This window comes from Mercenaria mercenaria, chromosome 7 (genome assembly GCF_021730395.1).
Source record: "Mercenaria mercenaria strain notata chromosome 7, MADL_Memer_1, whole genome shotgun sequence".
Taxonomy (NCBI): Eukaryota; Metazoa; Mollusca; class Bivalvia; order Venerida; family Veneridae; genus Mercenaria; species Mercenaria mercenaria.
This window is the reverse complement of record NC_069367.1, coordinates 73,414,367-73,475,314: the sequence shown is the minus strand read 5'-3', so window position 1 is coordinate 73,475,314 and position 60,948 is coordinate 73,414,367. Positions and strand designations below refer to the sequence as shown.

The 60,948-nt window shown below is 34.9% G+C and overlaps 2 long non-coding RNA genes across 8 annotated transcripts; both read right to left on the bottom strand.

Moving 5' to 3' along the window:
- Positions 1-283: 283 nt before the first annotated feature.
- Positions 284-10,549, bottom strand: LOC128558664 (uncharacterized). Its single transcript, XR_008371794.1, has 4 exons — positions 10,387-10,549; positions 6,633-7,065; positions 4,735-4,850; positions 284-3,067 (listed from the first exon to the last, which is right to left on the bottom strand). It is a non-coding gene; the product is annotated as an uncharacterized LOC128558664 (long non-coding RNA).
- A 7,615-nt stretch (positions 10,550-18,164) lies between these two features.
- LOC128558663 (uncharacterized) lies at positions 18,165-28,307 on the bottom strand. Of its 7 annotated transcripts, none has more exons than XR_008371790.1 (7): positions 26,741-28,307; positions 25,124-25,205; positions 22,171-23,745; positions 21,511-21,628; positions 20,582-21,041; positions 18,958-19,152; positions 18,165-18,584 (listed from the first exon to the last, which is right to left on the bottom strand). It is a non-coding gene; the product is annotated as an uncharacterized LOC128558663 (long non-coding RNA). The 7 variants fall into 7 exon arrangements; XR_008371789.1 differs by having other exon boundaries at positions 20,582-20,708; positions 20,944-21,041; positions 22,171-26,064; positions 27,680-28,307; XR_008371793.1 differs by having other exon boundaries at positions 22,171-22,252; positions 23,664-26,064; positions 27,680-28,307.
- Between the last annotated feature and the right edge of the window lie 32,641 nt (positions 28,308-60,948).

Genomic DNA, 60,948 nt, shown 5'->3' with positions numbered 1-60,948 from the left:
GAGAAATGTTTAAGATTGCGGACAAGATTTGTGACAGACAGCAGCAGTAAATCAGCGATGTGGGAGACAATTTTTTGTCCATTACAGCCACGCAAGAACAGTACCTTAATCAAATCATGAGTATACTCTTCAAAAAGGAGGTGATTACTGGAAATTTTGATGAAAATGATGACTTAGTATTAGCAAAAGTAAATGGACTGGTAAATGGCACACAAATCTCATGTCATTTTATTTGAACTAATATGCATCTGTCAACTGTAGATATTGTAATAAATAAGAGAAAAAATGTTTAAAGTTTATTTAGAGAAATCATCATAGACAAAACAAAACTACATTACAAAATCTGCAGCACAAAAGCATAATAAGTTTCATAAAGTACATTTGATTTAGAGGCTTCTTGCATTAAGGTATAGGTCCATGTTTCGGAGAAAAAAGTTCGAACGTCATCAAATCATTGAAAGAAAGCATTGTTTTACATGAAAATTTAACAGCATACAAAACATTTATATTATTCTACAAAACCATTGTCAATTTATTAATGTATGTATTGAATTCCGGAAAGGGACTGCAAGAAGGGGCCACACTTCTGGACAGTTCAGCGCCTTTAAAAACTCACCATTTTGAAAAAGCTGTTACATGTCTTCATTTTGATGCATTTGCAACATCGTGCGAGTGTTTAAACTTTACATAACTTGGTAAACATCGTTTTTGACAATTGTTTACATTTATTTCTTTACAAATGACATTCTTATTCAAAGGGGGGCAACTCATTAAGAATATTTTAACTATCCAACTCTCGGGGCAGAACAGTAAAGCATGCATTGGACAGATAAGTTGTGCGTCAAGGTGCTGTTCATTTACTAAAAAAATCTGTTATTTTGTGATATACTGCTAAACCTTAAGAGACCACCTTTTCAGTTTCTTTTTTATGATATCAAAGAACAAACTATGTTGCATAAAGAGAACATGTTTTTTCCTTCCTTTTGGTGGTCTCTTAATGCAAGCTGTACTGTAGTTTTTTACCCAGCTATATTCAGTTCAGTTCAGTTCAGTTTCTGTTTCAGATTCAGTTCAGTTCAGTTTAGTTGCAGTTCAAAATTCAGTTCATTCAGTAACAGTCCAAAAGTCAGTTCAGTTTCTGTTTCAAACTCAGTTCAGTTCAGTTTGGTTCCAGTTTAGAATTCAGTTCAGTTCAGTTTGGTTCCAGTTTAGAATTCAGTTCAATTTAAAATTCAGTTCAGTTCAGTTTGGTTCCAGTTTAGAAATCAGTTCAGTTTAGAATTCAGTTCAGTTCAGTTTGGTTCCAGATCAGAATTCAGTTCAGTTCAATTCAATTCAATTTTATTCAGATATAAGATCCAATTATAACAGAAATACAAAGTGGTCCAGAAATCAAAAATATTAGAATTAATAAATATGTAGTAAACCCTTTTATGTTTGTACTTTACAAGTGTAATAAAGCTAATACATAAATATCAGGAAAAAATGACGATCTTTCCGCCTTGGATAAACCATGAAAGTTACAATACTGCTTATTTCAAATGGAGTCCCTTAGCTCTCAATAATATGTAAGTATAGTACAACCTCTTCAGAGCAGTCCTCTCTTAAGCAAAAACCTCTATAACAACATCATCAAAATTTCCCTAAGCTGAATAAATATATTATCAAATTTACCTCTCAAGACAACAACCTCTACACAACAGTCAATATTTGTATCCCCAAAAGGGTGTTGCTCTTCAGAGGTTGTACTGTATAGTGAAACAGGATTTACATGTACACTTATGAAGTAATTAAAATTTAACAGTTTTCTCTTATATAAATAATTAGGTAGCTTAAAACATAAAAAAAAATCTTCATAAATATTGTCTTGTATACAGCTGAATTAACTGTACAAAAATCTACACAGATATAAAATTAAATGTCTAGTTATCACTGAGAAACTTATCACTAAGAAAAATATCACAAAGTTAATTTTTTACAAGAGTTGAAATGAAATTTTGTCTTCTCGCACCTTAAAAGTTTGGGGTTTATATACTTTACTTATAGTTTTAAATTATACATCTTTATTCAGGAAGTCATGAAATATTTACAAAAAATGTTTCAGGCATTGGACAGAAAGCTATATTAGCTTACAGTAAAGGTTGTCTTCTCCTTACTTTACTATTAAAAGATAACATTATACACCTTAATAAATTCTGAACAAAAGTGTTTAACAATAATTAACAAACTTAAGCAAAATCAAAGAAAGTAATAACTTGTCAACCTTGGAAAGTCTTGAGCTTGAATTTTGTTGTGTATTTTTAATCAAGGAAATGGCTAAATAATAAACAAGAATAACTAAAGTGTTTCTTTAGGCAGATTGTAAAAAGAGGGCATTAAGGCTTAAAACTATAATATAACATTTTAACAAATGATAAAATTTACAAGTTTAAAATATATTAATTTTCTTAAATATAGCGTAAAATAATACAATTCAAACTTCCAATTACAATTGTCATTTTCTACTTAAGATAATGAACATTTTGGTACCAAATTTATCATGAGTGTACATCATTGCTTGAATTTTTTTTTAACATATGAAAACCCTTGGCAGGCCTTCCCAGTTTTTCATAGTAAATTTGTCTGTCTGTCAGTTATAGGCATGGTACCGGATACCAAGTAGTGTCATAGCAAGTACGACTGTTTAGGGTACAGTTTCTTGAACACTAGTAAAAGAATACTTTTTAGAAGAAACTCAGCTGAATAATGTCCTAGTTATTTTTGTGCACAGTAGAGCTGAGACAAGAACTGGAAAATCAAATTGCCTTCCACAACGGGCTAACAAAATCACTTTAGGATCTTTTCAAGCCAAGAATACAATTTCTCTACAGTCGACTTAATTCCAGGTACAGATGTGTTGGACTATTGTGCTTTTTATTGTCATCATGTCTGAATATTCCATGCAATCCTGGTGATCCTTTGTGCCTCTGGTGAAATTTCCTTTTTAGGTGTGACATAGATATCTGTGCTACAGCGATTTGTTGTGGTATGCGGCTTCATGTGACATGTGGCATCTTCCCATATTGAACTACATAAAAGAAATATCTCAATTTACTGTATATCACTCTAAAATAAACTATGTGTAAAACCGACAAGCGCTTAGACAAAATGTATAAAATTCAAAACAGACTAATCTTTAAAAGCAGAAACAAGTTTTATTTCTTTAATTGGTTGAAAACCAATGAATTTCCATCAACTGAAAATCAATTACATGTATATAAAGCTATGAAACAAAATATTAAATGTTAACTCCACCAAAACACAATGCTACTAAAATAGTTATAGTATAAGCCCTAGAAGCTTTGACTATGACTAACACACACTGCATATCCATTCATTTGATACTGTAATGAATGAAAACAAGAGGGCCATGATGGCCCTATATGGCCCACTTGAGTTAAGTTGCTTGCTTGAACAAATTTCTTTGCTAAAGCTTAAACAAGAGGGTCATGATGACCCTGAATCGCTCACTTGAGTAATATGAGCCACATATTGAAAATGGCAAACTGATGCTAAAATATTAGAAAGTAGGTCACATTCATGGTCACTGAAAGTCAGTTGTAAAATCGGTGTGCAAAACTGTAAATGTCATCAAAATTTCAAGGTTTATCTTAAAAAAAAACCAAGAAAGTAGGTCAGTAGGTCAAGGTGAGTCAAGTGACCCCAAAACACATGGGGTCATCAGGTAATTATAGTTAAACAGTCTAGGAAATATGATCTGATAATTTTTGAAGCATTTATTCCTATATAACTCGAATAACAAATGACCCTCAGGGTGGGGCCTCTTTTCACCCCAGGGGCATAATTTGAACAGTCTTGTTAAGAGATCAACTAGGTAAAGCTACATACCAAATATCAAAAGCCTAGGCCTTGAACTTTCTGACAAGATTTTTTTCCTCTTTATAAGTCTATGTTAAATTTGGGACCCCAGGGCAGGGCCTCTTTTCACCCCAGGGGCATAATTTGAACAATTTTGACAGAGGAACACTAGGCAAGGCAACATACCAAATATCAAAAGCCTATGCCTTGCAGCATCAGACAAGAAGATTTTCAAATTTTTTTCCTATATATTAAGTCTATGTAAAACCTGGGACCCCGCTGGGTAGGGCCTCTTTTCAACTTGGGGTCATAATTTGAATAATCTTGGTAGAGGACCACTAGACAATGCAACATACCAAATATCAAAAGCCTATGCCTTGCAATTTCAGACGAGAAGAATTTTAAATCTTTTCCTATATAGTCTATGTCAAAAACTCCACGCAGGACCTCTTTTCACCCACAGGTAATAATTTGAAAACTTGGTAGAGACCACAAGGCATGCAACATACCAAATATCAAAAGCCTAGTTTTTGGGTAGTTTCTTCCTATACAAGTCTATTAAAACTGACCTCGGGACTGAGAGGCCGACTGATGATGTACAACCAAATTTCAAAGACCTAGGCCATGTGGTTTGAAACAAATTTTGAATTTTTCTTTCAACAAGTTCTGGGATGGAAACAATGTTTGAACAACTTTAAAGCCTTCAGGATTTTCGTGAAGTTTCTTCAAAATGGTATTGGTGGTTTAGGAGGAGATGTTGTTTAAAGGGAAGTATGGACAGATGGACAACGGGCGGACGCCAGACAGTGAGCAAACACAAAAGCTCAAACTGAGCCTCTGGCTCAGGTGAGCTAAAGAGCATCAGAAGCAACTTACTTAGGTCAATCCTTTCTAGGTCAACAGCGATAATTATTGCCTCCCCATATAAATCTGTAGGACTGAAGTTGCTACGAGGAAGTTGTATCAGTATCAACATCCTTTTTGGCCAATTCCTGTAAAGGAAATTCAAGAAAATATATTATGTTGCAATAATCAATTTCTGTATGCTCCACTTCAGAAAATTTACCAGCTATATCTTAAGTTAGTTGCAATCTTTGTAAAAAAAAGCCTAAGAAAAGATGATACAGATCTACTTGAGAGAAATCTGCCCTTTGCAGTGATCAATTTTCTCTACATGGATGTTGTTAACACTGGTGATACTATAACACCAGTCCTTACATAAAGTGTAGGTCAACAGTTTGATGTTGTATGACCAGTCTGTATTCATTCTAGGCAAATACAAATGTAAGTCAAAACTTTAGGAATGTAAGTGTGAAAATTTATTTCTGGCAATAGTTCTGACTATTGACTGGTAAGCCATTAATTAAGTAGAGACTATAATTCTCCTCATATTAATCACTGGTCAACAGTTTGTAAAAAAGACAGGGCCATGATGGCCCTATATCACTCACCTGAGTGAAAGAGAACATATGCAATACTTAATCAGATCTGTGTTATTGCTAATAATAACTGTGCTCAGTGATAATCCAGAGGGTGACTGTTCATAACCAACAGGATATCATTTCTATGGCAAGCAAAATTTTAAACATTGCAGACCTTTGTGCTCAGGTAAGCTAAAAACAAGAAAGTAGGTCAGTAGGTCAAGGACACAGTCAGGTGACCCCTAATTAACATTATGGTGATCCAAATTCTGTTTAAGTTTCATAGTTCTAGGTCAAATATATCAAGTTATGATGCAGAAATTGCCATATTTATAGTACCCTATATAGTTTACACTAGAAACTTCTAAGGGCCATAACTCTGGTGTTACTTGGGCAATCTGACTGAAACTTGACGGGCCACAAGAACTCATAGTGGTGAACATGTATATGAAGTTTTAAATAAATATTCCCAACCATTTCCTAGATATGGCTCCGGACGGACGGAAAGATGGACAGACAGACAATGCCAAAACTATACCCCTCCAGCTTTCGTCGGGGGATAATAACCAAAATCAAACAAGTCAACAACAAAAATAAAGTAACAAAACTGAGACTAACAATAACAAGTGAAAATATTTTATATTCTACAGAGGTACATTGTGTTGTCCCAAACCCCCACGACATATTCAAAAGGGGTACATTGAGTTGTCCCCATCCCCCATAATATATTCTACAGGAGTACATCGAGTTGTCCCCATCCCCCCACAATATATTCTACAGGGGTATGATGTGTTGTCCCCATCCCCACAATATATTCTACAGGGGTACATTGTGTTGTCCCCATCCCCCCACAATATATTCTACAGGGGTACATTGTGTTATCCCCATCCCGCCACAATATATTCTACAGGGGTACATTGTGTTATCCCCATCCCGCCACAATATATTCTACAGGGGTACATTGTGTTATCCCCACCACCCCCACAATATATTCTACAGGGGTACATTGTGTTATCCCCACCCCCCCCACAATATATTCTACAGGGGTACATTATGTTATCCCCATCCCGCCACAATATATTCTACAGGGGTACATTATGTTGTCCCCATCCCCCCACAATATATTCTACAGGGGTACATTGTGTTATCCCCATCCCGCCACAATATATTCTACAGGGGTACATTGTGTTATCCCCATCCCGCCACAATATATTCTACAGGGGTACATTGTGTTATCCCCACCACCCCCACAATATATTCTACAGGGGTACATTGTGTTATCCCCACCACCCCCACAATATATTCTACAGGGGTATATATTTGTGTCTGCTAAATAACCTTTACATCACTCACCCTTTCCATTAGACAAGCACCATGGTGATCGTTTCATACACATTTATTGTCCAACTATCTGACTAGGTCCATTTCTCCACCACTAATTGTATGTACCACATGTCCAATGGCTGACTAGGTCCATTTCTCCACCACTAATTGTATGTACCACATGTCCAATGGCTGACCAGGTCCATTTCTCCACCACTAATTGTATGTACCACATGTCCAATGGCTGACCAGGTTCATTTCTCCACCACTAACTGTATGTACCACATGTCCAATGGCTAACCAGGTCCATTTCTCCACCACTAATTGTATGTACCACATGTCCAATGGCTAACCAGGTCCATTTCTCCACCACTAACTGTATGTACCACATGTCCAATGGCTAACGACACTCTTGACAACTTTCCTACTGTATTATACACCTTAGTCATATAGAAGGTGCGAGCTGTAAAAAGTTGAAAATTTGATAGCCAGTTACGCCTTAAAAAAAAAAGATCTTCGTTTCCAGTAACATGCTAAAAAAAATTAGGAAATGTAGGTCGGAAAAAAAAAATTTTGGAATTATTTTTTATTAAGGGAGACTTTTCGGAAATCATTTTTGTGTTAAAAAATGAATACAAATAAAGGTGTTATGCCTTTAGAGCATCAGTAAGGTGATTTTTAACATCACTGACCATGTTTAAAGCATAAAAAGTACCTTTTTGCAGCTTTTTGTCAAAAAGTTGAAAAAAATATTCTCCAAGGCGATAAAATCATTTAGGGTCGAACCAAAAATTTAGGGTCGGTTGTAATACCAGAAACAAACATTTTTTTTTACGCCTTATCATCAACAGTCCTGTTTAACTGCTATAAACTACTACATAGTAATTCTATATTCAAGTTACTTTCAATAGAACAAAGTATATTAAATTGTTTGTTGCAACATAATTACTTTAACAGAGCGCATCAAGGACCGTCTCTTGGTTCCCGAAACATTTTAAAATAAAATCCATATCACGTCTAAAATCTTAAATACGAAAAACCGGAGCTATCAGAGGACAGCAATGCTTGACTGTTCAACAGCCTTGTCAAAATGCAAAACAGGATTATGGAACCCATACAATGCATATCAACTCATGAAAGAAGGCAAGTGTGTGATGTTTAGATCAATTACCATTAGTGGGTACCGAGATAACAGCTTACATACCAAACCTTCACCAAATTTTTTCTTAAGTCAAAAAAGGGGCATAATTTTGTAAAAAGTAAAATAGTTATGAAACATGTGCAATGTAAGTCAGTTTATCATAGTGAACAAGTGTGTAAAGTTTATATTATTCCTACAATTGGTTACTGAGGTACCAACTTGCATACACAAACTTAACTAACTGGGACGCCAATGCAGTCAAACGGCTGTGTTCAATAGCTATACCTTTTCTTTGAATAGCTAAGCTAATAAGTGCACTTGCTAACATATATAGTGATTTAAGGTTTCGATGGAGGCCTTGAGAAACAAAAATCAAACAACACCAAATCATAGAAAGAGTTGTTTGACATGAAAATTGAACAGCATGCAAAACATGTATATTACTTTACGAAACAAGTGTCAGTATACTGATATAAACATTGAATTCCGGAAAAGGCCTGCCTAAAGGGGCTCCACTTCCGGACAGTTAAACGCCTTTAAAAACTCACCATTTTCAAAGAACAGTTGCACATGTTTGTTTTGATGCATTTGCAATAGCGTGCGAGTGGTGAAATTTCGCATAACAAGGTGGAACACAGTTTTCAGCAATTGTTTATCTTTATTTCTTTACAAATGGCATTCATTTACAAAGGGAGACAACTGTTCCCGATTATTTTAAATACAAATGGCATTCATTTTCAAAGGGAAACAATTTTTTCCGATTATTTTAAGTAATCTTTGAGAAAAGTTGTCTCCCTTTGAAAATGAATGCCATTTGTAAAGAAACAAGAGCACCGCCTTGCGGGTGCTGACGCTCATCTGATTTTTTTTGTGTAATAAAAATATTGTCCTACCCATGATTTTCTAAGTCTAAAAAGGGCCATCATTCTTGCAAAAAGCAGGATAGAGTTATGTTTCTTGATGTACAGTGTCCACTTATGATGGTGAAAAACTGTTGCAAGTTTTAAAGCAATAGCTTTGATAGTTTATGAGAAAAGTTGACTTTAAACATAATACTCAACCAAGAAAATGATTTTCTAAGTCCAAAAGGGGCAATAATTATTGCAAAAAGCAGGATGGAGTTATGTTGCTTGCTGTACAGGGTCAGCTTATGATGGTGAACAAGTGTTGCAAGTTTCAAAGCAATAGCTTTGATAGTTTAAGAGAAAAAGTTGACCTAAACATAAAACTTAACCAAGAAATCTGATATTTTCTAAGTCCAAAAGGGGCCATAAATCTTGCAAAAAGCAGGACGGAGTTGTGTTTCTTGCTTTACAGGGTCAACTTATGATGGTGAACAAGTGTTGCACGATTTTCTATGAAGTCCATCAACATTTGAAACCCCTTATCTTGAGTTAGCTGTAAAAAGTTTGAAATTAAAGCCGTTACGCTAAAAAAAAAACTTCATTTCCAAACCAAAAAATAGGAAATGAGGTCGAAAAAATTTTGGAATAATTCTTTAAAAGGGAGACTTTCGAAATCATTCTTGTGTTAAAAAGAACAAAATAAAGGTGTTATGCTTTTTGCATGTACAGGTGATTTTACATCATGACTGTTAAGCTAAGTACTTTCTCAAGCTTTTGTCAAAAGTTGAAAAAATATTCTCAAGTGATAATCATTAGGGTCGAACCAAAAATTAGGTCGGTTGTAATACCAAACAAACATTTTTTTTACGCCTTACATCACAGTCTGTTAACGCATAATCTAATATTAATTCTAAGTTACTCAAAGGGCCAAGTATATAATTGTTGTGCAACAAACTTAACGAGCATCAAGGACCGTTCTGTCAGAATTTTAAAATAAATCATATCAGCTAAAATCTAATAGAAACCGGAGTTCAGAGGACACATGCTATGACTGGTCAACAGCTCAAATGGATTATGGACCCAAATGCTATCATCAAAAGAAGCAAGTTGTATGTTTACATCATTCATTAGTGGACCGAGAAACAGCTACTACAACTCACAAATTTCTTAAGTCAAAAACAGGCAAATTGTAAAGAATAGCTATGAAACCTGTGCAATGTAAGTCGTTATCAAGTGAACAAGTCGTTAAATTTATATCATTCCACAATTTTACTGAGTGACCACTGCATACACAAACTGAACTAACTGACGCCAATGCGTCAAAACCGTGTGTTCAATACATAACCTTTCTTGAATGCAAGCTAATAGTTCACTTCACTCATGATCAAGTTTCTGACCTTGAGAACAAAATCAAACAACAACAAATCATAGATAGAATTGTTTACATTGAAATGAAGCATGAAACATGTTATTACTACGAAACAAGTGTCAGTATACTGATATAACATTGATCCGGAAAGCTGCTAAGGGCTCCACTTCGGACAGAAACGCCTTTAAACTCACCATTCAGAAATTCAATGTTTGTTGATGATTGCAATAGCGTGCGAGTGTGATTTCGTAAAGTGAAACATTTAGCATTGTTTATCTATCTTTACAATGGCATTCATTTACAAAGGACAACTGTTCCCTTTTTTAATACAAATTGGCATTCTTTTCAAAGGAACAATTTTTGTTATTTAATAATCTGAGAAGTGCCTCCCTTGAAACTAATGCAGTTGTAAAAAAAAATGATACCTACAAGTTAACTTTCAAATCCACAATTCTGCAGTGTCCACAGCACAAAACATTCCACTCCTTTTCCAAGAATGAGTATTTCGGTGTCAGACAGTCTCTAACTTTGCCGCTTGGAGTAAATGACTACCTGGCTGACGAATGTCACATATTTCCTGGTATTGCTTCTTTTGTGCTGTAAACATGAATTTATCTATTGTTGACTGGTGTTGTACAATTTTTTCATTAGTATTTCAGCTCTACAATGGCCATCAGATATTGGTCAATTAATGAATTCATTCAAAACTTTATCAGGTGATCATTTATACTTGTTTGTATTCAGCCAGTTCTTAATACACATCACCTTGTCACTGGCAGTATTTGTAAAATTTGATTTCCTTATCCTGGTTGCCCAACCAAGACAGCATTATTTTAGTGTAAGTATAAACTGAATAAACATTTTTTCCTAAGGAATCATATGAATATAAGCACAATTATTACCACAATTTGTCTATCTCAGTTGCGCAAGACTAGCAATTATGTCGAAATCAAACAAAATAAATGACTTTTTAAATACTTTTATATAAAAGGGAGGTAATTACAAATTTTCACAAAAAGTAATAGAATATACATTTCAAATAGGGATCTATGTCTATTTAATAGGTCTTTTTATTTCTAAAATATATATAATATTTCTAGAATATATGAAAAATGTAAAATACCATAAAATGTTGCTCAAATGTGACTGACCACCTTGAACTCTGAATATGAGCATGTAACTGACAAGTTCCCCACATAAACTGATTGTTAAAAACTTTAATAAAATAGAAAAAGTAGAAAAAACACTGGTCGTGCATCTTGACACAAACTGAAATGTTGCAGACTCTGAGTCTACACTGTGAGTGCTACTGTCCACACCCTCTAGCCCTGTGTGAGCAGAACTCAACATTTACACATGCTACAATTTTCTTTTAATCTGAACAAAGAATTTATTCCACAGAGAATTTCATGAGCTTCAAAAAAATGTGCAAGCTGGCATTAGATTTAATAATCTTACAATTTTAATCCTTACCATGCTGGCACAAATGATTCTGCCTTAGTGACCAGTGTAGATAATGACCAGGCTACACATCCATGCAGTCTGATCATGATCTGCACTATTTGCCATTCAGTCAGTATTTTTTTGGTATGCAACCCTTTAAAAAGATAATGAATGGTACTGTCCGAATTGAAATATGAACAAGTTCATTATAGAAATTTAGCAGGGTAATGGCTAATGTGAAAAAATCAGATTCTGAAACAGCAGTCAAAAACAAGAGGGCCATGATGGCCTTATATCGCTCATCTGTTATCACTGTACTTGAGGACAAGAAGGTCCTTAGAAAAAATATCTAAGTCCAAAGGACAGCAACAACAAAGAAGAAATTTAACCAAAAAGAAAAAAAAATTCTTACAAGGTAAAGATATGTCAAAATACACCTAAAAATTGGAGGTACCATCCATGTTGTACCACAGAAAAGTGGTCTCAGTTTTTCCCTATGGCCAATGATAAAAAAGTTACTAAAAATAAGCTATTTATAGTAACGTAAAAGGGAAGTAATTTAAAAAAAAAATTGTAAGTGAACAAAAGAAGGATCTGCCAAATAAATCTGCTAACATAAATGAAATTTCAGAACAGTATTTTCATTAGTTACGGAGATATACCCATTTTAATTTGAAATAATGGGAGGTAATTTGACATAAAATCGGTCCATAGTTATCTACCCTGATTGCCTCAGTCCAACTAATAACAATAATGAAATTTCGAATAAGTCCTATAAGTACTTACTGATATAAATCCATCTTGATTACAATCATGGGAGGTAATCAGATATAAAATAACTCTGAACCTACGCTTGGATCTGATTTGTCATGGAATCCAAGAATTATTGTTGTTGAAGTTATTCTGGACGTTGTATCAAATAAAACCATAAATGAAGTCTCTATATGGCTGCAAAGCAACAAGCGCCGAAACACAAGCCGAATTCGAATTTGACCCAGAAGAGGAAAATACCAAATTAAATATCAAAAGAGTTAGTCAAATGATAATGACCAATGCTTCAGTAGGAACTTGCTGCTATCAACTAGTTATAACCGAAGCACATGAGTTCATTCATACTGCATAGTTTGAGATGAAACTTGCATGAAACTTAACATTTCAAGTCCAAAGGGCAATTGCCAATACATCCAAGTTATGGACTTGATCCAGGAGTAGTATTGATCTAGAAAGAAAAATAAGTTTCAAATCTATACATTTGAAGCTGTATGTCTGCACGCAACTTACCAAATGCTAGTCAAATAGGCATAATTTGCCAAAGAAGGTCAAGTTAGGGACTGATCTATCACAGTTATAACCAAACATGTGAATTCCAACTATCTATTAGTTGAGAATACTGATGTAACTTAACCAAATTTTCTAATCTAAAAGGCATAATTTGTCAAAAAATGTCGTTATGGGACTGACCATGAGTTGTTATGTGAAAAGAATAGAATAATTTCAAATCTATATGCCTTTAAATATAGTCTCGCTAACTTTAACCAGAATTTTCTAAGTCAAAAGGGGCTAATTTGGCCAAAATAAATCAGTTAGGATGCGACAACATTTTAACCAAGACACATGGAATCAACATATCGCATATTGGATAGTAATCATGAAACTTTAAGCCAATTTTCTAAGTCAAAGGGCATAATTGCTCAAAAATCGAGTTATGGGACTTGACCCGAGAGGTTGTATTGACTAAAAAAGAGAATATTCAAAGCTAAGCCTTCATTGAGCTTAATGATGCATGCAAAATTACAAGGTTGACGCGACCGACGCGCGCGAGGTTGGAGAAACTAAGGACATCCAAATAGTACGAGCTCAAAACAGCCATTTGACCTTTAAGAGGCATGAACTCTGGAACCCATAAAGGAAATCTGGCCAGTTCAAGAAAGGAACCAAGACTTAGTGGTGATACAATTGTGTGCCAGTTTGGTAAAATCAAATCCTAAATGAAAGCTGCTATTGTGCAGACAAGGTCAAAATAGCTAATTTTGGCCCTTTCAGGGGCCATAACTCTGGAACCCATTAAGGGATCTGACCAGTTCAAAAGGAACAAGATCTTATGGTGACACAAGTTTGTGCAAGTTTGGATTAAAATCAAATCATAAATGAAGCTCTATGCAGACATGCAAAAACTATTTGTCTTCAGGCTAACTCTGGACCCATAAAAGAACGGCCATCAAGAAGGACCAGACTATGGTGAACAAGTTGTGTGCAATTTGGTAAATTCACAAAGAGCTGCATTGGCAGACAAGTCAAAATACTATTCTGGCCCTTCGAGGCTGTAACCTGACCAAAGGAACGCCATCAAGAAAGGAACCAAAACCTATGTGATACAATTTGTGCCATTGAACAATACATATTGTATACATAAATACTAATTTTGCCCTTACAGCCAAACTCTGGAAATAATGACTCCCTAAAGGACCTGAGATCTTGGATACAATTGTGCAGTTGTTAATATGACCACTATCATTAAAAATGTTTCTCGCACAAGTATTTCTTTATAGTTCTGGCACACTGAGTCTTATTTGCATACTTCCAATGAAACTTTTCCCTAGTTAAGTTTTCTATAGTTTGCGGACCATGACTCATATGTCCATTATAAGTGCTTCAGAAGATTCCTGGATAGAAAATATCTCAATGAAACAAAATATAACAGCATATATAAACCTCAATAAAACAAAATAGATTACTGAAAAATCATTTAAATTCGTTGGCATGGACTTCAGTGGTTTTGGTCAAAACTGCAATTTTGTGGAGATATGAATTCATGGACTTCAAATTCTGAACATAAAATGGATGGGAATTTTACTTGTTTGGATTAAATTTCGTGGATCGACTCAACCACGAAAATAAGTCCCTCATGAATATTTATGATTTCACAGTATACAAATTCTTTTATCTTAATACAAAATAATGTAGTTCACTAAAATGTATTTTCAGCTGGACTGTGAAGAAAATTTGAAACCGTTTTGTTATAAGTTTGATTCCTCCAGCAGTGGGATAAGAACAGTACTGGTGAACTTTCTGCATTTCTGACATCAAACTTACAACCTCCCCATTGAATTGATGATGTGAAATACTTTTGGATCTGTATGCAAAGATTCTACCACATAACAATGATTGAAACTATTCAGGGTTTTTGTAAACTGAGATAATTTTTTTTTTTTTTTTTTTTTTTTTTTTTACAGAACACAATAAGTACAGCTTACTCCATTTTTTTAATGAATCTATTGCAACTTGATTAGGACCTCCTAGGCTGTCAACATTGGCTGTAATAAAACATTTCATTGATCTTTTTTGCATTAAGGCCAAAAGGTTCAACAAATATGAAAACCAGAACAGGAATAAAGCCTAAGTTCTTGAAATTTATGCCTTTCAACTGGCTCTAGCTATAAAACCATATCAAATTAGGAACTGTGACACCTTAATTACCTTTCTAACTAGGTATGATTTTGGGAATTTACAATTTTATTTTTAATAGGCAACTCTACAATGAATCACAAAAATCATTGAGTTCCAAAGTTTTTGTTGATATGGCAAAATTTAATTTATGTGTAAATATATAAAGAAACAGCTGTCACAGCAGACAGAATGCTTAACTACTGCAGTGCTGGATAGTGAAATAAGGCACAACTGACGAAGTTATCACTGGCATGTCTCTGGCTCATAATGCCTTTGTTTAAAATGTGGCTGCTAAATTTTCCGTTATGAACATAAATACATTACAGTAATTTCTTGTTAAATCCCATTTCTGATAATTACTTTCTTTCACGTTTGTCAAAAGTTTGAATATTGCTTAATATACTAGAATGTTTTGTTGAATCAATTGTTTTTATTACCTCCCTTTAATGATCTAGTTAAAAACGTTCATGTGCAATATTAAAGTAGTGCTTTTCTAACCATGTAAGTATGCATAACATGAATCTGGAAAACTTACGATAAAAATTTAAAGCATTATGGACTTTAAGGTATTTCTGCAAATTCAGGTCAAATTTTTTGTAGTATCTATAAAAACCTGATTTTCCAAAACAGAATTTATTTAAAAATTTGGCCATTATTTTTTTTTTTTTTTTTTTTTTTTTAGACTGACTTGAAAATGTCTGTAATGAGAAAAATACATTTTCATAAAAAGAATTTTTTCTACAATATACAATATTTTAATGAAACTTCTCACAGTCGTAATGAAAATGTGGCCTATAATAAATTCGTAGGCACTGTTGCTTGATTTTAAGCTATAATTTTGCCCATAATTAAAGAGATCCAAGCATTTCAAGCTGATTTAATGACATTTTTTTTATTAATTCAATGTCTCAAATGTTTTAATATGGTATTTTAACTTTAGAAGGAAAGTAAACTTGCCATTGTAATAGATTTACATACATACTGCTATCAATTCATTGAATGATTTTCATTTCCGTAACCTTACCTTTCCATTACCTTGATGATTCCTAGACTCTAGTCTGGCTACCGACTAGATAATCTTTTTTATTTTAGAAAAAAATAATTCCGTAAAAAATTCTGACTTCATCAGTCTTGGCTCTGACTATCTATTTTGAGAAGATAAGGGAAAGAAATATACAAAATTTGTATAGCCTCAGGAGTTATCTCCTTTGAACACAGACTACCTAGACTCCTGGGAGTCTAAACTAGAGCTATCACTAAAGGTGATGAATGTACCCCCCGCATGCACTGACACAGTACATTGCAATTTGACGCACACAAGATTGCATAATTATGTGGACTGTATGTATATAGACTGTATGTATACAGTATAGTAACAAAAAACAAAGTCCCATAACTATGCAGAATATTTATCGAAAAGAATGTAACATGCACCATGCACAACTAGGGTTGGTACTGATCACTTGTGTGAAGTTTCATTAAATTGTGTGCAAGGTTTGGTAGATCAGGCACGCACAAGATTGCATATGCAGACTGTATGTACTTAGTATGTTAAAAACAAACAAAGTCCCATAACTCTGCAATTTTTGTCGCTGAAAGAACCTAACATGACCCATGCACAACTACTGTTGTTACTGATCACTTGTGTGAAGTTTCATTAAATTGTGTCAAGGGGATGAGGAGAGATGGTGCGCACAAGATTGTGTCCATGTATATAGTATAGTTACAAAAAAACAAAGTCCCATAACTCTGCAAATTTTTTTTCTGAAAGAACCTAACATACCCCATGCACAACTACTGTTGTTACTGATCACTTGTGTGAAGTTTCATTAAATTCTGTCATGGGGATAAGGAGAGATTGTGTCTACGGACAGACAGACAGACAAACTGAAACCAGTATGCCCCGCCTTACAACTCTGTTGTCGGGGGGATACAAAAATGTTACCATATAATCTATTTATAGTAATAACAAAGGGAGGTAATTCTAAACACAATGCTTTGACCTCCAATTGTGACCTTGACCTTTGAGCTAGGTGTCCAGGTTTTGCTATCGACACCTCGTCTCATCATGGGGAACATTTGTGCCAAGTAATATTAAAATCCCTTAAGAATGGCAGAGTTATGGACCGGACAGGAAAAATGTCCTGTTGACATTTGACCCTCAACTGTGACCTTGACCTTTGAGCAAGGGGTCTGGGATTTGTGTACAACATGTCGTCTCATCATGGAGAACATTTGTGCCAAGTGATATTAAAATCCCTTGATGACTGACAGAGTTATGGACTGGACACAAAACAGACCCTGTTCATGCCATGTTAACATTTGACTGCCAAGTGTGACCTTGACCTTTGAGTTAGGGGTCTGAAAGTTGTGCATGACACATCGTCTGATTATGAAGTACATCTGTGCCAAGTAATATTGAAATTATTTCATGGACGGCAGGACATGAGATTGCGGACAAATGGACGAAATGACAGAATGACGGATGGAAAAGCGCATTCCTATAGTCCCTGAAACTGGTTTTCTACCAGTAGGGGACTAATACGTTTCAAAGCTATATGCCTTTGAATGATAGCTGTATGTACTTGCATGCTAAACCAAGGTGTGACGCCGATGCCGACATCGACGCCAGGGTGAGTAGAATAGCTAGACTATTCTTTGAATAGTTGAGCTAAAAATGTCACTTTTTGTATGAACTTTGAAACTGTTTTAGCGTTTCTAATTTATGGATGGTAGGCGTTATTTCATTCCATAGTTTTGGACCAGAATAGGCCAAAGATTTACGAAAGAATTCTACTTTAGGTTTTGGCACTTTTAGTTCATTATTACTATTTCAGCGTAGGTTGTGATAATGAATTTTATTTTATTTTTCTTTCAAATAGTCAGGTGTTGTTTCATTTATAGATTTATATATATAAAAAAAAAAATTACAGATTTATATATAAATACTGCCTTTTTATATTTAATTCTGTCATCAAATTTCATCCAGTTAAGTTCCTTGAATAAAGCTGCAGATTGGGTGTCAAAACTTTTATCAAGAATTAATTGAGCAGCTCTATTTGGAATTTAATCACTGCTGAGATTTGATCATCAGTGCAGTTTCCCTAAATTGTGCAGTAATAGTCCAAGTATGGAAGTATTATAAGCATTGTAAAACAGTTTCCTTGTATTTAGATAGTGTATGATTCTGGCATTAAATATAATTGTGTATTGCATTTCTTAAGTGTTTTGTCTACTTGTATTTTCCATTCCAGTCCATTATCAACATGCAAGTGCATTTCAATTGATCAGTCCAGAGGACAATAATATTATTGTGAACTGTGTCAAAATGTTAAGTTTAGTGATAACCCTACTCTGACTACAGCACCTTATAAATATTTTGTAATGGTAGTGTTAAAAAATAAAATGAATTAAAACAAAAAAATAATAATTAGGTGTTTTTGACACAAAAACATGTCTGCCCCCCAATGTATACCTTTAGCTCTGGCAGCCATTTTCTGCAGCAAAGTAGAAGATGTCAGCAATATGCATAACTAGGCTTTGTACTGATCACTCCTGTGAAGTTTCATCAAAATCTGTCTAGCAGTTTGACCTGTGAAAGCTGGACAAGATTTTTCTAACTTGAGCTCTGGTGGCCACTTTGTGTAGTGAAGCGGAATGTGCCAGGGATACGCACAACTACGGTTGGTACTGATCACTCCTTTGAAGTTTTTTAGAAATCCAGCAAGCAGTTTGACCTGTGAAAGGTTGACAAGATTTTTTTATTTTTAGGTCTGGTGGCCATTTTGCGCAGCGAAGTGAAACATAGCAACTAAGATCGTTCTTGTGAGGTTTTGTTGAAATCCAGCCAGCACTTCGACCTGTGAAAGCCAGACAAGATTTTCTGTTTTTAGCAATACGCATGGCTGTGCTTGTTACTGATCACTCCTTTGAAGTTCCATCAAAATCTGGCCAGCAGTTTGACCAGTGAACACTGGACAAACTTAATGCAGATGGATGGACATACAGGCGTCAAAGGCAAAAACAGTAAGAATTCTTGACCTATCAATGGGGGAAGGAGTAAATCAGGTGAGCTAATGGATTAACTTAAATGTTTGACTAAATACTCACAACTTCTGGTTTAAGCAAGACTGGGTAAATCTGCAGCATCCATAAACCCGCCTTTCTGTGACATATTTTGCAAGCTCACGACTTGTCGAGTTACTGACTGGAGTCATTTTCCTTATTGACTGTTAACTTGTGATATTTCTATTTTGCGCACCATCATTTGTCTCCTTTACCTCTGCCTATTTTCCTTATCATCTTCTGAAACAATTTAAAAATTTATTATCACACAAAAGTCATGGTTTCAGTCCTGTGCTTTAACTCATTCTGTATTAATGCATCGTCCCAATTCTCAGCGGTATTGTTATCTACATAGGCCAGTGCATGCTGCATAAATGCATCATTACAGCAGTAGCTCTACATTCACAGCAGACAGTAAATTAGCTCTAAATTCTGAGTGATACTTTCAGTCATCACATTTCATTGCTCTTATAATTAACTCTTTTTAGTTGGACAACAGCTCGTAGAACACGAAATGCCTTCTTGAGGCATTCGGTGATTTCAGAAGTAAAAGAAATTATTTTGTCACTGTACACAAAATTCTACTACTCTGTGTCAATGTGACCTTGACCATTGACCTACTGACCTCAAAATCAATAGGGGTAACATGCTGGTCATGATTAATCTCCCTATTAAGTTTCCAAGCAAAAGCATTCTCAAGTTATTGTTGGGAAATGGTTTAACTGTTCAATGTGACTTTGACCTTAATTTTACTGACCTCAAAATCAGTAAGGGTCATATGCTGGTCATGACCATCCTCCCTACCAACTTTCATGATCCTAAGACTAAGCATTCTTGAAGTATCATCTGGAAATGGATTGATCTACCTTCAAAGTGGGGCATAATAAATAAAAAAATTTCATAAATTTCATTATCAAGAATACACTTCAATGAAGTCAAACATAATTACTGCACGTATGTAACATGTATAATACCGGTATGCATCATACCCTAATGAAAATTCTCAGCATTACTTTACTTTTTCATACTGAATGAACATTGTCACATAATGTTGTGTATTTACGCTGTGATGATGCACACAACATTACCAGGTCAGAACTAGTAGAATTGCAGATTATATCATTGAAGACTAGAAAGTGTCTGTAGGACACATGGTGTGCCCCCACCCCCACCCCCTACTGGTACATGTGTCCACAAATAAGGGGCAATAATTCAAATGTTAGCAGTCTTAATGGGGTACTGCCAAACATTTTATGAAAAGGGTTCATTATTCTAGGCTCATATACATTTTGCGCTATAAGCATTACAAAAATTCCACTATTTTGGCTATTTCAAGGACCATAACTTTGTAATAAGTACAAAGATTCTCAAAAAGAATGCCAAGTGTGCAAGGTCACATCATGATAAAGACTCGTTTCATGAATTTACCTAATTTGTTGAAAAAGTGCATTTTTTCCCACTATTTTAGGGGCCATAACTTGAGTCATTCCACAAAATTTAATCTCAACGAACAAGTAAAATTGCCATTCATTTTATGTTCAAAAGTTGAAATCCAAGAATTCATATCCCCACCTAATTGTAGTTTTGACCAAAACCATGAAATTTCATGCCCATGAAATCAATTGATTTTACAGTAACCAAAATCCTTGTTAAATGATACCAGACTTACCTTCATAACCTATATCAATATTGTCATCAGACCCCTCCAATGTTCTTTGAGCTGATCCCTTTCTCCGAACTCTCTGGCTGCAGGTTACATTATACATTCTTCTTTGCAGGAAACCATCTATCCATGTCTGAAGTAATGAATTTTTTTGTTCATATCAATGTTTTTTGTCAGGGAAAGAAGATATGTTTGAGAAACTTGCCTAGCATTCATTGTCCTTTACCAAAAACAGAATAGGTATCATCAACACCCTATTTTTACAAAAAGCAACAACATTTTTAAAAGAGCTGACATTGTCAACATAACTATCAATGAAACCTTTTATAAACAACACTACAAGTAAAATTATAAACAACAATACATACCAGTGCCTATCATTTGGTTTTGGTCCCTGTCTTGTAGCCTACTACTTACATTTCCAGCATTTACAGCTGTCACATTCCACATGTTTTGTCTTCTGTCTCTAGAAAAGAAACAGTATAATGTACGGGACTTGTCATGTTGTTACATTCAATGTTTATATACCCAATAGTTTTTCCTTACATATTGCTACAAATGTCATTCCAGGTTTAATATTTATTCTATCTTATATCCTGTATAACTGTATCCATATGTCTGACACTCATATAAACTTATAAATTATACTTTCCTGAAACACACCTTAGTTTCATACAATAATAAACTAAGTATCCATTGCATACATAAACACATTTTCACACTAACATATTTTGTAATAATATTTTTTATACACCATCTTCAGCATACAATTCCATTCAAATATGCAACATGTTCTTTTTACAAACACTTCTGGATTATCAATCAGGAATGGATGGACTAGGTCAGAATGGGACAAGACAGGATGTGGAGGAACAGGAATAGACAGGACAGAGATTCCCAACTCCACAAAAAAAAAAAAAAATTCTAGCAAGTACCAATTTGTTATTCTTTCGTCACTTCAAACACTACAAATGAATACAGCCTCTTCTTGAAAACATTCTTCATTTTTTCCCAGGGAAAATCCACAGCTTCAACAATGGTCAGCAAATATTACTGAAACACAAAAAGTATTTTACCTATCAAACAATTCTTTTTCCATACTTCTCAAAATACAGCAAGAATGTAACTTTCAACAAATGTACATGAACCTTCATAATATGCAAGTGTGGTTCCAGATTTAATAATCATTTGTCTTTTTGTCTTTAGGTAATAGACTGTTTCCATAATAATATAATGAACAGCTCGAAAAACAAATGTTTTTAACCTTTTCTATCAAATATATATCTACTTATAAAGCAGTGTACTTTTACCACTTCTTATAAAGTGTTACCATAGTAAATGTCAATTGCACGAATAAAACATATTCATAATTATTCTATTTATACACATATTTTCTCTTCCTTTAATTGGGCCATGCTTCATAATAAAGTCCAATCAATCGCTGACTAACATATGAATGGACATAAAGTCAGTTGTCATTGGCAGTCTATTGATCTTTTCTATCATATATACATTTTTACATATTTTATCTTCTTCCTTCACTTTAAATACTACAAATAAACACAGTCACTTTTTTTCACAAACATTCTTCATACTTTTCTGGGGAAAATCCAGTACTGCTTCTTTGGCTTGCCTTGACACTTGACACCATTTTCCTGCTTCAACTTGCAGCTCAAACTGAAAAAAAAATGGACTGGTATAAGTACTGTAAATAAGCATGGCAACAAGAAATATAAATTAATTCTGTAATTCTGCATATTATACCAAGTAGAATAACATATTACCTTTCAAACAATTCTTTTTCCAGACTTTTCAAAATATCGTTGGAGTGTTAACTTCTGAAAACTGTTCAAGTGTGGTTACAGATTGAATAACTATTCCACTTCAGATAATAAACTATTTATAATAATATTAAGAATGTTTAAAAAAAATCATGTTTCCAACCTTTTCTATTATATACATGCATTTACTTATAAAGAAGTGTACTATTAACACTTCGTATAACATGTGAACATATTTCATATTAAATTGATTTATACACATCTTCTCTCTTATTTTCTGGCAATGCTCCACATTAATATTTTAATTCAAGTATGCTACATTATGTATTATTTATACAATCATATCTGGGTAACCAATCAGAAATGGGATGGGCAGGGTCAAGTTGGAACTGGATAAGATGAATCGGAATAAATGGTATAGACAGGACAGAGATTCCCACCCCACAAAAGTATCAATTATAATTAACATTTTTAATTCACTTTTTAAAACATTTAGATGAATTTTCCTTGCTTCATATTAAATCCTTTCTACTGCATTTTTATATTCCTTTTCTGCTTCATAATAAAGTCCAATCAATCACTGACTATACATATGAATGGGACGTAGTCAGTTGTCATTGGCAGTCTAATGACCTTTTCTATCATATATACATTTTCACAAAGAAATGTACTTTTACCACTTCTAATCAAGTTTAACTACAGCAAATGTTCATTGCATTAATAAGACACATTTTCACATGAACAATTATTTCATATTGAATTCCTTTATACAAATCCATTCTCTGCTTATTTTGTTCCCATACTCTACACAAGAGTGGTTTCAGATTCAATAATTATTCTATATAAGATAATAGACTGAATCCATAACAATATTATAAACCTCTCCAAACCCATATTTTCAACCCTTTCTATCATATACATATATTTACTTACAAAGAAGTGTACTTTTATCAATTCTTATGAAGTGTGTGTTGGGCGACCTGTGAAGTTTCCACTTTTCTCTATTTTACTATTGTATGTGTCAATTGCATGCATAAGACATATTTTCATACTAACATATTTCATATTAAATTCATCTATACATACATTACTTGTACATTCATATCTGGATTACAAATCAGGAATGGGATGGGCTGGGCCATGATGAAATGGGGTTAGGACAGATGGGAAGGAAATGGACTACAAAGGACACAGATTCCCACCCCCAACAAAAAGTATCAATTCCAATAGTTATTTTTTTATGTTCTTTCTTCACTTTAAATACTACAAATGAACACAGTCACTTTTTTCACAAACATTCCTCATACTTTTCCAGGGAAAATCCAGTACTGCTTCTTTGGTTTGCCTTGACATTTGACATCATTTTCCTGCTTAAACTTGCAGCTCAAACTGAAAAAAAATGGACTGGTATAAGTACTGTAAATAAGCATGGCAACAAGAAATATAAATTAAATCTGTAATTCTGCATATTATACCAAGTATAATAACATATTACCTTTCAAACAACTATTTTTCCAGACTTTTCAAAATATCGTTGGAGTGTAACATATTTCATATTCAATAGATTTATACACATCTTTTCTCTTCTTATTTTTTAGCCATGCTCCACATTAATATTTTAATTCAAGTATGCTATATTATGTATTATTTATACAATCATATCTGGGTAACCAATCAGAAATGGGATGTGCAGGTAGGCAGGGTCAAGTTGGAATTGGATAGGATGAATTGGAATAAATGGTATAGACAGGACAGAGATTCCCACCCCCACAAAAAGTATCAATTCTAATAATTAACATTTTTAATTATGTCACTTTTATAACATTTAGATGATCTTTCCTTGCTTCATATTAAATCCTTTCTAGTGCACTTCTGTATTCCTTTTCTGTTTCATAATAAAGTCCATTAATCACTGACATTGGCAGTCTATTGACCTTTTCTATCATATATACATTTTACAAAGAAATGTACTTTTACCACTTCTAATCAAGTTTAACTATAGCAAAATGTAATGTTCATTGCATTAATAAGACATATTTTCACATGAACAATTATTTCATATTGAATTCATTTATACAAATCCATACTCTGCTTATTTTGTTCCCATGCTCTACACAAGAGTGGTTCCAGATTCAATAATTATTCCATATAAGATAATAGACTGAATCCATAACAATATTATAAACCTCTCCAAAATCTCATGTTTTCAACCTTTCCTATCATATACATAATTATATTTACTTACAAAGAAGTGTACTTTTATCAATTCTTATAAAGTGTTACTATTGTATGTGTCAATTGCATGCATAAGACATATTTTGATACTAACATATTTCATATTAAATTCATCTATACACATCTCTCTGCTTTTTGTGTGGCCATGCTCTATATTAATACATATATATTTTTTTGGATTTAATGTTGACACATGATAGGCCATATGGTGACTTTCCAGCTTTAATAGTGGAGGAAGATCCCAGGTGCCCCTCCGTGCATTATTTCATCACGAGCGGGCACCCTATATAATTCTAATTCAAATACGATTTATATTATTTGTACATTCATATCTTGATTACAAATCAGGAATGGGATGGGTTGGGTCAAGATGAAATGGGGTTAGGATTGATGGGAAGGAACTTGACTACAAGGGACAAAGATTCCCACCCCCACAAAAAGTATCAATTCCAATAGTTAAATTTTTTTATCTTCTTTCTTCACTTTAATACTACAAATAAACAGTCACTTTTTTCACAAACATGCTTCATACTTTTCTGGGGAAAATCCAGTACTGCTTCTTTGGCTTGCCTTGACACTTGACACCATTTTCCTGCTTCACCTTGCAGCTCAAACTGAAGAAAAAATTGACTGGTATAAGTACTGTAAATAAGCATGGCAACAAGAAATATAAATTAATTCTGTAATTCTGCATATTATACCAAGTAGAATAACATATTACCTTTCAAACAATTCTTTTTCCAGACTTTTCAAAATATTGTTGGAGTGTAACTTCTGAAAACTGTACAAGTGTGGTTCCAGATTGAATAACTATTCCACTTCAGATAATAAACTATTTATAATAACATTAAGAATGTTTAAAAAAGTTCATGTTTTCAACCTTTTCTATTATATACATACATTTACTTATCAAGAAGTGTACTATTGTTCACTTCATATAACATGTGAATATAGAATTTGTCAACTGGATGAATAAGACAGGATTTCACACTAATATATTTCATATTAAATTGATTTATACACATCTCTCCTCTTCTTATTTTCTGGCCATGCTCCACATTAATATTTTAATTCAAGTATGCTACATTATGTATTACTTAAACAATCATATCTGGGTAACCAGTCAGAAATGGGATGGGCAGGGTCAAGTTGGAACTGGACAGGATGAATCGGAATAAATAGTATAGACAGGACAGAGATTCCCACCCCCACAAAAGTATCAATTATAATTAACATTTTTAATTATGCCACTTCTTATAACATTTAGATGATTTTTCCTTGCTTCATATTAAATCCTTTCTATTGCATTTTTATATTCCTTTTCTGCTGCATAATATTTAAGTCCAATCAATCACTGACTATACATATGAATGGGACATAAAGTCAGTTGTCATTGGCAGTCTATTGACATTTTCTATCATATATACATTTTTACAAAGAAATGTACTTTTACTACTTCTAATCAAGTTTAAACTAATAGCAAAATGTTTATTGCATTATAAAGACATAATTTTCACATGAACAATTATTTCATATTGAATTCATTATACAAAAATCCATTTTCTGCTTATTTTATTCCCATACTCTACAAGAGTGGTTTTCAGATTCAATAATATTCTATATAAGATAATAGGGCTGAATCCATAACAATATTATAAACCTCTCCAAAAACATTTTTTTCAACCCTTTCTATCATTACATATATTTACTTACAAAGAAGTGTACTTTTATCAATTCTTAAAAAGTGTGTGTTGGGCAACTTGTGAAGTTTCCACTTTCCTCTATTTTACTATAATTGTATGTGTCAATTGCATGCGTAAGACATATTTTCATACTAGCATATTTCATATTAAATTCATCTATACATATCTCTCTGCTTATTTTGTGGCCATGCTCTATATTAATATTTTAATTCAAATATGATAAATATTACTTGTACATTCATATCTGGATTACAAATCAGGAATGGGATGGGCTGGGCCATGATGAAATGGGGTTAGGACAGATGGGAAGGAACTGGACTACAAAGGACACAGATTCCCACCCCCTAAAAAAGTATCAATTCCAACAGTTATTTTTTTTATGTTCTTTCTTCACTTTAAATACTACAAATGAACACAGTCACTTTTTTCACAAACATTCCTCATACTTTTCCAGGGAAAATCCAGTACTGCTTCTTTGGCTTGCCTTGACATTTGACACCATTTTCCTGCTTAAACTTGCAGCTCAAACTGAAAAAAAAATGGACTGGTATAAGTACTGTAAATAAGCATGGCAACAAGAAATATAAATTAATTCTGTAATTCTGCATATTATACCAAGTAGAATAACATATTACCTTTCAAACAATTCTTTTTCCAGACTTTTCAAAATATCGTTGGAGTGTAACTTCTGAAAACTGTTCAAGTGTGGTTACAGATTGAATAACTATTCCACTTCAGATAATAAACTATTTATAATAATATTAAGAATGTTTAAAAAAATTCATGTTTTCAACCTTTTCTATTATATACATACATTTACTTAAAAAGAAGTGTACTATTAACACTTCATATAACATGTGAATATAGAATTTGTCAATTGGATGAATAAGACATGATTTCACACTAACATATTTCATATTAAATTGATTTATACACATCTTCTCTCTTATTTCTTGGCCATGCTCCACATTAATATTTTAATTCAAGTATGCTATATTATTTATTATTTATACAATCATATCTGGGTAACCAATCAGAAATGGGATGGGCAGGGTCAAGTTGGAATTCGATAGGATGAATCGGAATAAATGGTATAGACAGGACAGAGATTCCCACCCCTATAAAAGTATCAATTCTAATAATTACCATTTTTAATTATGTCACTTTTTATAACATTTAGATGATCTTTCCTTGCTTCATATTAAATCCTTTCTATTGCATTTTTATATTCCTTTTCTGCTTCATAATAAAGTCCAATCAATCGTTGATTATACATATGAATGAGACATAAAGTCAGTTGTCACTGGCAGTCTACTGACCTTTTCTATCAATTATACACATTTTTACAAAGAAATGTACTTTTACTACTTCTAATCAAGTTTAACTATAGCAAATGTTCATTGCATTAATAAAACATATTTTCACATGAACAATTATTTCATATTGAATTCCTTTATACAAATCCATTCTCTGCTTATTTTATTCCCATACTCTACACAAGAGTGGTTCCAGATTGAATAATTATTCCATATAAGATAATACTGAATCCATAACAATATTATAAACGTCTCCCCAAAACTCATGTTTTCAACCTTTTCTATTATATACATATATTTACTTACAAAGAAGTGTACTTTTATCAATTCTTATAAAGTGTTACTATTGTATGTTACAATTGCATGCGTAAGACATATTTTCATACTAACATATTTCATATTAAATTCATCTATACACATCTCTCTGCTTATTTTGTGGACATGCTATATATTAATATTTTAATTCAAATATACATATATTATTTGTACATTCATATCTGGATTACAAATCAGGAATGGGATGGGCTGGGCCAAGATGAAATGGGGTTAGGTCTGATGGGAAGATACTGGACTACAACAGGCACAGATTCCCACCCCCAACAAAAAGTATCAATTCCAATGATTAAAATTTTTATGTTCTTTCTTCACTTTACATACTACTACAAAATGAACACAGTCACTTTTTTCACAAACATTCCTCATACTTTTCCAGGGAAAATCCAGTACTGCTTCTTTGGCTTGCCTTGACATTTGACACCTTTTTTCCTGTTTAAATTTTCAGTTTAAAAAACCAAAAAAAAAAAATGGACGGGTATAAGTATTTGTAAAAAAGCATGGCAAAAAAAATATAAAAAATTTTCTGTAATTCTGCAAAAAATTATAAAAGAGAATAACATATTACCTTTAAAAAACAATTTTTTTTTCCACCCTTTTTAAAAAATTTAATTTTTTGGGATTTGAAAACCCTTCTGAAACGTACAAGTAGGGTTCCAGATTTATTAAATTATTCCCTTCACATAATAGACTCTTTTCCATTAATTTTTTAGGGAATGTCCGAAACTTCATTTTTTTAAAACCCTTTCAAATCATATCCCTTACTACTTATAAAGAAATTTTTACTATTAACACTTCATAAAACTTGTGACTATAGAAATTTAAGTGTCAATTGGATGTAAGACAGGGTTTACACAAACCATTTTCATTTTAAAAATTGATTTTACCCCTCTTTTTCTGTTATTTTTTTGGGCCATGCTCCACTTTTTTTTAAATTCAAGTTTGCTCTTTAGAAATTTTTTTATACAATCATATCGGGTTAACCAATCAAAAGGGGATGGGGCGGGGCCCCCAATTTTAAAATAGGATAGGATGAATCGGAATAAATGGTTGGGACAGGAAAAGTTTCCCACCCCCAAAAAGTTAAATTTAATAATTAACATTTTTTTTATTTCTTCCTTTAAAAACCCCTATGAATGAATCAGCCCCTTTTTAGGGGCCACTTTAACTTTTAGAATATCCTTTTTTCTTTCCCTGAAAAAAATCCAGTCTGTCCACTGCACTTAAAAAAATCCAAGTCAATTCCATTTTTGGGCTTTTTTTCTTTTTTTTTTGCTCCATATAAAAATAAATTTAAATTTGCATTTTTATGTTCCTTCCTTTGTTTTCCTTTTTTCCCCAAAAAAATCCGTAAATTAGTTTTGATGTTGTGTCCCTGCCTTTTAAAAACAATTCAATTCAGAACACTTTGATAACCCTTTCCCTCGCTTGATTTTAAAATCCAGTTAATTGCACTTTGATACCCCTCAACTGCTTCTTTAAAAAAGAAAAATCCCTTTCTTCACGGGACTTCTTAAATACTTCCCAAGGGGAAAATTTCCCGGGCTGACTTTGGTTGTTTTGACACTTGACCCTTTTTCCTGTTTTCAACTTCCCCCTAAAAAATGAATAAAAAAATGGACTGGTATAATACTGTAAAAAAGCATGGAAAACAAAAAATTTAAAAGTACTAAATAATTCGCAAATATGTAAAAATGTAAAAAAACATAATTCCCTTTTAAAAAAAATTTCTTTTCAAAATTTTCGCGGGGAAGTAATTTTCCGAAAAAATCTGTACAAAGTGGTTCCAGTTTTAAATAATTATTAAATTTCATAAAATTTGGACTAAAAAATAAAAATATTATGAATGTCTAAAAAAATTAAAAGTTTTCAAACTTTTTTTATCTTTATACTTTAATTTGCTTATAAAAAAGGGGTATTTTAAAACCATTTAATATAGTGTGAATATAGAATTTTTCAATTGCATAAATAAGACATATTTCACACTAACATATTTCAAAATTAAATTAAATTATACAATATTTTCTCTGTTTATTTTCGTGGCCATGCTCAAATTTTTATATTTGCCCCCAAATTTATATGTTTTTTAATTTAAAGGTATAAACAACATATTTGGTTACCAATCAAGGGATGGGATGGGTTCCAAGGGTCGGGAAAATAAGATGGGGTTTGGAATGGAAAGAATGGTATAACATTAAACAAAATTCCACCCCCCCCCCAAGAAAGTTTTCTTTTCCAAAAAATGTTTTTCCCCACATTTTTAAATGTTATTTTTTTCCGTTAAAAAACATAAAATTTTAAAATTTTTCACTTTTAGGGGTCACATTAAGATATTGCTTTTCACTCTAAAAGAAAAATCCGGTCCGTTTCCATTTTGCCCCAAAAACAAAAAAACCCAAAAAGCCCGGATTCCCACTTTAAGTTTCTTCCTTTCCTTCCATAATTAAAATTGAATTTTTTTGCATTTTTTTTGTTTTTTCCCCTTTTTAAAAAATTGTTTTCTTTCTTTTTCTTTCCAGAGAAAACCAGTTCAATTTAGAATTTTTTGATGTTGTTTCTTTTCCCCCGGGTCCTAAAAAATTTTTTAATTCATAAACACTAAACCCTTTCCCTTGTTTTATTTTAAATCCGGGTTTATTTGCTTTTTGATATTCCTTTATTTTCTTCAAATGGCCCAAATCATCGCTGCCCGGGTACTATGAACGGGAAAATAAAGCCCGTTGTCTTGGCCCAAGTCTGTTGTACCGGAAAAAAATTTGCAAATCCTCACAATCCCCGACCCCATCTCCCAAAACACAGGGGAAAAAACCCAAATTTCATCTTAACTTCCCCGGTAAAATGTTGCAGACCAGTCACCCCCCAAAAAAGCCACAATCGGCGGACAATAGACCCCGGGTTGTCCTCGAAGGTTTAACTTTAGCATTTCTCAATCATAGAAAAGGATTTTTTGTCGGGCTTTCCACCGGGTAGCAAAAAGAAATTGCCAACCCTTTTAAAACCAACACCCTTTTCCCCAATTAGTCCCCCGTCCATTCCCACTTTGATGTCTCTTCCTTTCTTCAAAATTTAAATTCCCTTTCGCTGAAATTTGAGGGTTCCCCTTTTTAGGTCAAAATTCAACCCCCGTCCTCTGCACTTTAATATTCATTCTTGTTTCCCAAAAAAAACCCTTCCCCATTTGCACTTTGATGCCCCTTTTTTTGCTTTATAAAAAAATTCCATTTAAACGCTTAAAATGCTCTTTCATACAAATTTATTAATTTTTAATTTTCAAGGGTCTTTTTTTGCTGTTTTAAAATTTTTTTGCTCCCCTCTTAAATTCCCCAAAACCGAAAATGAACACAGTCATTTTTTTTAAACAAAAACTTTCCCTTCTTTTTAAATTTTTTTCCAAAGGGAAAAATCCGTATGCTTCATTGGCTTGTTTTGGACCTTGAAAACCAATTTTCCCTGCTTCAACTTGCAGCTGAAACTGAATGAAAGGGGACGGGTTTTAGAAACTGAAAAAAAGCATGGCAACAGAAATAAAAAAGTATCAATTAATTCAGCAAATATGAAAGGAGGAGAAAAAAAAAATTAACCTTTAAAAAAATTTTTTTCCCAAAAATTTCCCCCGGAGTGTAAAAATTTCCCCAAAAAAATTTGTACAAGCGGTGGTTCCAGTTTTTAAATAATTATTCCACTTAACCCTTAAAAAGGACTCACCCAAAATAATATTTTGAATGTCTCGAAAATTCAATTTTTTCGACCTTTTTATCATATATAAAACATTTGTTTATAAGAAGTGTATTTTTAAAAACCACTTCATATAGTGGGGAATATGAATTGTCAACTGAAATGAAAAAGACTGATTTCACACAATATTTTTCATTTTTAAATTGTTTTAAACACATTTTTTTCTTTGTTTATTTCGGGGCCCATGCTCTACATTTATATTTTAGTTCAAATATATGCTTTATTATATATTATATGTAAAAATCATATCTGGGAAACCCAAATTTCAGGGAGGGGAATGGGCAGGGTAAGGAAAAAAGAAAAGGGATAAAGGGGAAAAAAATGGTATACACAGGACAGAGATCCCACCCCAAAAAAAAAGTATCAATTCCAATGTTTAAACTTTTTTATGGTTTTTTTCTCGTTCAAAACAAACAATAATACAGCCCATTTTTTTGGGTCCATTAACATAAAGATATCCTCTCTTCACTCTGGGGAAAATCCAGTCCTAAACTGCACTTTAATAAACCCCAAAAAAGGCCGTTTTTGCATTTTTGATGTTTTTTTTCCCTTTCTCCATAATAAATTGAATAAATTGATTTTTTTTAATTTTCCCTTTTTCATTTTCTTTCTTTCCTTCCCAAAAAAACCCCAGTCAATTAAATTTTGGGAGGTTGTTTTTTCCCTGTCCAAAAAATTTTAACCCCCCAAAACATTTTGGAAATTTCCTTCCTTGTTTTTATTTTTTAAATCCAGTTGATTGCACTTTGATATTCCTCTATTTGCTTCGAATAAAGTCAAATCAATCCCTGACTATACATTTTAACGGGACAAAAATTCAGTTGTCTTTGGCAGCCCTGGGGAAAAGGAAAGAAATGCAACCCTTTTACAACCCCCGTTTTCCATCTCTCAAAACACAGGGGAAAAACCATCATCTTAACATTCCCGGTAAATTTTTGGCAGCCCGGCCCCCTCCAAAAAATTGCCACAACCCTAGCGGACATATAGAAAACCCGGTTGTCCCGAAGGTAACGTTAACAGGGTCTCAATCAATAGTAAAGGAATCTGCCCGGGGCTTTGCACCTGTAGCAAAAAGCAACTTTCCCAATTTTTTTTGGGAAGAAACTTTTTTTCCCCAAAGTAGTCCCCAAAGTCCATTGCACTTTTATGTACCTTTCCCTTTCATTTCATAATAAAAATTTTTTTACTGCTCTTCGTGTTCCTTTTCATATTCATAATGAAGTCCGTCCACGCACTTTAAAAATTCCTTTTTTTTCCTTTTTAAAAAAAAAAAATTTCGTCCACTGCAATCTTATTTCCCTTTTTTTTCTTCATAATAAAATCTTTCCACTGAAATTTGATGCCCCCCCCCCTTCAACTTTATACCCAAAACCTTCCATTGCACCCTTTTTTGTCCCCTTTCTTTCTTCATAACATTTAAACCAGCAAAAGAATATTGAAAATTCTTTTCCCTTTTTCCCTAATAAAATCCATAACTGCCTTTGTGTTTTTTTTTTGCTTCATAAAAAAATTTCCCGTCCTGTTCTTTGATTTCCCCTTTTTCCCGCCCTTTGTAATCGAAAATCAGTTAACTGCATTTTGATACTTTTTTTTTTCTTGCAGCCGGGAAAAGGCACAAAAAAATTATTAATTAAAAAACACAAACAAAAACATGGGAAAACATTTTTTTGTATTTTTTTGTATTTTTTTTTTTTGTTTTTTTTTTTTTGTTTTTTTTTTTTTTTTTTTTTTTTTTTTTTTTTTTATTTTTTTTGTAAAAAAAACCCCCAAAAAAATCCAAACCACATAAAATACCGTACAAAACAACACACATGACTTTACCACCTTCTTCTTTTTACTTCCTGGAAAAAACCGAGTACCGTTCCCTAGAAATTTGTTACCATAAATACTAATTTTTTCAGGGGGCCTGGAAAAGGGGGGTCTGGGAAAACCCGTACTTTCATGCAAAGTTTGCCATTTTTAACAAAGCCCTTTGGCTAATAAGTATTTTTCTTTTTAAAATATTTTAGTACACATAGTGTTTCTGGGAACATATAAAACAAGTTTCAAACCCCTTTTCATATACAAACAAATACACACACAACAAAAAACAATCATAAACCCCATACCCAAACCCTACAAAAAAAAGGGACACATTACTTTTACCCACCTTCCCTTTTTACTCCTGGAAAAAAAACCTACCTACAAAAAAGATTTTTTTTCCATAATACTAATTTTGAAGGGGCCTGGAAATTTTCTGGGGCCCGGGGGAAAAACAGTACTGCATGCCCAAAGTTTGCCATTATTAACCAAAACCCCCTTGGTTTTTTTAGTAAATTTTCCCTTAAAAATTTATAGTACAAAATACTGTTACTGGGAACATATAACACAAAACTTTCAAAATCCAAAATACACAAAAAACCCTAAAACCCTACAAAAACCAATCACCCACTACCTACCATCCAAAAAAAGCACACTGACTTTTCACCAAATTTTTCTTTTTAATTCCCGGGGAAAAAAAAAATACCCGGGATAAAAATAGGGGCCCTAAATACTAATTTTGGAAAGGGGCCTGGAAAAATTTCGGGTCCTGGGAAAAACCAGTTTCTGATGCAATGTTTGCCCCCCCCCCCCCCCCCCCCCCCCCCCCCCCCCCCCCCCCCCCCCCCCCCCCCCCCCCCCCCCCCCCCCCCCCCCCCCCCCCCCCTTTTTAACAAAACCTCCTTGGTAATATGTATTGGGCTTTTAAAATATTTTAGTAACAATAGGTTACTGGTTTAAAATATAACACAAGCTTTCAAAACTTTTAAATTAAAAAAACAACCCCAAAACACACACAACAAATCAATCATACCCCATACACTACCATGATACAAACAAGCACACATGCTTTTCAACATCCTTCTTTTTACTCCTGGAAAAAAACCAGTACCGTCAAAGAAGATAGTTCCCCTTTAAAAACTATTTTTAAAAGGGTCCCGGAAATTTCTGGGTCTGGGAAAAACCAGTACTGCAAAGCAAAGTTTGCCCTTATTAACAAAACCTTTCCTTTGGGTAATTTAGTATTGTTTTTAAGTATTTTTTAAATAAAACATAGGGTTTTGGTAACATTTAACACAAGCTTTCAAACCCACATACCCAAACAACATATACCTACCAAAACCAAAAACAATCCCAACCCCCTTAACAAGAAAAGTTTCAAGAAAATGGCAAGAAATTGACTGTTTGGGGATACATTTAACACCCTTTAAAAAAATGTAGTTTTTGGGGTGATTTCAGGGTAGGTATGATAAAGTTTGATGATTGATATGAGTAATGATAAATGTTTAAAGGGTAATGATGCAAAAATGAGAAAAATTTATGAAGATGAGGGGGGGAGGAGAAGAAGGAAGTTAGGATAATGATGATAATGAATGATGTGGGATGATGACAAAAATTGAGATGAACAATTATGGTGACAATGAATGATGATGATGAAGATGATGATGATGATGAATAGAGATTTATTTATGAGATAAGTAGATTATGATGATGATTGAGGGAAAAGAATGATGTTTCCTTGGAAAAAACCACATTCACCCGGTTTTTTGCCCAAACCCCCCCCTAAAACCCGGGCAAAATATCAGCAAACTTTAGTCTTTTTTTTAAAAAAAATAAAATGGAAAGGATTAAAAAACATGCTATATTCAAATTTATTTTTTAGTAGTAGAGTTTTTTGGGTTTCAAGATGATTTCTCTTTCAGTATGTTTTTGCAAGAGATAGCAGGCTAAGGTGTTTTGGGCTATAGGGGTGTTTTTTTTGTCATGGGGCCCCAGAAATTTCCCTTTTTCCTTTAATTAATTTTTCTTTTTAAAAGAAAAAAAACAGCCCCCAACGGCCCAAGGGAAAAACAGCCAAAGACCAAAAAAATACAAAAAAAAACCCTCACATAAGCCTACCGACCATGCAGAAAATGATGGAAAATAAAAGTACATCTTTTTCGTTCAAATCTTGATCTGGGCAAAAGGTCTTTTGGGGGAGAGGGGGGGGGGGGGGATTGGGGCTAACCAAAAAAGTGTCTGTAAAAATCAAGTACGATGACTACATTTGATATTTATAGATAGAAAAGATGAGATGAAAAGAGATGGGGGAGGGAAAAGATGGGTGAAAGTCCCAAAGAATAGATTTATGATGAGGGAAAGAATAGATGATGAAATAGTGATGATGTTTAGGGTAAAGATGAAAAGAGATGATGAATGGTTTAGAATGGATTTATGATAATGATTTAACCGATGATGAAGTTTGGGTAGATGATGATGATTTAAAAGGGAGTAGATACAAAATTGGGTGATGAGGGTGAAGACGGATGATATGATGGAAAGGATGAGAATGAATGATGATAAGTGCATTATGGGTGATAAAATTTTAAAATAAAAAGAATGGATATTTTTTGACGAACGAATGATATGAAGTAGCTTAATGTTTAAAAGTTTACTAAACAAACCCATTTTTCCCTGTTCTCCTCAAAACCCCCAAAAAGGGAGGGGGGGTTTAGGCCATTTGGGTAAAATTTGGCTTAAACCCCCCCCCCCAAAAATCTGAAAAGGCACATGAGGGCCCCACGGGGGCCCAGTGGGCCCCCGTTTTGGGCAAAAACCTTTTACTCTAAATCTGGCCAAACCCCGGGGTTTAAACCCCTAATCCCTGAACCACCCCCCAAGACTCCCTGTCTTTGGTTTCCCCTTTGGGAAAACCCTGGGATACCTGTTGGGACAAAAAGGGTCGGGGGACCTTACCTCTGGGAAAAAAGAGGGGGGAGAGGCAAACCTTTAAACCCCAGGTACAAAAAGGGGAAAAGGGTCCCCCCTGGAGTTCAGGACCCAAACCCCATGCCCACAGGATGGGGCCCCCCTGGGAGCCCCCTTTCCCCCAAAACCTTCGACGTCAAGGGGGACGTATCCCCTGGGGTTACCGCAAAAAACAAAAAGGGCCCGGGCGGGGTTTCCCGGCTAGGGGAAAAGGGGGTCACCTCATAGACGCTCCTCCGTCACAGCCAAAGCAACGACCTCCTCCACCGGGAGGGAGTGGGCCCCCATAGCCTCGGTCCCCCTCAGTACCTAAATTTGAAAAAAATGTATTTAAAAAAAAGCAGCCTTTATTTTGTACCAAAGCTCCCAGTCAAAATTTAATCTGAAAATTTTAAACTGTTTTTAAAAAGGACTTTCAAATCCCTCATCTCTTAAATATACATTTTCGTTTTGCCTTCATACAAAAAAATTTTAAAACCAGTATCCCTTTTAACCCAAAAATTTTGGAAATCATTGTGACAAAAACACAAAATCTTCAGCAAAAAGAGGACCGATGGTCCGAATCGCTCACCTCTTTCCCCCATGACCCGGATTTTGAGTATGAAATTTGTTTTTTTTTTTTATTATTTGACATAGTGAAATAGTTTTGAACATGACCTAGGTATTATCAAGATAAAAATTCTGACCAATTTTCATGAAGATCCATTGAAAAATATGGTCTCTAGAGAGGTCACAAGGTTTTTCTATTATTTGACCTATTGACCTAGTTTTCGAAGGTACGTGACCCTGTTTTGAACTTTACCTAGATATCATCAAGGTGAACATTCTCACTAATTTTCATGAAGATCTCATGAAAAATATGGCCTCTAGAAAGGTCACAAGGTTTTTCTATTTTTATACCTACTGGCCTAGTTTTTGACCGCACGTGGCCCAGTTTCGAAACTGACCTAGATATCATCAAGGTGAACATCAGATCAATTTTCATGAAGATCCATTGAAAAATATGGCCTCTAGAGAGGTCAAAAGATTTTAATAATTTTAGACCTACTGACCTAGTTTTTGACCGCAGTTGACCCAGTTTCAAATCTGACCTAGACATCATCAAGATGAACATTCAGACCAACTTTCATACAGATCCCATGAAAAGTATGGCCTCTAGAGAGGTCACAAGGTTTTTTTATTATTTGACCTACTGAACTAGTTTTTTAAGGCACGTGACCCAGTTTCAAAATTGACCTAGATATCATCAAGGTGAACATTCTGACTAATTTTCATGAAGATCCATTCATAAGTATGGCCTCTAGAGAGGTCACAAGGTATTTCTATTTTTAGACCTACTGACCTAGTTTTTGACCGCAGTTGACCCAGTTTCGAACTTGACCTAGATATCATCAAGATGAACATTCAGACCAATTTCCATATAGATCCCATGAAAAATATGGCCTCTAGAGAGGTCACAAGGTTTTTCTATTATTTGACCTACTGACCTAGTTTTTGAAGGTACGTGACCCAATTTGGAACTCGACCTAGATATCATCAAGACGAACATTCAGACTAACATTCATACAGATCCCATGAAAAATATGGCCTCTAGAGAGGTCACAAGGTTTTTCTATTATTTGACCTACTGACCTAGTTTTTGATGGCACGTGACCAACTTTCGAACTTGACCTAGATATCATCAAGATGAACATTCTGACCAATTTTCATGAAGATCTCCTGAAATATATGGCCTCTAGAGAGGTCACAGGGTTTTTCTATTTTTAGACCTACTGACCTAGTTTTTGACTGCACGTGACCCACTTTCGAACCTGACCTAGATATCATCAAGATGAACCCTCAGACCAACTTTCATACAGATCCCATGAAAAATATGGCCTTTAGAGAGGTCACAAGGTTTTTCTATTATTTGACCTACTGACCTAGTTTTTGAAGGCACGTGACCCAGTTTCGAACTTGACCTAGATATCATCAAGGTGAATGTTCTGACCAATTTTCATGAAGATTTTGTGAAATATATGGCCTCTATAGAGGTCACAAGGTTTTTCTATTTTTAGACCTACTGACCTAGTTTTTGATGGCACGTGACCCAATTTCGAACTTGACCTAGATATCATCAAGATAAACATTCTGACCAATTTTCATGAAGATCTTGTGAAATATATGGCCTCTAGAGAGGTCACAAGATTTTTTCTATTTTTAGACCTACTGACCTAGTTTTTGATGGCACGTGACCCAGTTTCGAACTTGACCTAGATATCATCAAGATGAACATTCAGACCAACTTTCATAAAGATCCCATGAAAAATGTGACCTCTAGAGTGGTCACAAGCAAAAGTTTACGGACGCACGTACGCACGGACGACGGACACCGCACGATCACAAAAGCTCACCTTGTCACTTTGTGACAGGTGAGCTTACAAACAACAACAACATCACCTTAAACAACATACATGTAAACAATTTCACATTTTTACTATCTTGGCACATTGTTCATACTAAACAGGTAATACCTGGTTATTGATATGGAATACAATGCCATTAAAATCATTAGCAGCAACAATACCATCACCAATTCTACATTTTAATCTCCCTAAAAATATTCTCACTTTCAAATTGATGGCACCTTGTAAATTATCAGATAACACCTTGTACGTTTTTATCAGAAATTTTGTTTAAGTATCATCATCAGCATCACCTCCAAAAGTTAGCAGCTGTAACTGCATCATCATCATCAGCAGCAGCAGCAGCAGCATTAAAATTTCTGAGAATAATCTTGATATTAAATTGACAATCATTATGCGAAGTAAATTATTTAGCACTGTGACTTTGTTTCTATCATGAAGATCTGATGATCATTTTCACCTTTTCAGACCAGTGACAATAACAGTTGAATAACTAGAGATGCTTTTGAGAAAAGCGCATGTCTCCCACAACTGCCCCTATGAAAAATGTTAGTTTCTCTAGATGTTTTAGACGAGTGGATCCAATTAGATGGTCTGGATGAGTGGATCCAATCAGTAATTCAAGGGCCATAAATCAAAAGTGCCTGGGCGGATTTGGCTAGTTATCGAACTTGGGTAAGGTCTTATGGCCAAACACATTTTGTTCAAGTTTGGTGAAGATCGGATGAGAAATGTTCGACTTAGAGAGCGGACAAGAGTAAACAGACGGATTTTTTCGGTAATTCAAGGGCCGTAACTCTAAAATGCCTGGACCAATTTGGCTAGTTATCGAACTTGGCCGAGGTCTCATGGGCAAACACATTTTGTTCAAGTTTGGTGAAGATCGGATGAGAAATGTTCGACTTAGAGTGCGGACAAGAGTAAAAAGGCCGATTTTCCGCTAATTCAAGGGCCGTAACTCCAAAATGCCTGGACCGGTTTGGCTAGTTATCGAACTTGGCCGAGGTCTCATGGTCAAACACATTTTGTTCCAGTTTGGTGAAGATCGGATGAGAAATGTTTGATAAAGAGTGCGGACATGAGTAAAAATGCCAATTTTTCGATAATTCAAGGGCCGTAACTCTAAAATGCCTGGACCAATTTGGCTAGTTATCTAACCTGGCCGAGGTCTCATGGTCAAACACATTTTATTCAAGTTTGGTGAAGATCAGATGAGAAATGTTCGACTTAGAGTGCAGACAAGAGTAAAAAGGCCGATTTTTCGATAATTCAAGGGCCGTAACTCCAAAATGCCTGGACCGATTTAGCTAGTTATCGAACTTGGCCGAGGTCTCATGGTCAAACACATTTTGTTCAAGTTTGGTGAAGATTGGATGAGAAATGTTCGAATTAGAGTGCGGACAAGAGTAAAAAGACCGATTTTTGGAAGTTCAAGGGCCATAACTCCAAGACGCCTGGACCGATTTGGCTAGTTATTGAACTTGGCCAAGGTCTTATGGTCAAACACATTTTGTTCAAGTTTGGTGAAAATCGGATGAGAAATGTTCGACTTAAAGTGCGGACAAGCTTTGTGACAGACACACAGACAGACTGGAGTAAATCAATATGTCTCCCACACCACTGTGTGGTGGGAGACATAATTAAGAATTTGAGGCAGCAGTCATCATTACTATCATCAATATCAGCAGCAGCAGCAGCAGCAGCAACAGTGATAACACAAGCTTAAACAGTTCCAATTTCTGCATCATCATCATCTACAGTAGCAGTAGTAGTCACAACAAGAGCTGTCACAGGAGACAGCATGCTCGACTATTTTGATGCTTGACAGTGAAACACATATGAGGCAACATGAGCCCGTCATTCTAGTGTGGAGTGAGTGAGTCCTCGGTCATAAGTGTGACACATCTTCTCAATATGGTTAACATTTGTGTCAAATTATTTTCAAATCCCTTGATAAATGGCACAGTTATAGACCAAACAAGAAACACCTTTGACTTCTAAGTGTGATCTTGACCTTGGAGTTAGGGGCCTGGGTCTTGCAAATGACACCTCATCTCAATATAGGGAACATTAAATTTAAGGCTTAGTAATTTTAAAATCCCTTCATCAATGGCAGAGTTATGGACCGGACATGAAACAAACCATGTTAACCTTTGACTTGTAAGTGTGACCTTGACCTTGGAGCTAGGGGTCTGTGTCTTGCTGATGACACGTCGTCTTATTATGGTGAACAATTAAACTAAGTAATTTAAAAAAATCTTCATCAATGGCACAGTTATAGACCGGACAAGAAACAGAGCAGCAATCACAACAACAATCGCACTAATTCCACATTATAGATTTTCAAGCAACAGTTTCAATGACGAACTGATATTGCAATACAAAGTTAAAGTTATCATCATCAGCAGCAGCAATGGCAGTCATGAAAACAAGCATAAAACCCACATTGTGAACCTTCAATCAAAATTATCTAGATCAGATTCATTTGCCAATACAATGTTATAGTCATCATCATCAAACACCAGTCACAACAGCAATCATAACAAGAGCAGTCCATAAGACAGCCAATGCTCGACTATTCACATTATTATCCCAAAAGCAGGAAAATGGTACCCTAAATGTTAAAATTATAGTTTCAATCCAGTGTCTGCATTAGTTCTGAAGATAGTTACTTGCATGCAAAACTTTAACCAGACGTTTTATGTTCAAAAGGGAACATAATTTGACCAAAATGCATGTCAGAGTTATGAGACATGATGCAATCAACTAGTTTTATAATCCCAAAGGCATACGTGAAGATTCAATTTAATATCTGCATTTGTTCTGCAGACAGTAACTTGCATGCAAAACTTTAACCAGAATTTTCTAAGTCTAAAATTTAATGGGGGCATTATTTGCCCAAAATACATGTCAGAGTTATGGGACTTGACCCAGTGAGAATGGTAATTGATCTAGAAAAATAAGAAGTTTCAAATGTATATGCCTTTTAGTAATAGCTGTGTATGAACTTGAACACAAAACTTTGACCAGGATTTTCTAAGTCAAAAAGGGGGCATAATTTGGCCAAAATGCAGGATAGAGTTATTGGACTTGATGCTATCAACTGGTTTTATAACCCCAAAGACACATGTGAAGTTTCAAATCAATATCTGCATTAGTTTTGGAGAAAGTAACTTGCATGTAAAACTTTAAGCAGGATATTTTAAGTCCAAAAGGTGGCATAATTTGCTCAAAATACATGTTAGAGTAATGGAACTTGCCCAAAATACATTTCATTTGGGACTTGATCCAGTGAGGTTGGTAACTGACATAGAAAAAGAAAAAATAAGCTTCAAAGCTATATGCCTTTAAATGATAGCCGTATGTACTTGCATGCAAAAACTTAACCCAGGTGTGATGCCGACACTGATGCCAGGGTGAGTAGAATAGCTAGACTATTCTTTAAATAGTCGAGCTAAAAATCTACAAGTTTTGAAAAGCACAAAATTGAAATGGCAATAAAAAGCTATTGGTTATCATTATCATCAGCATCAGCAACAGCAGTAGTCATGACAAAAAGCATATTAAATTCCACATTTGCAAAACACCATTTTCAATACTGAATTTAACTTTCAAGTCATCATCATCATTAGTAGCAGCAACAACAGAAGCTATCGCTACAAGTCATAAAACAAGAGCTGTTGGAAGATAGCAACGCTCAACTATTCAATAGCCTTATCAATTGAATGAAGACAAAAGTCTAAAATGGGGTATAATGTTGTAAAATGCAAAACAGGGTTATGGAACCTGCATAGTGCACATCAGCTTATGATAGTGGAAACGTGTGTGAAGTTTTAATCCATTCCCAATAGTGAGTACTGAGATATCAGCTTAAATACAAAACCTTAACCAAAAATTCTAGGTGGAAAAAAAGGGTATAATTTTGTGGGACCTGTGCATTACATGTCAGGTCATCATAATGAACATGTATATGAAGTTTCAATCCATTCCCATTAGTGATATACCAACTTACATACAGTCTAACCTGTCTTAAGCAGCCAGCCAAGGGAAGCAGACAATTTGGCCGCTTAAGCCAGGTGACCGCTGATCGGAGGTGCAGCCAGTATATCATACTATATGTATTTTTCAGACTTCTGACCAGTTTAGCTTTTAGGCCCTTCCTTTTTTTGGTTTTCCATTATTATTTTACCAGGATACAATGACGTGCATTTGCCTTCGCAATACGAATGGTCTTCTTAGCAATCTAAAACTCCGGCGTGGTTTTTTTTTTACTACAAAAATTATTACAGACAATTTTCCAACTTTCAAAACAAATTTGTTTACAATTTTCGCCATTTTGTAAAGGGAAGCTACTCTCCGCGCTTATTGTCTACACTAAATCTAAGATTGCCGTTACGTTCCGTAAAAGATAGTGGTTTATTTTTGTTTTCAAACACAATTAATTTCGTATAATTTAATACTATTTTGATGACAGAAGTATAAAAAAATCACAAATATTATACTACTAATTAGTTATCGAGTATTATCTTTAACCGAGGTCAAACTGTGAACAACAAAATTGACACGAGGTGACACGCTAATTGCCGATAATTACTGGCCATTTGATCATAACAAAGAAGGGATTACACCTTTGGTTATCAGTTTTAATTGAGAAGCTCATGTCATTTTGTCGTTCTTGTGGTGAAGTAACGCGAAACTTAGCAATCACGTGCTTCTCAAAAATCGGGTAACTTCGGCGATTATTGCCTAAAAATAATTGGTTTTGGAAGAAAAATGGCCGCTGAAAGGGGTCAAATACGGCGGTCGGGAGGCAATTTCGGTGGCCGCTGGCCGCGGACGGCAGGTGGCCGCTGAATAAAGTGATAAAATAGAGGAAAATCCGTCGGGGGCGTCATAAAATGGCCGCTGAACGGAGGTGACCGCTGATCGGAGGTGACCGTTAGTACAGGTTAGACTGTACTAAAACTTGAACAAACAAGAGGGTCATGATGACCCCGGATCGCTCACCTGAGTAATATGAGCTACATGTTTCAAATGTCAAACTGATGATTTTTAGAATTTTTTTTGAAGATTTTCCAATGTACAATCAAGTTACCCCTAGGTCAGGGCCAGTTTTACACCGGGGGTCATGAGTTGAACAAAGTTTGTAGAAGTCTACTAGGCAATGTTACATATCAAATATCTAAATATCCTTACACGCAGAAATAGGTCAAAATACACCTCAAAATTGGATGTAACATGCATATTGTACTACAGAAAAGTGGTCTTGATTTTTCACTATGACAAGAAATAAAAAATTTCCCGTGCGCTCAACAAATTTTCAACCTCGTATAAAAACGTTTAGCGCGTTTTAATTTGCTTTTGTAAATTAATTATTCATTTAAGATATGATTTAATTCTGTCATAAACCGTAAAAATACGATTGATTAAAGAAATACGGGTGTATATTAGACAATTTTAGGACATGGAAATTCATTCACGAATGCGCAAATTTTCAATGCGCACGCTGATTTTCAATAATGTACAAGACGTAATGCGCAAAAGTATTTTAATATCCTTTTGAAAATTAATTATTTATCATAAATATGTTTGAATTCAGTCATAAACCACTTCAAAAATACCATTTGTTGAAGAAATACGGGTGTATTTGGTTATGGTAATTTCCCGAGCGGTCGCCGAATTTCAGTCACGTATAAATCGTTTTGTGTTGAGTATTTTATTTTCCTTTTATAAACTTATCATTTATATCAAACATGAATGATTTCTAAAAAAAAAAACAGAAAAAAAAAACACTACAAAATACCATTTATTAATAAAATACGGGTGTATTTCGGTTATGGAAATTTCCGGCGCGGTCGCCGAACTTCAGTCTCATATAAAATCATTTTGGGCGAACGTATTTTATTTTCCTTTGGTATGTTAACTATTTATGATAAATATGATTGAATGATATCTAAAACACTTCAAAAATACCTTTAAATTAAAAAATACAGGTGTATTCCGGTGTATTCCGGTTTTTAGGTGGATTCCGGTTTAATGTGTGACCCAAAAAGTTACAATATAAGCTATTTACAGTAAAAACAAGTGAATGAAGTATTGCCAGGCAATACAAAGTCCCCTACTGGAAGGCACCTAATTTTCTCTACTGCAGTATAACATAATTAATGAACTGATATCTGTCAATGATGTATAAACAATATTGTACTACATATACAATATGTTATAACAACACACTTGAATTAAAATGTGCATATATAAAAACCCACAGTCGTTTTCATATTGAATTTTTTTGGCTGATTATAAAAATGTTATCATGCAAGTTATTTATAGTAACGACAAAGAGAAATTAACCTTTAAAAAATCTATATAATACAAGTCCACAAGAAACTCTTTACCAGGTAGAGATTGGTCAAAATACACCTAAAAATTGGATGTAACATGCATGCTGTACCACAGAAAAGTGGTCTCGATTTTTCTCTACCGCCAGTAATAAAAAAGTTACAATAAAATCTATTTATAGTAAAAACACAGGGACGTAATTCTAAAAACAAGGGTGCCTCATGGTGGTGAACATTTGGTCCAAGTTACATCAAAATCCCTCCATGCATGAAGAAGAAATGTTCTGTACAAAGTCATTCTTGAATTTGACCTTTGACCTCTAAATATGACCTTGACCTTAGACCTAGGGACCTGGTTCTTGCGCATGACATGTTGTCTCATCCAGGGGAATATTTGTGCCAATATCTAAATCCTGCTTTGCATGACAAAGTTATAGACCGGACAGGAAAAAAATCCTCTCGACCTTTGATCTCAAAGTGTGACCTTGACCTTTAAGCTAGGGTACTGGGTGTTGCGCATGACACGTCGTCTCATCATGGGAAACATTTATGCCAAGTAATGTTGTAATCCCTTGATGGATGACAGAGTTCTGGATCGGACAGGGAAAAAACCTTATTGACCTTTGACCTCCAATTGTGACCTTGACCTTTGAGCTAAGGGTCTGGGGTTGTCGCATGACATGTTGTCTCATCATGGGGAACATTTGTGCCAAGTAATATTAAAATCCCTTCATGGATGGCAGAGTTATGTACAGGAAAAAAACTCTGCTGACCTTTGACCCCCAATTGTGAACTTGACCTTTGAGCTAGGGGTCCGGGATTTGTTCATGACACGTCGTCTCATCATGGGGAACACTTGTGCTAAGTGATATTAAAATCCCTTAATGAATGTCAGAGTTATGGACCGGACACGAAACAGACCCTGTTCATGCTATGTTAACATTTGACTGCTAAGTGTGACCTTGACCTTTGAGCTAGGGGTCTAAAAGTTGTGCATGACACATTGTCTTATTATGAGGTACATTTGTGCCAAGTAATTTTAAAATCCCTTCATGGATGGGAGAGTTATGGACCGGACAGGAAAAAAGCCTTGTTGACCTTTGACCTCCAATTGTGACCTTGACCTTTAAGCTAGGGGTCCAGGTTTTGCGCATGACACGTCGTATCCTCATGGGAAACATTTGTGCCAAGTAATATTAAAATCTCTTCATGGATGGGAGAGTTAAAGACCGGACAGGAAAAAAGCCCTGTTGACCTTTGACCTCCAATTGTGACCTTGACCTTTGAGCTAGGGGTCCTGAATTTGCGCATGACACGTCATCTCATCATGGGGAACATTTGTGCCAAGTAATACTAAAATCCCTTCAAGGATGGGAGAGTTGTGGACCGGACAGGAAAAAAGCCCTGTTGACCTTTGACCTCCAATTGTGACCTTGACCTTTGAGCTAGGGGTCCGGGTTTTGTGCATGACACGTCGTCTCATCATGGGGAACATTTGTGCCAAGTAATATTAAAATCCCTTCATGGATGACAGGACACGAAATTGCGGACGGACGGACGGACAGATGGACGGACAGACAGAGGGACGGAATGACAGAAAAGTGCATTCCTATAGTCCCCGAAACTGGTTTTCAACCAGTAGGGGACTAACAAAGGGAAGTAATTCTAGGTTCTTGCACATGGCACTCCGTCTCATGATGGTGAACAATTGTGCCAAGTTACATCAAAATCTCTCCATGCAAGAAAAGGAAATGCTCCGGACAAAGTCATTCTTGTATCTGACCTTTGACCTCTAAGTGTGACATTGACCTTAGACCTAGGGTCCTGGCCCCGTGTTCACAAAACATTTTCAGTCTCAGCTGAGTTTGATAATGAAACTTTATTTGTCATTTATATCTAAATAAAGATTTTAAAGCTAAATTTTAAGTTAATAAAAATTTTCAAGTGACTTTTCAGCATTGATGGTCAGTCTAATTTGGAATTAAGTCTTGAAGCTTTAGTAAAATTGTTACTGAAATTTCAAACTCAAACTCAGCTGAGACCGAAAATTTTTTTGTTAACACGGGGCCTGGTTCTTGCGCATGACACTTTCACACTGTCACATGGTTGGGAACATTTGTGCCAAGTTACATCAAAATAGTACAGTAAAATGGTGTAAAAATACTTCAGAAAATGGGAAAAGCATGAAACTTGGTACATAACTACTTTAGGGCAAAATACTAAAAATGAGCATGAGACCCACTCCGAAAAATCCAATATGGCCGAAAAATCCAAGATGGCCGCCATATATGTATATATTTTCAAAAATACACAGTATTATATATAAAATTTCTACTGACACTTACAGTCATCAGTATTATAAGCTAAAACCACCTGCCTGAATAAATCCAAACATATTATATTAACAAAAATACCGCTCTTCCAACAAAAATGAAAAAAGTTGTCTCCCTTGGATAAAATGTGCTATTAAGCAGAAGAAAAGTCATAATCATAATGCATTTATATGAATCAAAATTAAGTATTTAATGGTGACTGGCATATCAAGAACGTTTAAAATGGCAACAGTCCTGTGCAGAACTTTACAACAATTGTAAATTAATTAATTATAAATACATTCGAACTTCGGTAACTGGAACCCATCAGGACCGACTAAATTTATTCGAATTATCGGTAGTATGAGTGATCGAAAAATATATTATAAAGGAATTTGTTTGGGACCTGACGATAGATTAATTGAAGAATGGTGTTCGAATTATCAGAGTTTGAGCAAACGAAGTTTTAGTCTGTAATGTGTATTAGTGAATAAATGACATGTGTTTCACTTTGTCATTAGTTTTGTGACTCAGAATTTGTAAGTGTTGCTGTATTCATTTCAATTATTTACACTAAGAGACTAATGACACTTAATAAAACTATATAATTCATTAATTATGTTAGTGTGATAGACCATGTGAACATCGCTGGCCTGTCAGATCATCATGATTTCTTTGGGAGAAAGTCATTGCCGGTTGATCAGCGTAATCAAATTTACATTTGCATGTCCCTGTAATATTCTGTTTTTGTCAAATTGTAGCACATTGTGCCATAACAATTGTTTTATAGTTTAATGTCATTAGCATAATGTACAGTCACTAATGCCCTGATCACTCTCAGGCAAAGACCATGAAGATCATACTGTTTCCTGAAAATTTTGACGCGGTGGGGACGGGGATCAAACTCGAAAAATGTGCAGTTCTAAAGTTCATACTGCGCGCTTTTAACATCCTTGCCAGGTTCTCACGGCGTCTAACACGTTCACAATAATTTTCTTACCACGCGCTTCTTCACGTCCAGTGTGTTCTTACTACATTCTTAGTACAATCATTCAGATTGCACCTCTCGCTTACCATGCTTTAACCCCATATGTTTATCACCTTTCACTGTATTCGTCGGCTACTATAAATACTACGTCATGCGCCTCTTTTTTCCATTCCTTCTGCAAGTTATATTGACATAATTGTGTCCGCATCTACACTCAACAACCATAAATTACAATAAACGATGACCCCAACCCCACCCCAACGCCCCAATGAAGAAAAAAGAGCAGTCTTATAGAGAGACTGCGGTGGAATAAGCAAAAGCAGTGTGAAGGATGTACGGAGGTCCAAAAGTCCACTACAAGCTGCCAGTGCTGCTGAGTCCATGATTATGTGGCAATTCCTGATGATGTTCGATACCCATTGCTGATTGAAAACGAAGTGATTGGGAATTGGATCCAGTATTCATACTTAATTTTCAGAATCTGAACCAATCATGGCGAGAACCTGCTGCAAACGTGACAAAGATGTGTTAAGAACCGAAAGAACGTATTAATAACCTTATGCGGTATACTACAATGTGGCATGCACGTAGCATGGTCATAGCACACAAGCGTAGATAAGTTGTAGTAAGAACTCCATTGACGTAGCAAGAACGCAATGATAACCCAATGACAGCGCAGTGAGCACGCCATGCAGCCTTTCCCGTCAGCACCACGCTTTTACTATGTCCTACTAGGTTTTAGTTAATCATTACTACGTCCTTCCTGCTTCCTGATTAGACCGCGTTCTCACTACATTTGTTTTGAACATGTCCAAAATTCGACCGCATTCTCTACACTCATGGAGACCATTATTATTAATTATCATGTTCTTATCGGAGTCTACTGTATTCATTCTACATTGTACAAGTTCTTACTGTGTCCTGCTAGTTTTTACAACGTAGTGGGAACCTGGCTGAGTGTAACGGGGGTATAAATTAAGAGCAGAATCTATCATTTCTACAAGAAAAATGTGCTCTAATATCTAATATTTCTGGCCATTTTACTGAAATTAAGATTAAATTAAATGTGAGTACTTGAGGATTTTTCTAATGAGCACAGGTACATTCGAAACACAATTTTAATACCAATTTAAATTACTAGTTTTAAGACGACAACTATTATCTATTTACCATTTGTACTTCCAGTTAAGCAGTCCAATGTAAGAATAACACTGTCTTGTCAAACAAAACTAACCAGTACAGCTCGCGCTTACCGGTGAATCAAACTTTTAAATATATTTTCTACATCTTCCTACAAGCAAACTGTTCGTATTATATTTCTGGGGTATAAATGGAGGCTTTCGATACTCTTCTTTACAGCAAAACATGTCAAGTTGCTTGATCAACCATCTGTTCACATATAGATTAGGGCTATAATGTGCATTCCTGCATCATCTGCTACACCTCTTGAACATACTAAAAAAGGTTGCCCATTAGGTCGGGCACATATGGGTGTCGGGTGTTCTATCACTTTCCTAAAATTCCTAGTCAAGATAAATAAGGCTGACCAGAGAGATCTTTGATATATTGGAACCTTTCCAATAGTTTTTGTCTCAAGTACCCGAGTCTCGTACCAATAGCTCCTCAAGTGCATTTGCAACCTCGATAAAGTCTTCGAGGAAGACGTAATTTGTCAAACATGCTGAAATGCTCTGCACTGCCTTATGCAAGTTAACTAAAGCTGTCGACAATCTCGTGCTTGTGTGTACTGACAAGAGTATCTGACATGTACCTTATTTCAGATTTCAGCTCACTGTTCAGAGTAATATATTTCACAGAATAGTTACTAAGTGTTGTCCATGAAAGCAACTTTTATATTTTCAGCCTTACTCTTCTTTGTTACACAGTTAGCAATTTATTACGCAGACATTGTGACTGCGGGTGCATAATAAGGAACACTGTTTCATTTGATCCTACTAGTCCGTCACTATAATCTGTTCTTGCATTTCGAAGTCCCAAACTGAAAGGGGTACTTGTCGTACTTGGTGTCAAAGAAACTACAATTTTATATAGCAACTAAGTTAATTGACCTTCACATTCTCCATATTACTTACCATCTATAAACAAGGTTCCATAAAGAAATCTTTAGAATTTGCAATTTTGAAGTTATTGAACAATCCGCCATTTGCAAACGATGGACAGACATACAGACGGACAAAATGATGTACAAGAGGAGAAAATAAGATAACAAGCATGTTCTCAATTTGTCCCTCTGTCTATGTAAAATTTCTCAAGACACAATCTCTCCTTGTTTTGAAGAAATGCAGGATGACACTTTGTGTCATATTCGTGCACTATTTGTTGCCATAAGCAACAACATTTGTTGCCATAGGAACAAATTTAAATGATATTGGCATTCTCTGCATTGCCATCTATCCATGTACCATGTATCATGAAAAATTTTGCTGTAGTTTCAAAGTTATTGCAGTATCCCACTCTGCATGGCTGACGTATTGACATGCATACAGGGGTAACCCATAAGCCCCATCTGGCTAAATACAGGTAAGGGAATAACAACAATGTTTCAATATGCTGCTGTGGAGGGAATTCAAGTGAAATAATATAAATTATATACATATATATTAAAACAAAATATTCTTTAAAATATGAAAACTACACAATGATAATATTAAACTAAGTTTTAAAGGTTAGATTTTTGCCGTTACCATGGAAACAGAAAGAAACTAACATCATTTGAATTGTTATTTTTGCATTTTATGCAAATTAGGATTTATTTTATTATATACATTTATATTTATGCATTTTGGGGTTTAAAAGTAAATATAATGACCTTTCATTAGAATCTTCTAAGGTAAATACTGAGTTTTGGCGGCCATTTTGGAAAATGGCCGCAATGTCGGCCATCTGACAGATATCAAATGGGTCCCATGAAAAAAATGTTTTTAATGCTTTAATAAATAGCTGTGCCAATTTTGGTGCTTTTCCCATTTTCTGAAGTATTTTGACATTTTCTGTTACGAATTGACCGCACTAAAATCCCTCCATGCATGAAGAAGATATGCTCCAGACAAAGTCATCATTGATTTAACCTTTGACCTCCAAGTGTGACCTCGACCTTTGAGATAGGAACCTGTGGTTTGCATATGGTACTCCGTCTCACTGAGGTTAACATTCATGCCAAATATAAACAAGATTGCTCCATGCATGTCAAAGTTATGGTCCAGACAAACAAATTCGGACAGACGCAAGCATGCACTGACACACGCACAAACATACACCGAACAGCCATATGGACAACTATGTATTCGCTTCTGCAAGCGGGCTCAGCAATAAATTATCTTTCGGAAGTGTGCAGGTTCTTCAATAATGTAGACCACACAACACAGATACCCACAAACTTCTGTCTGTACTATGTTTAGATTTTAATACAAAATGAAATATTTTTATATTAAAAAGTAGAGTACACTTTGGAATAAGAACAAGCACCAGTGTAGATTATGATTAGCTTGAACATCCATGCAGTCTGATCAAGATCTGCAATGTTTGCCATTCAGTCAATATCTTTTAGGTAAGCACGCCTTTTAACAGTTAATGGTGTATTCCAAACTGAAAGATGGACAAGTTCATTATAGAAATTTAGCAGGGTAAGGGTAAAACGTTTGTGCAGAAACCCTATACAGGCAATTAGTCCATTACTTGACAAATATAATTTTTTGCAAAAAGTTGATCAGGGCTATTACCAACATCGTTTCTGCACCAAGACTTTCAGTGGCAGATTCTAAATAACTTTTTATTAAGTCTTTTCATACATAGTCTTTGATGAATGTCAATTAACAGATTATAAATTATCACTGTTCATTGTACACAGAAATATCAATTCAGTGACTATAAATTTTTATTTAAAAAATGTTTTAATTCTCCTGAAGTTTGAAAACTGGAGTTAAAGGCACTGACCTCCAGATTTGGGATAAAAATATCTTTCTTTCAAATTGAAGTTTGGTCATATTATGAAAATTAGAATACCTGAATGAAATTTTGTTTCTAAGCTGTTGCTGTTTTTAAAATGCCAAATCAAGAAAAAAAGAGCACCGCCAAGCGGGGCAATATGTGCCCGAAGGGTTACATCAGAGGATGAGAGCAAAATTTAAAGAACTTGACTGTTGGAAGCCCAAAGAACAGGAACAACAAAAAGAAGAAATTCAAAAACAAACAAGAGCTGTTACTAATTGTGACAAATGCCCCCCTGCCCCACCTCCCCGCAGCACTCTTGACCTTTGACCTGGTGACCTTGACCTTTGACATGATGACCCCAAAGTCAATAAGGGTTGTGTACTCAGTATTATCAGCATGTGAAGTTTGAAGGTCCTGGGTGCAGTAGTTCGCAAGTAAAGTGCCTTCATGCAAAAAGTTAACATTGGCCCCTGTGACCCTGACCTTTGACCTAGTGAACCCAAAGTCAGTAGGGGTCCTGTACTCAATAAGTACTATCAGCATGTGAAGTTTGAAGGTCCTGGGTGCAGTGGTTCGCGAGTAAAGTGCCTTCATATAAAAAGTTAACATTGTGATGAATGAACCAACAAACGGATGGACAGTTGAAAACTAATATGACTCCCTTAGAGGGCATAAAAAAATTTCAATAACTTGAATTTAGTTATGCTCAGGGCACAAATTATGATGGACAAACAGTCTCACAGATGAACATGCAATCACATATTCTTTCCTGTTGTTTTTGTTTTTCAAAACAGATAAATAATAAAATGGAAAAGAAAAAATTACCCTTCAAGGCAAAAATGTCAAAATATCAAAACCATTCTTTTAGAGAAAATTATTACTTGTACTTTGAAGTTTCACTGAATCAAGATACTCAATCATTTATTCATAAGTTTCATCAAGATCAACATTGTTTCTTTCTTTCTTTCTTTCTATTGTAAACGCATTATTCAGATGAGAGAGACCCTTGTCTATCAAAGATGTATCTGCAGGTGGTATTTTTAGATCTATTCCTAACCTTTACACTTTGTTTTATTCATCTCAATAATTTTTTAAAGCTGTATTGACTTTGAAAAGAGCAATCTGACTTCAAATCTTTAATTTTGTCCACAACTCCTGGGGACTAATTATGATAACAGTATTCATGCTTTCTGAAAATTTCACTGAGCCTCTAGGACTCCCAAAAATGTGAAGTCCCAGCTAAATATGATCGAGTTCCAGCAAAATATGATTGATTCCCAGGTTTTGTGGCTACTGAGTGAGTGAATATCACACTTGATAATCGACTATCCCAATGCCCGCTGGACAAAAAAAAAAAACGCTGGAAAAGTACCCCAGCTGTAAATCAGTAGGTAGAATTTTTCATTTATTTCTATTGAAATGAAGCCGATTCTACAAATCAGCTTGACAATTTTGTCGAAGAATGGACATGGCTTACATTTAAAACTTCTGGGTTGAAAATGATCGTTATTTTAGAAGTCCCTAACAATTTCTTCAGTTTGAAAAATTGAACAAAAATCCAAAGATTCACAGTTTTGTTTATGATCAACCTGTGAAAACTTGTGTGAAGTTTCCAAGTTCTACCTTCTTTCTGGAAAAATATATTAGCTGTTAAATAAGCGCATGGCTGGAAAAAAAATGACGGCCCCAAAATTGTAAAATTTATTAATGTAAGCCATTGCATTCCTTGACAAAACTGTTGTTGAAAAATAACAAATTTGCAAGAACTGGCTTCCTTTTAACAGAAATAATTTAATGAAAACCTTTATCTACCGGTTTACAGCTGGGTTACTTTTCCAGCAGGTTTTTTGACCAGCGGGCGTCAGGACAGCAGGTTATCCAGTGTGAATTATATAAATGTATTTGACAATTGTCCATGTTTTACAATAAATAAAATCTTATTTGACTTCATAAATGTATTCCAGTTTTGAAAAGCACCATATGACCCTTCACTATAACCATATCTATCTAAGAATCATAAAAGCCTGTTAAATCTATTGTGTCATCATCATCACAGCAACAACATTTCCTTATTATAACCCTTCACTAAAACAATGTCTGTTTAAGAATGATATAGCATGATATCTATTTTAAAGCAAACAGTTTGCAGCAGCATTTGTATCATCTTTATCATCATCATCATTATTCAAATCATTATCAATAGCAACAAGAAGCTGTTCAACATTCCTTTTATATGAACTTCTATATGAACTTCCAGTTCAACAATGTCTATCTATGAATCATAATGTCTAGTAATCTATAGATTTTAAAGCTAACAGTTAGGCCTCACCAAGTAAATAAATTTTTTGTCGGATTTGCCGCTCGTATATTTTCAGAAACATAGACATTTTTTTTAGTTTTTGGCACACCATCGCCCCATTGTAAAAAATCAAGCCAAAAATTTCTGGTGGGCCATGTTTCTTTTTTTTTTTTGCTTTTGACACACGCTTAAACCCCATTAAAAAAATCAAGCCAAAAATTTTAACTTTAAATGGACGTAACAATGTACAAATGATTAAAATTCTAGTATCAGATTGTTCTAAAATGGACTTTAATCACAATAAATACATTGCTACGCAAACATCGTCTACAATATATCACAAGGCAGTCTGAAAGACAGCTAAATCCCCCGCCACTGTTATGGATAGTGAAAGGGTAAACCTTTGACCTTTAGCTGTGACTTTGACCTTGAACTGATATTGCTGACTCATGAATTCTGCACAACGTCTTGATGAGGTGATCATTTGACCAAAGTTTCATGAAAATCCTTCAAGGGGTTTAGGAGATAAAGAGCTCAAACCTTTGACCTTGAGTTGTGACCTTGACCTTGAGTTGACATGGTTGACTCATGAGCTCTTGATGAAATGATCATTTGACCCAAGTTTGATGAAAATCCTTCAAGGGGTTTAGGAGATACAGAGTGGACACAAAATGGAAGGCTCAAACCTTTGACCCTAAGCTGTGACCTTGACCTTGAGCCAGCATGGCTGACTCGTAAGTTCTGCACATCAATTTGACAAGGTGATCATTTGACCAAAGTTTTATAAAATTCCTTGAAGGGGGATTAGGAGATACAGAGCAGACACGAAATGGAAGACTAAAACATTTGACCTCGGGTTGTGACCTTGACCTTGAGCCGGCATGGCTGACTCGTGAGTTTTGCACATCGCCTTGATGAGGTGATCATTTGACCCAAGCTTGATGAAAATCCTTCAAGGGGTTTAGGAGATATAAAGCAGACATAAAATGGAAGGCTCAAACCTTTGACCTTCAGTTGTGACCTTGACCTTGTGTCGGCATGGCTGACTCATGAGTTTTGCACATCGTCTTGATGAGGTGGTCATTTGACCCAAGTTTTATAAAATTCCTTCATGGGGTTTAGGAGATATAGAGCGGACACAAAATGGAAGGCTCAAACATTTGACCTTGAGTTGTGACCTTGACCTTGAGCTGGCACGGCTGACTCATTGGTTCTGCACATTCTCTTGATGAGGTGATCATTTGACCCAAGTTTCATGAAAATCCTTCAAGGGGTTTAGGAGATATGGAGCAGACACGAAAGTGTTACGGACAGACGGACGGAAGGACAGACGGAAGGATTGACAAAGACCAAAGAGGCAAATATATTTCTTCGCTCTTCGCTCGCTCCTGATTTTAACAGAAACCAAAAAATATTTAAATCATATTTAAGCTCGCCGCCTCAATTTTTTCTGGAAAACAAGAGCTGTCGAATGACAGCCGGCTTGACATTGAAGAATGGGGTCAAAATATTACCCCAAGATTTTCAGACAAAAGAAAACAAGAGCTGACAGCCAAGCTTGACTATTCGAAATATTAACCCAGAAGCAGGAAAATATTACCTTTAGAAACTGTTAATATCAAAAGAGTTTTAAGTTCAAAAGTGGACATGATTTGACCAAAATGAAGGTCAGAGTTATGGGACTTGGTGTTATCAACTAGTTTTATAACCCCGGAGACAAATGTGAAGTTTAAGTTCAATATTTGCATCAGTTTTGGCGATAGTAACTTGCATGTAAAACTTTAACCAGAATTTTCCAAGTCTAAAAGGGGGCATAATTTGCCCAAAATACATGTCAGAGTTATGAAACTTGACCCTGTATTTTTTAGGTTGGTAACTGACCTAGAAAAAGAAAAATAAGTTTCAAAGCTATATGCCTTTAAATGATAGCTGTATGTACTTGCATGCAAAAACTTAACCAAGGTGTGACGCCAACACCGACGCCAGGGAGAGTAAAACATTCAACAGAGCTAAAAATTGATTAGAAAAACCATGTTCCTGTATTTGTGGATTTTGATAAGTCTTGAACTAAAGGCAATGTGTGACCATGATGGTAATGAAGTGTTCAAAATTTCAGACAATTTAATCAAAATATGGAATGGTATGAAAATTTAACTGATTTCCAAGTCTAACAAGAGCTGTCACAGCAGACAGCGTGCTCGACTAATTCAATGCTGGATAGTGAAACTGGGCACATCTGAGGAAACTAGAGCTGTCACTGGAGTGTTTAATGACTCCAATTGTGGATGAAGATATTGCACAATAGCCTGAGTCTATGTCAAAAATATCAACTTAAAGTAATAAGAGAGGTAAAGATAAAATATATCAAAACACTATATAAGTATATCCTAAGCAAAAAGGGGCATAATTCATTAAATATTGGTGCCAGAGTTATGCATCTTCTGTCATATGGTGTGGGTGATGATGTTGAACAACTATTTTAAGTTTGAATCAAATCCATTCAGTAATAACAGAGACAGAGTGAAAGTACATCAAAATTTAACCTAAAATTCTAAGTAAAAAGGGGGAATAATTAATGAAAAATTGGTGCCAGAGTTATGCACCTTGCATCATATGGTATGGGTGATGATGCGCCTGAACAACTATTTTAAGTCTGAATTAAATCAGTTCAGTAATAACAGAAACAGACTGAAAGTGCATCAAAACTTTAACATAAAATTCTAAGTAAAAAGTGGAAATAATTCATGAAAAATCGGTCCCAGAGTTATGCACCTTGTGTCATATGATAAGGGTAATGATGTTGAACAATTGTTTAAGTTTGAATCAGATCCATTCAGTAACAACAGAGATAGAGTGAAAGTGCATAAATCTTTAACCCAAAATTCTAAGCAAAAAAGGGAATAATTCATGACAAATTGTGCCAGAGTTATGCACCTTGTGTCATATGATGTGGGTGATGATGTTGAACAACTATTTCAAGTTTGAATCAAATCCATTCATAATAACAGAGATAGAGTGAAAGTGCATCAAAACTTTAACCTGAAAATTAAGTGAAAAGGGGGGATAATTCATGAAATATTGGTGCCAGTTATGGCCCTTATGCCAGATGATGTGGATGATGATGAGGAATAAGTATTCCAAGGTTTGAATTAAATCCATCTAGTAATTACAGAGATAAGTTGAAACAAGAGCTCCGCCAAGCGGGACAATAAAGGCCCGAAGGATTACATCATAGGATGGGAGCAAAATTGAAAGAACTTGACTGTTGTAGCCCACAGGACTGGAACAACAAAAGGAAAACTTCAAAAAAAACAAATCTAAGTCCACAAAAAAATATATTCAAAGTCCACAAAAAAAATCCTTATCAAGTACAGGTATGTAAAAATACACCTAAAAATTGGAGGTACCATCCATGTTGTACCACAGAAAAGTGGTCTCGGTTTTTCCCTACGGCTAACAATAAAAATGTTTCAAAATAAGCTATTTATAGTAACATAAAAGAGAAGTAATTAAAAAAAAAATTATTTAAGTGAACAAAAAAAGAGATCTGCCAAATTAAAACAAGAGCACTGCAATGCTGAGCAATATACACAAAGCAAAGTCATATATGACCTTTGACCCTTAACTGTGACCCTGACCTTGAAGCAAGTCATCCGGAACATGCGCTCTGCACGTCGTCTCAGTGTGGTGAACATTTCTGCCAAGTTTCTTTGAAATCCTTCCAGCAGTTCAAGAGTTACAGAGCGAACACGAAACAAACTGATATGACTTTTGACCCCCAAGTGTGACCTTGACCTTGAAGCGAGTTATCCGGAACATGTGCTCTGCACATTGTCTTGGTGTGGTGAACATTTGTGTCAAGTTTCTTTGAAATCCTTCAAGGGGTTCAAGAGTTACAGAGCGGACATGAAACAAACTGATATGACCTTTGACTCCTAAGTGTGACCTTGACCTTGATGCGAGACATCCAAAACATGTGCTCTGCATGTCGTCTCGGTGTGGTGAACATTTGTGTGAAGTTTCCTTGAAACCCTTCACGGGGTTCAAGAGTTACAGAGCGGACACGAAATTGCTAACAGACAGACGGACGGACTGACACCAGCATCATAACACAATACGTCCCTTCGGGCGTATAAAAAGAGAAAGTGTAAAAAAACTTTAACCAAGGTGGGGATGCGGAAAGACGCCGACGCCGGGTCGAGTAGAATAGCTCTCCTTATACTTTGTATTGTCGAGCTAAAAAGGGACATAATTCAGCCAAAATAGTTGTCAGAATTATGTACTCTTGCTTACAGATGGAAATCATGATGATAAACAAGTGTCCAAAGTTTAAAAGCCATATGTCAAACATGACACTAAAATACATGTCTCTTCTTAAAAAAAAGCTAACAGCTGAAAATCTATTTAAAGGCACTGACCTTCAGATTTGCTTAAAAATAATCTTTCTTTTATTTAATTGAAGTTGGGTCACATTATGAACATTAGAATACTCGTCAGCATAAAACCAGGTGTTATGTCTGTGGCGACATTTGCTGCTTTTAATAAGCAGATATACAAAAAATAATAAATGTTCAACTTTGATATTTTTAAAACCCCATCAGGGTGCCGAATTTGCCCAAAAGATGTTGATACTTACACAACAACAACAATAGCATTAAAATTCATCATACTGACGATGTAGTTGCAAGCATGCAGCGTTTTATACTGAAGGGTATGGGTATAGGAGAGATCCTGTTTGTATACAGATCCGTTGTATTTTTTATTTTTAGAACTGATAAGACACTGTGATCAGGTGGGCGGAGATACTGTTGCCGAATGTCCATGTTTTTTGTAAACAGTTATGTTTTTCTAATGGCCGTTAAACTTTCTTAAAACATAAATCATATCAATATTTTTTTTTATCAATGCAAAGGTTATAAAACAAGCAATTTATTATTAATAATACTTTTAATTATTACTTCGAAATAAAATGGATTAATTATGAACACTTAACTCAGTGTTCTTCTAAATTTTTGAACATCACTACCCCACTATCAAATTTATATGTCATTTAAAACAGTTATTCTCTTAAAAAAGATATCTGAATATAAAAAATTTTGAATTCTGAAAATCCATAAATGACAGAAAAACTTATAAGAAGTAAAATTCCTATCCCATACACAAACAATGTAAAAACATTTGTTTTGCCCACCACCACATAAACAGGTGTTAATGCGTGACATCACGATGATCTCTCCTATAGAAGACCCGTGTTTTATCTTTATATTGGTTGGTCATTGCATATTATCGCTAATTTTTAGAAAAGGGGTCTGCGTCAATTTTATGTTCATTTCAATAACAAGGATGGTATCTGCTCGACTGACAGAAACAATGAGAATGCCTTCCAAAAAACGCTATAATTTTACTTTGCTTCCAATTTTTGTGGAATAAAAGCAATGGCTAACACACAGAATGCTTGCTTTCTTTTTCTTAACAACAATTTCCTAATTTAATCCTAAATAATACAATTATTTATGAAAATAGATAGCATCGCCTTAAAATATCTTCATCTGTGTAAGAATCGTCGCAGAAGCAGTGGAGACTGACTACATTTATGCTATCATCGGTATGTTTTCTAATGACCTTTTCATGTTTGACTAAAAACAACCAGTGAGACAGGAGTCCACATGTGTACTCTTCCAACCAGAAACACTTGTTCATTGCAATTCTTGGTCATTATTGTAAACACTTCTGTACAGTTTGACGAGGAACTACCGTTTTTGTAGAATTCCCATTAAAAATGGTAAAATCTTGTACAAAACGACCCCTGAGCACATTTGCAGCAAATCTTAAGTTTGGCCTTGTCAAGAAAGAATATAAGATTCTTTCACTGGTTATAGGTGCAGATGGGAATTTCCGGCCTCGAGGGTAACTGTTTAGGCGGTAACGAGGTTCCTACTGAGTTACCACCTAAACAGTTACCCGAGAGCCGGATATTCCCATCTGCACCTATAACCAGTGACAGAATCTTTTTCTTGCATACCGATATCAAGATATAATAATAAAAATAAAATCAGTCGAACGGCTTTCTTTTTAGAACTATTTCTTATAGCAGTGTATTTAAACAAATCAACGTCCGTAAACAGGAAAGACGTCATGACGTTTCAAAGACAAATAACAATGTTTAGTTCCGGTTTTGTTTTATCAGTTCCAGCGTAGCGTTATGAATTT